Here is a 71,056-nt window from a genome sequence, read left to right on the forward strand (position 1 = left end):
CCTGAACCATGAAATAATGTTGTGTTTATTGAACCTTATGACAAATAAAAATAATAAATATCAATTTGCATACATGAGTTTTAATTTCTATCATTTTTGCTACATGCGGTATTTTTGTGCAATTTATTTATTGCTCACAGTTTGTTTATCTTTAACAGACAAAAACATTTTAACCCATTAAACTTTGAGTTTCCTTTAAAAGTTTCCTCAAGTAATTTCAAACATATAAAAGAACTTTTTTTCCCTATTGCACAACGACGTCATACCTATTCTGTATCTGCTGAAATGAAGCTATCACGCAGCAATGGCAGCCAGCCGGCACAGTGGGAGAGGAACTTTATTTTGCAGACTTTTCTGTCCTTGTTCAGGCAAACATGGACCTCACATTACATGTTTTTCTCACCTCAAATTAAATTAAGACAAACATAAAGATATCCTTGAAAAACCACTTGTGGGTCACTGATTGACGGCCGCCATTTGGGATGTCTAGATTGAAGGCCCTGGTGCATGCATTCCTGATCCCTGGTGGATTATCTGTGATTATCCACGATCTCAAATATGATACACTTGGTGTCACAGGGTTAATTTAATGATATAACACAGGTAGTTGAGTGAAACACCACACTGAACAGTATGATATTCAGAAGCAGGGATTACAGGGAACTGACCTCGCAGCATCACAGCTCCTGACAGAGTGAAGACACGTGATCTTTCTGTGATTACAGGGTGGAACATTTGTTGACTCAGTGTTTACATGTGTCAGGATTTTCAGTTGGATCTTTAAACATATTTTTCACACTAATATTGACCAATTCAACATTTTTGAAGACGTAACCGTCGTATATCAAACAACGTATATTAAACAAACTGATCTGAAACTGAACCTCTTGTATTATGTTTGTTTGGTATAATTTAGTCTTTATAAACATTGTGTGTATTTTATACTGAAAACCGATAAAATTTTCAATAAAAACGTTTTCTTTAAGGAAATCCTTCAGTAAACTGACTCAGGGACATAATTTATAGATATTTTATATTATATTAAAAACTGTACAATGAACCCAAACAGTGAACTTGGTAACTGCAGGAAGTTTGTGTAAAAGGAGTCATTTGGATGATTATAAGATTATTTCCTGTTTAGGGAACGTTTTACACAATTCTCTGTTGAAAATGATAAAAATACATAATACAGTGTTTTCTTGACGCTTGGCTGTTGTTCTATTAACTCTTTAGTTGTTTTTTAATGCAGGACGAGGCTCTGTGAACAAAGTTTGTGTTCAGAGTTTAGATATTAAATAATAATCGAAACTTTAAAAATTACAATTTACTTTTCTTCACAGAAACAAACCAAATGCTGAGATACTGGCCAACTGCGTATATTTTTACCATTTCAAAATGTATTCATGCTGGGATGTTGTGTGCACTGCTTGTTATGCTGCCCCCAGTGGCCAATAAATAAATAAATTAATAAAACTTTAAATCTTAAATAGAAATGTAAATAATATTATAGAAATAATAAAAAGCAAAAATGTAACAACACCTTCAGTATTATGTTCAAGATGAAAACTTTGTTTTATTTAGAACAATGCACATGATATATACTGATATATATTATATATATATATATATTACTATTAGTATTATTGCTTTAATTACACAATCAGAGGTTTGTTGTCACACGTTTCTTCAAAGATCAGCTTTTATTAACATAGAATAAAACTGTTAGTAACAAGATTGTATAAAAGTCTGCAGGTTACGTATGTACAGTAGACATTCACTCACTCACTCACTCACTCACTCACTCACTCACTAAATAAAAACTTGTTTAAATAAACAACAATACAAAACATACAGAATATTTTCTAACAACCTTAAAATAATTCCAATTCACAGGGATAGCAGTTGTTGTATGTTCTTCTTGTATCTCACCAGGACGGGAAAGTTCTCCGATCAGTAAAGTCTGTTCACAGATCTGGAGTCAGTTTCTCAAATAAATTCTGTCAATAACATTTCCACCAAAGAACAAATACTTACAAATTAGAGAAAACACTATTATGTATAATACGTTTTCAATTTTTTAACTACATTTTCGTGGCAACGGTTTATAATTAGTAATAAGTAATACATTTTAGGATTAGGCCTTTATTAGAGACAAGCCTTTATTTCTAATTTCCCCTGTTTTATTATATATTTCATCATATTTGGGCTCCGCTCTTATTTTAAATCAACACATTCTCCATGTTTATCTATTGTCTTTATAAATGTAGTATTATGTCCATTTCCACATCACTTATTCCATCAGCACCGAATATTTGCATTTCCTGAAGAGAACGTGTGTGATTGCTGTTCGCAGGCACAGCTTCTGAAGCAAGAAGTGTTCGGGGTCCACATCTGAATTGGTGTGTGCTCCAGAGATAAGACGCTGTTTCATTAATGACAACAAGGTGGAGCAATTGTTGGTAGAACTGTATGATAAGTGATACTCACTAAACACAAGCCTATACATCTTGTTTGGCTTCATCTAAACATGCTATGCACAGATTTGGGTGAAGATTAGATAAAATATGTGTCTTTCCCCCAAAAAATCCAAAATTGTGGAATGTTTTTAAGGCACAACTGGGCGTGGTCTATATCAGTAAAATTAGCGCCATCCAAGCCTGTACGGAAATGTGTCTTCTACTCCTGACCGTCTAATCACACATCATTCTGCTTGTGCTTTATGAAAACTTGATAAAGTTAATATAAATAATATCATTATTTTATGAATTGAAAGACAGTATAAATCTCTGCCCTGCTTCTACAGCATAACACCTGCCCTGTATCTACAGCATTGACTTATGCCCTGTATCTATTGCATTGATTTATGCCTTGTATCTATAGCATTGCCATATGCCTTGTATCTATAGCATTGCCATATGCCTTGTATCTATAGCATTGCCGTATGCCTTGTACGTACAGCCCCAACCTATGTCCTGTATCATCAGCACTGACATCTGTCCCGTATCTGTCCTGTCCTCTGTAACTTAGTATTATTGTCAAATGGACTCAATCAAATCAAAATCAATCAGATTAACTGTCCTTACAAGAAAATCAGTGTCAAATCATTAGCCTTCTCTAAATCTTATGAAATAAAGTTTATCTCAATAATATCATATTTTTTTACTATTATCATATTAGTCAAATAGACAGAACTCTGACCTGTATCTACAGCACTGACCTATACCACATGAATTCCCCTGATAACACTAGTCCCTGCGAATAGGGCTTATGACATAACTCTACTGATGGAATTAGTGCTATGGGAATGGACTTGCCTAATACATTTTTCTGCCTGGCCTCCATCATGCTAATTGAGACTTGGCCATTATTATTTGATTACAAACTTTCATGTAAGATAGGTCCTTTGATAAACCTTTGGGAAAAACATCAGTAGTGAGAAGGTCCAAACATCAAGATGATGTTCCTGGTGGCTCAGAACCAGCAGTCACAAGCTGCAGCGTGAACACAAAAAACAGATTCCCTGCTTTGAAATTTCACCCAGAAACCCAGAGGTGACTTATGAAACCTGAAAATGTTGAGACAATAAAGTAGCAGGTTGTTTCTCCTACACAGGTGTAGAAGCGTTGGCCCATGATGGGAAAGAGTCCAGGTCGAACATGACACGACCCCAACTGTTGATGGCCAGACTGATGCAGCCGATCCCAATGATGTTCATCACCACGCCTGCTTTAGCCTGCAGGGGGCGCAAAGGAGGATACATTATTATTTATTATTATTATATTATTATTTATTATATTATTATGACTTCATGAGTGGGTCTGAGTAGTCTTTTTTTTTCCATAAAAAAAACAGAACTCACCATGTCAGACACTTTGAGGAAACCGTAGGAGAAGACTATGGCGTTTGGAGGCGTGGCCACCGGCAGCATGAAGGCGAAGGAGGCGCTGAGGGTGCAGGGGATCATCACATACAGCGGGTTCAAGCTTATAGACTGGGACTGGGTTGGGACACAGAAAAAATCAGTAAATGTCAATATACAGATTTACTACAGCATATCATATCCTGAGACAAACGTTTCACCATATTAGCACCATAGTCTTATATATTAATCCTGTTTTATTACCAATGACCAGTGAACGGGTTGTAGCGTGAAAGATAGACTTCCAACGGTTGTAACGTTTATGCCGGAGAAGTGCCTTCTCTCTCTGCTTCCGTACACTGTTTATACGTTAGTTAGTTTATACGTTTTTTTTCTGTCACTGTTGATGTCAAACATCTATAGGAAGTACAGTAGCTCAAGAGTGACTGAGTCCGTCCTCCCTTACCCCTATACTGTATGTATTATGACTGTATGGAAAGTGAATGAGTGTGTTTTGATACCATGGAGGCCAGGATAGGCATGAAGAGAGTTGCCGTGGCGACGTTGCTGGCACACTCGGTGAAGGTGGCAATAAGGAGGCAGAGGATGACGGCGATGGCCCAGGGAGGGATGGAGTGGAGTGGCGTCATCTGAGCACCGAGCCAGCGGGACAGACCGGACTCCTGACGGCACACACACACACACACACACACACACACACACACACACACGTAATGTTGTGTTAGTACAAAGTAAACAAAATGCTGCAGTGAACTGAGTCTGAAAGGTGTAAAGACTGATTACTGATAGTACACTTTACCCCAAATTTCAAAAGATTATTTTACCAATTTTTTTTTTTTTCTGAAAACTCTGTTGTCTGTCTCGATCCTGTTTACACAAGCGGAGTCCGTGAGTGCCTTTGGGTAGGCCTACTATGCTCCGAGGAATACAGCAACCTCAAGAAAGTCGCACTTTACATTCTGACAATGTTCCCTTCCACCTACGTATGTGAGTCGTCCTTCTCAGCTATGAATGCAATAAAAACGCACGGCAGGAATAGACTGACTCACCAAAATCTCAAGAACTGCCTGAGGATTAAAGTGACGTCTATTTCACCAGATATCCAGAAAGTAGTGACCAGTGGGAGATGCCACTTTTCACACTAGGTGAGTAATCTAAACAGCTTCAGCTTTTTTGCTTCGTACTTTTTTGCTCTGATTTGTTCCGATTTAACAGTGCAATGCATTGTTATCAGTTTCCATTTTTGGTGCCACCACAGTCATATAAAGGCCTAAATAACACGCACGTTATGTCTGAAACTCGTGTTTTACTTTTCACAGTTCTATGTACGTAAATGCCTATGTTTGATTTCTGGCCTGTTTGAAAGAAGTCGTGTTTTAATTTTCACAATAATATGAAGCCTATGTCCGTTGTTTGAATGACAACTTGTGTTTCAGCACCAGGCGCTGTCCACTGACTTCATTTGTTTCTGCATGTTGAGCGTTCACGCTGCAGCTCGCTGATCTGCGTATTCACTCTCAAATAAGCATTTAGATTGAGGACATTTTTCTGTTCTGGAAAATGAGGTTTCCAAATAAAGAGCATTTTTGAGACTGGCAGTCCGATTTTTTAAAAGTATATTTTATATTTTTATTATCATTCTCTAGTTCAAACAATCTCATGGGCAGATGTTTTTGCTTGCGGGCCACATCTGGCCCGCGGGCCGCCTATTGCCGACCTATGCCATAGAGGAAGTGGGTAAGAAGAGGATGTTAGTGAAGCTGACATCCATCATGGACAACAGCTCTCACCCCCTACATGACACTGTGGGGTCCCTGAGTAGCTCCTTCAGCAGCAGACTGTTACACCCTCGGTGTAAGAAGGAGAGGTTCCGCAGGTCTTTCATTCCTGCCGCTGTCAGACTCTACAACACCTGATCAATGTTGTAGTTTCTGTTTCCAAATTACCACCATACCAAAGCTTTTACCACTCACCATAGCTTTTATATCTGTCTTTATTTATTTCACTCAAATGCTGCTGTGACAAGGTTGTGGGATTGATAAAGTAATCTATTAATCTATCTAAATAGTCGACTTATCGTCGCATTGAAGAGTTTTACTCAATTCACTTTTCATTTGTTGGACAGCTGCAGAAAACTCTGCTCCAACCAGGACTCTGACTCTGGGGGTTCAGGCAGGGACAGGAGAGGAATGAAACGGAGGAAGAGGAGCCAGTTTGTAGCCAGTTGATTAGTCAGTAACTGTTAACGTTATCAATCATACATCATATCTATCAATACATGGCGGTTTAAGTCTGTTTTTGACTTTGTTATGTCTTGTCCAAAAATGTCTTTTGGTTGTCTTCCATGGACGTAGAGGACTCGTCGTCACCGTTTTCACAGCAAAGCTTTTTGGCAATTTACACGCCAACCGTTAAGATTGGCAGAAAACTGCGTTATCATGTGATGGAAACGATACAGGAGAACACACCTCGCTGCCTTTGGCCAGAGCGAAGCCGCCTCCCAGCAGCAGGACGATGTTCCAGGGCATCTTGTTCTGGGTCACCTGCCAGGTGAGCAGAGGAGGGGCGGGGCCTCGTGACACCTGGGACTCTGATTTGATAAAAAATATTTAAAATCACAAATCATCATCATCTGTCTGCTCTGTGTGTGTGTGTGTGTGTGTGTGTGTGTGTGTGTGTGTGTGTGTGTGTGTGAGTGTTACCTGTGTCAGAGCTCCTCCAGAAGCAGAGGAAGTGCGGCGGCTCAGAGGGAAGAACAAACAACAGGACGGCAACAAACAGAGAGACGGTCGCGTCCGTGACGAACCTGCAGAGACGATAAGAAGAATATTTGTATTTTCAACTGCTCAAATTAACTTCACATTCCACAAAAATGAACAGAGCAGAAATGTCACTTTCCTCTTGTGTTGCTTATAAGAGCAGATAATGAACTGATGAACGTCTTCACATCATTCATCATAATGTATTAATAATAACTTTTACTGCTCTATCCACTAATATAAGCAGCCGTTTTCCTAAATCAAAGTTAGGGGTGTGCTGAGTTTAGGGTTTGGGTCAGATCATGTCAAATGTTGATCTGAATAGTAACTGGTAACTATAGCTGTGAAATCAATTTAAAATGTTTATTTTCCCTCTAAAATGAAGTTGAGCACAATGTAACATATGTAAAATATTTTCCCGAGGTTGGGAGGTTGGTTTTAATTTGTAGTATTGTTACAACCTTAGTTTTTAGGTTTCAACATGATCTGTCTACCTGGTGTTTATTTGATTTTTCGACTTGATGATTTATTTTATATTTTATTTATATTGTATTAATGTTTAGCCTGACGAAATGTTATTTATTGTTGTTCATTTTTGTTTTTTATGTGTTGTTTCAGTTTTGCTTCGTCAACTTCGGGCTGCATGTTTGTATGAAAGGTGCTATATAAAGTATGTCAAGTCCAAAATTAGCAATTAATACTAGGTCTTTAAAATGTTGGCTTGTGAAATCCTTCTTGTAAGGGATCAGCTATTACTGAATCCTAACATGGTGCAACACTAGTTCATGAATGGGGATTTCACCATAAAGTGTTTGTATTTGTCCTGCGGCTAAAAGTACTGGAGTATTTCCAAATCCACCCTCTGTCTTTTCTGTGTCTTTTTTAACCTTTTGAGGACATTTCCCTGCTAGATTGCCGTTGCCAATACTGTTGTTGCTATGCACCTGTCTGTCTGTCTGTCTGTCTCTCGCTCTCTCTCTCTCTGCCTCTCTCTCTCTCTCGCTCTCTCTCTCTCTCTCTCTCACCCCAACTGGTCGAGACAGACGACCACCCACCTAGAGCCGGAGGATCTGTCCTAGGTTTCTGCCTTTTAACAGGCAGTTTTTCCTTGCCCTTGTCGCCAAGTGCTTGCTCATGGTGGTACTGTTGGGTCTCTGTAATTAATGTTAAAGAGTTCGGTCTAGACCTGCTCTATTTGAAAAGTGTCCTGAGATAACTTCTGTTATGAATTGGCGCTATACAAATAAAATTGAACTGAATTGAATTCATTCAAAGAAAAGTTTTCAGCTCAGTTCAGGAGGGAATTTTTACAAAGAATCTGATATCATGTGTGATAGTTTAACTGTTTCATCTTAACATCTTATTTATTTATTAGTTGAATATTATCAGTCCAAATAAAGCTTTCACAGTTCATCTGGAGCAAAGGTAAAGTTATTACAATATATACATGACAGAAGGACAAGGACAGTAGGTTTCCTTTAATCAATAAAAAACAGAAAAGTAGTAAAGTAGCAACTATTCTGATAATTGATGAACTGTTTCAGTTCTTTTAAGCAAGGATAGAAAAAAAAACTCAAGTATGAGGGTTGGCTGCTTTTCTTGACTGACTTGTCTGCAACTGCAAATATGTTCTGAGAGAAACATAATGAAGACAGAATTATGTTTTCCATTCACACAATAACGAAATGTTGTTAATAAAACATTCAAAATGATAAAATAGGCAATCTCATAATACTATCCTCTCGTAGTGACTTCAGCATTCAGGAGTCAGCAGTGAGTTGAGACACACGATTGACATGTAAAGGACCAGTTTGTAGGATTTAGTGGTAAAATTGCAGATTGCAACTAACTACATCCTGCTATCTGTACTTGATGACCTGGGAATGAGAACGGGTTGTGAACTGTATAGGGGAGACGATGGTGGCCACAAACGTAAAAGTCTCTATCTAGAGAAGAGCCTGACATGGACTCAACAGTACTGAGTACCGGCTCTTCTGATTTTTATCCACATGGGTACCCTTACTTCTTATTGAGTACCGCCATTTAGAGTTTCTGGTATTTTGGCTACACAATAAAAGTTGTGAAATAATTGTCTACAAATAACAACTTTGATGCTCCAAACCCCCCCAGTAAGTTCAGTTTTGTACCTCGGTAATTTAAAATTTAAAACCAAGCAATACTATTAAACTATCTATCTGTCTCTCTGCAAACATGTGCAAACAGAACTGAAAATGGATAAAAAATAGCAAAAGAATCAAGGTTAGGGGTGTGCTGAACTGGGGTACTGGTGTCTTTATGGGTCCAATGAAGGTGATGATCTAGATCCAGCGTTTGGTTTGCCATTCTGTAGAAACATGGTGGTTCAACATGGCAGACTCAATAGAAGAGGACCTGGTGTCTCGAAACACAACACAACGATTCTTATTTTCAGATCATTATACGCTACTTAAATACATTCATTCCCAATGTTACACACTGCAGCTTTAACACAAAAAGTTATTTCCCTAACCTTAACCGAAGTGCTTTTATTGCAGAGTCTGGACGTGAACCGAAACGAGGAGACGGGTTGCTCTACCAAGGTCTGAGGGAAATATCTGCTTCCTTAGCTGCTAAATGTTTCACTGGTAGTGTACATTGGGTTTATACTGCTTTTGTTCTGAAAAAGACGTTAAACCAGACAAACAATGAGCTATAACTCAGGATAAAGCTGTGTAAACAGCCAATAACTCACTACCACAGACGCACAAAAGGTTTGAATCATTCGTTTTGGTCAGCGAGTAACATCAGATTAAATTTTGGGTGATTTGGGTCAGTTATCAGCTGCACGTCTGAGCTTCACTATCATCATGTGTAATTAGGAAACATGTTGAAATGATCCGTTTGCACAAACTGCAGGTCCAAGGTGACCCCCCCCCAACCCCTCCAAAAAAACAAAACAAAACCAGGCCAGGAGATCATACATCGGTGTTCTGCTGCCTTTAACCTTTTGTTCTAAGGATAAGGAGAATGAACTCGTCACTCAATGTTAACCTTTTTTTTATGACTACTGAAGACCGTTGAAGAGACTGATTGAGACTTACTTGAAAAAAACTGGGGGCCAAGTGATGAAAATATCTAGTTTTTGTACTATACTTAAGTTTGGTCTCTCACAGGCTTCTTCAGTAGTGGATTTTAAGCAATTTTGCTGCCTTATAACATCTAACCAAAAGAGCCTCATTCATTTCTATTTACTCATATTTTCTCTGTAATGTGTCTGAATATTCAATACCAAAAATAAAAAAACGGTGGTTAGCCGTAAGAAATTAAGTCTTGTTTTTTTGTCTCCTGTCAGATATTCGTCAGGACAAACAGATCAATGGATGACGTCCTTCGCTGGTCTTGTGAGGTGAGGTCAGCTGGCAGTTAATGAATGAGTGGATAAGAAAGGAGGTGATAGGTGAGGAGGCGGAGCCAGGTGAGACAAGGACTGTGAGGTCAGTTACAAAACACTGATGACGCCATTATAAACTTCCTTCCTGTGGCGCCACAAACAAACTGTTTGGAACTGACCCGAGAACCTAAGTTCAGCTGTACAAAACTTAGTTGTCTGGGTCACTACTGGAGTCCCACAGGGCTCTGCTCTGGGTCCCCTCCTCTCTACCCTCTCTCAAGCCTCTTGACTCTGTTATTCACTCGCATGACGTTTATACGGATGACTCTCAAGTAATTCTGTCTTTTCCCCGGTCTGAAACCCTGGTGACAGAATTAATATTTGCAAGTCTGCACACCACTTGACAAAGACTTCCAGGGAAGGCATCTCCTGTCCATGACCTCTGTATTAACACTGAGAACTCTGTGGTGTCTGTGCTTCGGACTGTAAGGACCCACGGTATGATACTGAGATACCTGAGACAACCCGCTCCTGCACATTCATTCTCCACAACATCAAGAGGATTCCTCTTCCGCATGCAGACAATCGTCTCGCATCTAGACCACTGCAACAAACTCCTGGCTGGTGTGCCTGATTGTGCCATCTGACCTCTGCAGCTCATCCACAGTGCAACAGCATGGCTGGTCCCTCAATTCTCCCACACTACACTGCTTCTTCGCACCTTGCAATGGCTACCGGTGGCTGCTTGAATCTGATTTAAGACACTGGTACGTTCCTACCAGGCTGCGGATGGTTCATCCCCATCAGTGACGTGCGGTGAGGTTCATGGCTGGTGAGGCACTGACTTCATCAGAATCAGATTTATAAATGTAGCCCTCCTACTCAATTCTAATTTGTAACAAAATGTTTACCTTGATTACTTTTAAACAATTTCACATGGGAGGTGAATTGGTAAATATGAAATTTCTACGCATTTACTTCGACTAGATAATCTGATTTTCACTAGGGTGCAGAGAGGCCAAGTTCAGTGAACTCCCATGCATACTTTTTAATAACCACCTTCCTTTTCAGTCATAAAACACAATGTTTACTCTATTTGAACCATGAATAATTAGTACACACCCAGTTTCAATTACAAAAAAATAGGGGAACATTTATTCAGCATGACCCAAATAAAAATGTAAATAAATCAAATAAAATACCCGGGGTTTTTAGTTTGTTCAGTTTATGGTACCATGCATGCTGGCTCGCAGTTGGAGCTCATGTGAAGATCCGTTTGATTACACTCACAGTGGACAGAAACGTTGTTTGTTTAGTTCAAAACCTCTGTCCAGTGGCGGCTGATGAAAGTTGTCAAACTAGTCCATGTAGGAAAACCCGGCTCCTCACCCGCAGGTGCGCCGTCCTTCTCCTCCCGACTAGCAACGCTAATGGTGCTTTCCATTTCTCTCGTGAACTCGGAGCCCGAGTTGTTCTGCCGCGAGAACGTGACATCATTGCCTGGCTTGTACCACTGATAGCGTTCCAGTTGTCTTTGGGCATTACGAGTCGGAAAGAAGTGCAGCAGCTGTCTTGTTATTGTTTGTGGCTCATCTAAACAAGTTTTTAATTAAAGAAATAAAACAACTTTAACAACACTTAACAAACTCATGAACAGCACAGCGTCTCTTTCTCTCTCTTACGTCTCCGCTCGGTTACTCTTTTTAATCTCGCCCTCTCAGAGTCCGGTAGGTTACCCCATACTTATCTCTAATAGACCCTGAATGGATAATGACAGATTGACACCTGAATACTCAAATAAATAACAAAAACATACGACAACACAGAAACAGGTTACACACACATATATTATATACACCAGCTAAACTACGGAAAGTCAGGGGGGCAAATATTAAAAGTGTTTGAAACATTTGATTGGCGACATACAGAGAGACAGTAACACGCTCTCATTGCATGGCAGAGCACAGTTTGTGAGGGATTGCGCAATCCAAGGTGAGGCATAGCTTGCTGCTGCCTCACCGTGCGTCTCTCCCCCGTATCTGATTTTTAATAAGTTAAGTTAAATGGAAAATTAGTTCATAGTTTAAATCATTTGATAAATATAACCGTTTAATTTATTTGTTTATTATATATTGAATCTTTTTCCATGATGACAGGATGTCACTCCTGACCGCATGTCACTGATCCACATCTAGCTTTTAAGTGACGTTTCCTAGGGGGGTTTGGAATCTGTTTACCAACTAAAAAGGGTTTTATTGCTAAAATAAATTGAACAATGTGGTTGGTCAAATAATAACCAACTTATATTAAAATTGCAGTGTAACACTGATTTTTACACCAAAACTAGTGATTTGGTCAACATTCAGAGAAAACTAATAACGGTAAAAGGTTCAGATTCTGAACTTGTGGCCCGTTCTGTTCCCTTGAACATAATCAGAATAACAGAAGCCTTGTGCAGTACATGCAGCTTAGTACCACAGGTCAGACCCTCTGTTGACTTGACACCAAAGTTTACAGCTTGTACTCAGGACACGTTTCCTCTTTGTTTGTTCTTCACCTCTGGTTCCTGTGTGTTCGGGGATTTTTGCCTCGAGCCAAGGTCTGCGTTAAACAGCAGTTTGGGTTCATTCAGACCCCTGAACTGAATCTTTTTTCCACTTTACATTAATGCATGAACACATAGAAATGTGACAAATTTATTCAAGGCAGTGTTTCTGTTAAAAAAGAATTCCAGAGAGCAGTTTAAAGGATCATTCACTCAGAAACTAAACTACAGATTATGTAGATACAAATACACAGAAATGTTCACAGGTCCTATCAGTGGAAAACAAACAAGTTACATTTTGTATGAAAAGTGTTTTTGTTTTACAGCATGAGTGAATGAACGTCTGTCTGATTATCATTGCCAGAGTCCATAATAAATATTCTCCATATCCAATCTTACCTCCACTTACTGAGAGTTCCTCTCATTTGAGTCACAGCAACCATCTCTTTAACAAAACCTCCTGCTGTTCTGAATGTATTCTCTCTGTAGTCTCTTCTGACGAGCTAACTGTAAAATTATTGTCTGCTGCAACCGAAAACACATTTGAACCTTTTTAACAAGTTGGTCCTCTGTTTCCTGATCCAAACAAAGACAGAAATAAGAAATGTCTTTGCTCAACATATACGGTACCAAGAAATGTTGTTTTAATTAGTTATTTTTAATTAATAATAATGTATATATTTATGATAATATTTTTTATTTGTCTATATTGATGTTTCTTTCTATTATTTTGTATTTTTAGAAAACAGATTCACAACCAAGCGGCAACCTCTGTGGCTGCAAATGAAGCCAACACTGAAGTAACAAAAGCTGCAGTTCGTCTAATGGCCATTTGAGGCTGGCTCCAGCAGTGAGTCAATCACTGCAAGAAAACTAATGTGCCTGCTAAAATCACAATATCACAATATATTTCAGAAGCTTTGCAGTAATGTTAGCTTAAACCCATCTGAATCTGTGTATTTGTTCCACCACTGCCTGTGTACAGCCAGGGCTTTTCTGACAAATGATAAAGATAAGATGTACCTTTATTGATCCCCCGTAGGAGAAATTCAAATCACTATTGCATTGATATTTGTTGTATCTCACACCATAAATAACATAACAACAACAACATATACTCGTATACTCGTATGTTTTTGGTACTCACTCAGCCTTGGCGTTGAAGACATGGGTGGCCCAGCCGTCCACAAAGCGTGGGTCTCGTGTGAACCACAGCATCACCATGAGGATAAAGAGTGCCAGGACGCTGATCTCTGCATAACTCATCGGCCCCAAGCGCTGATGTTCTTCCCTGATCACTTCGTACGCCGCTCGCTCCTTCTCTGACTGGACCGCCCCACAACCCCACGTCCTCCGCAGGCTGCAAGGAATGAAAACATACATTTAACGATCTGCAAATAAACTACAAGTTGAACGTTTTTGAACAATAACCACCACCACTGCGATACAGAGGCAGGCAATCGATATTTCACAACATTATCAGTAATATCTGAGACACACGTGCAGGAAGGTTTTGTTTGTGTGTTTTTGGTGAAGCGACTCACTTGCAGCCGATGTAGAGGAATTGCAGCCAGAACCAGGCCAGAGTCAGCATCAACACCATGGTGGGGAAGGCGAACGCAAACCAGGATGCAAAGTTGATCACGTCACCGTTCTGAGGGAAGAGTCTATGTGGAAGAGCCAGACAGGAAGTAACAAGAGACGATAGATTTAACTTCACAACTTCACAAGCAGAAAAATAATTCTGTTTACTTTCTAAGCACAAGTAGTTGAACAAGAAAATACAGTCAAAAGCCCTCCAAATTTAGTTTTGAATCAAGTATTTTTCTGATCAAAGCAAAGATTACAAATTTGATCAAATATTCAATGTCATGCTTTGGTTCTACCAAGTAGTACAAACAGTTTTAAGCAGTCAATAAAATTGTCATCGTAGTATCGGAAGTGTTTTGGTACAATACACAGTTTTCACTACTTGTGCTATGAAAACATTTCTGCTGGTATATTAGGACTCACTGGCTCATCTGTCCGATCAGGACCAGATTGGGTCCGGTTCCAGTCAGAGTAGCGATGCCTCCAATGCTAGCAGCGTAGCACACACACAGCAGGAGTCCTTTACTCATCTTTCTCCTTTCCTCCTGCTCGTCGCTCAGCTCCTCCAACTCCATCTGGCAGCAGGCGTTCTCCACGGACACGACCACTACCACAGACAGTTCTAGAGTCATTTACAGGACTGATTTGCACATTTTAAAATGTGATTTTCTTAATCATGCATCAGTTTTTATACAGGTTTGTTCCCTCTTTGAATCTCCTCTGTGGACTGACCTGGCCCACTGTTGGTGCAGTCTGATGGAGGTTTGTCCTGCGGTGTATGTTTAACAACCTCCTGTCTGTCCATCTGACTCTCTGACAACACTTCCTGCTCAGGGGACATGTTGTCTTTTAGGTTGCTGATTTTCTCCGAGTTGAATTGTGTTAAGGTTACCCCGTTCTGACCTGGGGAGGAAACGTTCAGAAGTTCAATGTCGGACTACAGAAAACTTTCCATGTCAGTAGTTTTTTTATTGTCTTTTATATGATAGTGACAGCTGAAGATAGACAGGGGATGACACACAGCAAAGGGCCACAGGTCAGATTCGAACCCTGCAGCAAGGACTCAGCCTCGGTACATTGGTCACCAGCTCTACCCACTGAACTAACCGGGCGACATGTCCGTAGTTTTTAAGTCACTTAATGATTCACAGATTTAACATGATATCAAGGGATGACGTATGAATAGCACCCTACGGTTTGAGCATGCTGGACAAAAAGGGCTTGCATCCTATATGTATGGTATTCAAGTTTATGGAAATGTATCCAGATCTGTATCATATTAGAGTCAACCTGCCTCTTTTTCTCAACCCTTTCACTGGACAAGAGCATCGATATTGGTTGATTTTGTTAAACCCTGGATGTTTTATATCCATTGCTAAATGCAGAATGGTTAAGGTTTATAAAAAGGTGAACATTAATCCCCTGCATACTTAATCCTCTCTTTGTAAGGGACCCGCTACTTTCTGCTTGGGAGAATAAACCCAACAGAATAAATTATGCTGAATCCAATGTGGATGTAACTCCTTGGGATACTGGGCTGTTTTTTCTAAAGCAGGATATCTAACCTATGTGGGTCCAGCAGACAGCACAGAACATCGTTCGTACCATTCTCCAGGACGTTTGATGGAGGAGTTTGCAGGATACTGCTGGTTTTCTCTTCATGTTCCTGGTGTAGAACAGCACTCTTTCTCTGGCTGCTGGAGGAGGGTTCAGGGTCTACGTTGCCGTTGAGCTGATCCAGGATGGCCTGGACGATGGGGACCATCATGGCAGTGGTGGCCGTGTTGCTGATCCACATGGACAGGAAGGCTGTCACTCCCATGAACCCCAGCATCAACCTGGGAGACAAAATGTGATGATGCTACAAGAATCCTCATCAGAAAATGAAACCAGAGAACTAAAAACGGGACCAGAGGATTTTTAACACTCAAGGTAGAAAATCAACCAGTATGACCAGTGAACTTTGAGTCACTTTGAGTGAAGTCTGGGGAAACACTAAAATAATTTAGTACAGATGAATGATAACGTTGTTTAAACAATGGCCCCAATGCACTGCACACTCCAGCTGCGTCACCATCTCAATAGACAAATGTACATTGTACATGTACCGACTTGTGTAACGGTGTAATTACACATTGATGTATCAGTATTAACAATCATTAACACCGACAATATATAATAATAAGTCAGTCAGGGGCCTTTTTATGCAAAATTAGCACTTTTACTTACTTAAGTACCTTTTACTGATGATAATTTAGTACTATTACTCAAGTAGAACTTGTAGATAAGTATTTTTATATTGTTGTACTTTTTCTTAAACCTACTACAAGTTCAACAGTTCATTTAATACTGCTGCCTCTAAACCTAAACAAACATAAACAGAAGATTGACTATTTCTATGTAGTATCTCAATGCCACTGGGTCGGATGCTATTTTATACTGTTGGGCTTGCTCCAAACAATTGGCTATTGACAACCTGAAACTTTCTTTTATTATTCTCCAAGAGGCACTCATTGGTCTCAAACTTGTGTTAAATGCTGATAAAACAAAATATATGCTATTCATAGAGCCTAGAAAATTGATTCCCACACAAAAGTTCATGTTGATAACACTGAAACTCACATGGCTGGTCGGACCCCGACCAGCAGCAGCACTCTGAGCGCGATGCGTTTGTGGAGGTTCCAGTGCTCCACGGCCACGGCCACCATCAGACCACCCACAAACAGCATGTTGGTGTCCTTCAGGTACTCCATACACACCTGAACAACAACAGAAACAATCTGCAAAGGTTAGACACATAATGTCAACGCTTATGTTTTCTTTTTAATGTTTAAGAACAAGTTGAGCAGTGTGAATTTATGTACCTAATCTAATACTAGTTGATGCTGTCTAACATATTTACAGTGTCTACTGCCTCATACTGCAGTAGTTGTAGTACAGTGAGTGTGTGTGTGTGCGTCCAGTCTTACGTCTTTGGACTCCATAATGCCGAGGACGGGGAACAGGATGGTCGGCAGCAGCGCCGTCACGGCCAGCGGCAAAACCTCAGTGCACCAGTACACCGCCATGAGGGCTATGACGTAAGCACAGGCCGCCTCCTGCACACACAGACACACACAGAGACAAATATTTGAATTCTTAGGCAGTGTGCAAACTATACTATCGGGTTTCGGGTTTTTTAAGGGAATAATGGCAATTTTGGGATATTTTGTTTTTTGTTGTTGTTGTTGTTGTTGTTACTCCAGTTGCTGTCAGTGTTTGTTGCCATGTCATGTCTCATATGTCTTCCTGTCTTAATGTTAATTACGTATCTTGTACTATAAAATAGAAAAACTATTTTGTATTAGTAAAGAATAAAACTAATTCATAGTCCAAATGTAGTGATTTGTTTTAGTGATAGTTTTTTCAAAGAAGTCCTCCCAATAAAACCTGACTAAATGTTTCCATCGCTTCGTTGATGGAGATAATCCTGCAGTCAGCTGTTTTAACTCTTAAAGACGCTGATATATATATATATATATATATATATATATATATATATATATATATATGAATATGAGATAAAAGTATAAACATTATACATTCCTCCATGGTGTAGGAAAAGACAAAGACTCACTGTCTCATTCAAACAGCCTCGTTATGTAACATTAAACTACAAACACAAAGGACGTGGGAGAAAAGTGGGAGAAATGTGGATACAGACTCGTGCTGTGAACTCTGAGCAGAACCTGCACCTGCTGGACTCCAGGATCCAGCTGTGACCACAGACAGTGCAAGTTCTCATGACCAACAGGACCAAAGCACAAAACTACAAAAGCCTGTGTGAGTGGTGCTGATTTAATTTAATTTAAAGAAGAACGTAACAGAAAAAAATAGATAAATATAAATGTACTGGTGAAAAATGACTTGTTGGTAGCCCCCGAAAAGATTTCAAGAGATTTAATATAAAGAATTAGAGCCGGTTCTTTACTTTCATTTCCTAAAAAGACAGATTTGCCTTTTCATTTGCAGCGTTTCTGAAATATGGACGTTTAAGTACAACAATAAAGTACAAGAACACTCCGCTCCAGAAAGTACCTAAAACAGGACTTCCTGTCAGTGTTGCACAAATACTGGAGGACAGGAGACGTAGAAAGTCAGATAAGATAAACAGACTGAAACATTTGTGTGTGTGGACCTTAAGGATGGTTAGTCTTGGTTAAATATTGGAAAAGTCTTTTGTGCGTTCACTGTCCCCCCACAACTTCTTTACGGTACAAGAACGAAACACTTCCTGGTACACGTCCTTCCTCCAAAGTATAAAAGTAGTATATATATATAATTGAGGTTTTATGTAGAGAACACGTGAAGCTGCAGGTGAGAACACGGCGGCATAACAATGAGGTGAAATGAGCCGTTAACAGCAGGGAGGCTGCTGATAGGAGCCGACTGTCCAAACACACCGTCTCTGTTGGGCCTAACATTCATTCAGACATCTGCAGCACACACACACACACACACACACACACACACACACACACACACACGCACACACTCCTGCTGTGAGGATGAATCCATGAAGTGAGGATTTCTGGGAAAGGTTTGAGGAGCCTTTAGAAACTGGAGCAGAGAACATTCCTCTAATGTTCTTTAATACCTTTAGGAGGGATGTAACTAAGTACTTTTATTTCTAATACTACTTACTCACAAACATATGAAGGTTTATAGAATCGAACAGCTGAAACCATCAACCATTAATCAGTTCGACAGGAAATCAATGGCTGAAGTCATTTTTCATTACAATCATTTCACAAACATATAAATAAACTAATAAATGAGGCTGTATTATTATAGATTAAAGTTAAAGCAATGAACACATCAATAATTATAATAATATAGTATGTGTTATTCTTCATACTTTTGGTACTTTAAGTATATTTTGATGCCAATACTTGTATTTGTACATGTATTTCTGCCCTGATGAAGAACAGAAATATAACAGATGTGAGTACTGTATTTAAATGAGTACTTTAAAGGAGTACTGTATTTAAATGAGACCGTGTTTACTGTGTCAGGAGGTGAGAACTGTCCCTGCAGCAGGTTAACGTGTCTCTGGACTCTGGGCTCAGTGATTCTCAGTAACTTATGACAGTGAACTTTTAAACAGTTTGGACTCTGTTTGTTAATCAGTGACAGAAAGCTGTGAACGCAACCTGAACAAAGACTGAACAACAACTGGAGGAGACAAGCTCCGAACCGAGGGTGTCACAATGTACTGATACTGATCATAATCATAATATTTATAAAGGATGATAATATGATCATGAATAATGTTAATACTGAAATATAATACAATAGGATATATTATAATAGAATATATTGATATAGTATATTAATATAATATAATATAATATATGAATTTTGTATATTAATATAATATAATATTTTAATAGAATATAATAGAATAGAATATAATATAAGAGGCTGCAGTAATGCACCTTGAAGCTGGTTGCCAGGGTTACTGTGTAATTCAATAAAAGAAGAGACAAAACACAAGAAAACTTAAAGATGAATGATAAGAATAATAATTTCAGTTTAAATGGGAGTTAAACTGGTTAATGTAACTGGTCAGCTGGTCCAATGCAGTGCTGTATGAATCAATAATTATAATACAATCATATAAAATCAGTATATTAAAGTATATTCAGATCTGAGTGCCTCCTCCACTACTGGTCAGTGTTACTGGTTAGTTATTAATGAACTGGTTCAGTTGTTGCAGTGTTCAATAAACTGGTTATTTAGACTGGTTACAGCTCTTTCAACTGGCCACCAGAACTGGCTGTTATTTAGTAAAGTAGCTATTTAAACTGGTTGAACTGGTCAGTGTTATATTAAACTGGTCAATCACCAGTCTGTCATTTTCTATAAACTGGTAACTTTAACTGGTTAGTGTTCATTAAACTGGTCTATGAACTGGTCTGTGATCTGGTCTGTGATCTGGTCTATGAACTGGTCTGTGATCTGGTCTGTGATCTGGTCTGTAAACTGGTCTGTGATCTGGTCTATGAACTGGTCTGTGATCTGGTCTCACCGTGGTGCTGATGGCGAGTGGCAGCAGGATGAACGGGCTGCAGACGAGGACGGCGATGCCTTTCAACCTCCAGACCTGCCGCAACATTTTCACTCGCAGAGGAAGAACCGACATTGGTGATGATGATGATGAAGAAGAAGAAAAAGAAGAAGAAGATGATGATGATGATGATGATGATGATGATAAGGAATAAATGTAAATGAAATGTCAGAGAAAAACTGTATCACTGAGACTCCTCTCTTTACTGCTCACAGTCTGTCTGCAGCCCTCTCTCTCTCTCTCTGTCTCTCTCTCTCTGTCTGTCTCTCTGTGTCTCTCTCTCTCTAACACATTTGTGATGCATTTCACAGTCGACAAAATAAATATTAACTTAATGTGAGTTACACACTCTCTCTCTCTCTACACACACACACACACACACACACACACACACACACACACACACACACACACACACACACTGAGTAAACACAGAGGAAGAATCAGATCTCCTGTAGACGTCAGATTGAACTCACCTTTTATCCCCCTGCACAAACTCAACAGAGTTCACAGTTTGAGGTGGAAACTGTGAACCTGGAGTTCGCTGAGTCGCTGCAGCAGGAACATTAAGTAATGTCAGGTTTTATGATCTTTAAAATCTAATCTGACACCTGGAGCTTGAGTACATCTGAAGGTCTCACAACAGTGTGAATAATGAATCAATACAAACTGTTCTCTATCCACTCTTTATCAACTCAATGAATGAATGAACTCAAAACACAAAAATTGTTTATACTTTATTCCTCCTTCTTTGTGTCCATTGCTGATATATTCACTGTAAAACCTAAAAGCACATTTTAATAAAAGTAACTTAATCCTCGAAAATGTGTGGAGTCTCTGAATTAAACCCAACAATGAACTGTTGAAGTAATAACTCAACAAGTTTTAGTGAACCTAAATTTGTGCTTTTAATTATTGGTGATATAATTCCATTGACTCCTTTTTTCCCTTTACTTTCTATATAACGACATAACAATCAGGGAGAGGTTGTGCAGTTATCAGCTGCTCCAACATGCCAGGACAGGAATTAATTAATCTTGAACTGCAGTTTTTACCAATATGGTAAGAGAAACATTAAATAATCCATCTTTACTCACTAGATCTCAGCCTTTCTGACCTTCAGGTGCGTAAAAACTACAGTTAACTAACTTAACTTAAAAATGAGAAATTATCTTATTGTCTGAAAATGCTATTCAATATTGTGCATTAATTTAATTATTCTGCTCATGTCTTAATGACAACATGTTTCAAAATGTCATGAAATCGAAATAAAATGAGCAGAGGGACATACAAAGACAAAACTTTTACAATTAGTGTCAAATATAATTTTATTTTCATATCATGTCCGAGAAAAGACATCCTGTTTATTATTTTCACACCAAAAAGCAGATAATCTTTAACTCTTTTTTAATTGACATTCAGTGATCAGTGTATATTTAAACCCTGATAGTAATCTGCTGCCTGTGAGTTTATCCTCTGCTGTCGCCCAGTGGACACACGTGGTTGCACAACTCACATTAATCAACTCTTCTATAAATGGGCCAGTGTTTTCCTGCCGTCTGTTGGCCAAAAGTTGTAAATTAGTCTAATCGCTGTTTGATCCGGGCTGTAAGATGTAAACTTCACCTCAACCAAACCAACAATACAGAAGTTAAAGAACTGTAGTGTTCTGTAATGGAAGCTCCTCTGATGTAAACAGCAGAGCTGGTACGTGTTCCTATGTGCACAATGGAGACATCTGCTGGCAAATCGTCGCGTCTGTATGGAGAGATTAAAACTGCAGGACTAAAGGATTCAAACATATGTGAACTGTCATCCCTGATATCCTGTTGGAGAGTTGAAGCTCATCAAGGCACAACCTTTTATCGTTTTTCAAGACATGTCTGATAAAAAACACTCAAATATCAAATTTGACTTCATGGGGACGTTAAAACTGAGATATGCTATGTGCTAGGTGTGTCTATTTAAAAGACATTTGCTTAAAACATAGCATATCTAAGTACAGGAAAAGAGAAATGTGACTATATATTGAAGCACAGAGCGAAAAGGTTCGGGACTGTGGAAGGGGGACAGTTGTTTAATACTGGTTTCCAGGGTCAATGCGTTTGAATGTGCAGCTGGGAAAAGTATCTGTTGTTACTGGAACTCAGGCAGCAGTGTGTGGGAGGAACTGGATGGTTTTTCTTTTCTTAAGAAACACACAGCACCTAAGCACGATTCTGAAACACACCACGATGCCAAAGGTTGCTGATCGATGTGCTGCTTTCACAAACTCCACTGTTCTGGTTTTAAAACTTTCCACCAGATGAAAACTGAACAAAAGACTTATAGGCATTATAGTACCACCTATTGGATGCTTAGTGGAAGTATTCTTGATGTCGCTTGCAGCTTGGTAACATAAGACCAAATATCTCTACCAATTATCTGAATGTGTGTCATTGTGTTCATTACATCACCCCAGTAAATAAACAGATTCTTGAATTACGCTGAGGAAGATATAAACCTCATAATATGGAGAATGACCTTTCCATATTACAGAGCGACTTTCACAGTGAATCTCAGTGACTGGTGAGGATCAAGGTGAACTGAGGTAAAGGAAGGACCCTGTTTGTTACAGCGCTGCATTGTGGGGGCGTTAAGCTGGAACCAGGCAGTTAGAACAAGATAAATATACGCCCACTCTCTCTGCTGAATGTATGTGTAGAGCGCCATGACAGCCCAAAGCTGAAGGACGAGTCAGTGCACAAAGCAGACTCAATCTGTTTCAGTCCACTGTGAAACTGATGCTAATGCTAATTTGGTTTTGTCGTTTAGCTTTGTTTCAAGTTTGGATTAGATTTGTTGTTTGGTTCACTTTAGTTTAGCTTTTGGAAACCTAGGAGCACGATCACAAACTGAGAAACTTTGTTGTTTCCAATTTACCCAATAGAGTCTGTATTTGATGGCCTGAGAACAACTCCACAATCAACTATGTTCCTCCAGAATGAGAAACCCCACCTTTAATTACTTTTCATGGCCAACGTGAGAACGGATCGTAATGTAGCATAACAATTAGACCTTCCTAGAGCTTCTTGGTTGCCTATAACATCTTGATCTTAAACTTACTGAGTCATGACTATGATCTTAAACTGTCATAATTATGATATCTTAAAGATGGTGTGTTTCTTTAAAGGACCAGTGTGTAGGATTTAGTGGCATCTCGTGGCAAAGTTGCAACCAACTGAATACAGCTCGCCTTCCAAGTGTGTAGGAGAGACTACACACTTTGGGTCGAAAGGCAACCCCGTCTCACTCCCAAGACGTTAAATACTGTACAGTATATAGTATAATACTGTCATTTCTGGACGCAACCGCCACCAGAGTGAGTTGACGAAGTATAAAGAGTGAGAAATTCTGTATATGGAGGTGGTGGAGTGGGTGGACGGCTCAAACAAACACAGGACTTTAACCCAGATGTGTGAAACCAACAGTAAACAATACTTGATACGTAACGTACCTTGCTACCTTTTCCTAATCCTAGCCAAGTAGTTTTTGTGCCTATACCTTCACAATGTGAACCACCACAGTGCGACAGAACGTTGCATATTTATTCTTGCTTACCTGATCGTAAGTTGCGGATGTTACATATTTATTTTTGGCAACTTGACCTGTGTGTCCAGAAATAATGCAAGAGGGATTTCTACAGCGGAGTGCCACTGACTAAGCAGCAGTGTTTGACCAGTTGGGAGTGAGAACGTGTTGTATCTACAGCCAGTGTTTGGTTTGTCTGTTCTGGGCTACTGTAGAAACATGGCGGTTCAACATGGTGGACTCTGTAGAAGAGGACCCGCTCCCTCTGTAGATAAAAACAGCTTATTGTAAGGTAACAAAAATACAATGCTCTTTTTCAGGTGATTATAAACTAATGAAAACATACCTATGGATATCATATTTCATTTCTGACAAGAGATAAATGTTACACACTGGACCTTTAAGTAAGTATTTTGGAGTAAAGAGTATGTCACCCAACCTTCAACAAGAAATAATATCATCTCCAGTCGTCCAAGACGGATTTACAGCCTCTGTTATTTCTACAAAAGGATTTACTGCCGTCTGACAGTCTGTCTCTTTATTTTTACATTCTGTTGTGACCACACAGATACAGTCACACTCAGTCCAGGGTTGATCATTAACCAGCCAACAGGGGGGCAGCGGTTGTTGAGTCCAGCCACTACGCTGTCCAGCCTTGAGAAGATTGACCATATCTGTCTTTACTCTTATTTTATTCATCTCATCTTTTAACCCCTTTGGTTTCTCTTCGTCTGCCTCCACATCATACACAGGTCAGGTGAGTTCGGACCATCTTTGACTTCACCAAAGTTTTCACTCCATTCTGTGTCGTTTCAGTGTCAGTGCTGCTAAAATAATAATCTGTAGTTTTCAAACACCCTTTATGACTCAATATACTGAGGTATCTAGAGGGTGCTTTGAGTTGCACTTGAATAGAAAAGATGCATCGCCATACATTTATAGATAAAGACTGTGTGTAAGATCACGTATACGATGTTGGTAGATTCATATAGTTCAAGCAGTTCAGCGTATTCTGTGTTGTGTATTCAGTGTATTGCAGCTCAGCCAAAAAAAGGTTCTGTAACAGTAACCTTTAGTCTGCTGGTAAACATAGCAGCCATATCTGAAATTCTAAACCAACCAGACAGATAGACAGATACATTAATAAGATACCATTACAATGAAAATTATATTGACATGTCAGTAGTTCTGACAGCTTTTGCCCGTAGCAGTGGATTTCTACGGAGTCAGTCGGCCCACACTAAAATATCTTGGCAACAACTGGTGTTTACTGCAGCCAGTGTGTGTTACACCCCCACTGCTATGCAGCTAGCACTATGAGCTAGCATCAGTGTCCAACTTCCAGTGAACACAGCCAGACCATCTTGTTTTATATGTCGATGAGCCGGTCTCAGGACCAAACACAATCTCTGAGACCGGTGGTGCCAATTTTGACAGGGAATACTGTACTGAGGGGGTTTTCTTGCCAGGTTTGGAGTCACTTAGGTTAGCTGCACGGCTGACCGAGCTAACGGCAGTTGGTTAATTAGCGGTTAGCTGCGTAGTTAAAGCTATTTCTCCATCAGGAAACTCTGTCACTGAGAGGTTGCTTGAGAGGAAGCTGAGCAAGGCACAACTTTTTATCGTTTTTGCAAAATATCATTAAGAATATGTGATTATTTTGTCATTATTGGGCTAGATACTGACGTATAGGTGGATCATAGCACAAGAAATATTTAATAAAAACACTTAAACATCAATTTTGACTTCTTAGAGACAAAGTCAGTCGGCTCACAATAACATGTCCAACAACTGGATGGACTGTCATGAAGTGTCTATGGTGCTAAACCTACCTCCAACCCCCGGATTTTAACTCGCAACCCCCTTGGCATCAAAAAAGTTCAAAATGCGACTGTACAGATTATAAAAGTGTGGACCGGATTCATTTGGGATGATATCAAGATGAGTTTCTTATATCAATTCATTTATTAGTACAATCATATGCTTTTATCATTTAAAAATGTGACCAATAATTTGTGGCCAATTTTTGATATTTATATTGACTCCGTGTTCAGGTGGTCTTCAGTCCTTCAAAAGAATCATTTTCAAAATGTTTTAATTTGAGGAAAAGCCCTCTAAGATGCACCATCTCATTTTCAAGGGACACAATCGATGAAAATGCCACTGCAGGATGTAAATACTAGAATCCCGATTAAACTCTGGACATATTATTCATCACACGGAGTTACAGATACATATTATTGTTGCTGTTGGTATTCAGTCTTGTGTTCAGTCTTTGGTTTCTGGTTTCCAATGACAAATTTCCATTGCAAGCCACGTAACAGACAAAAGAGATTAATGCTATCGATCTCATCATTAGATAAAGGTGTTAATGTATAGTGATGCTGACGATATCTCTCTGTGTTTTTCAGGCTGGTTGTTTGGAAATGAAGCTGTGTCTTCTTCTTTTCTTGCTTTGTCTCTGCTGTCTGGGACTGACTGTAAGAACCTCATTCTAATAAACTACCTTCTTAAGCACTAAAGGGAAATTGTTTCTTAGCTGTTTATTTGACTTTTAACTGTTCTCTGAACCTTGTCTGTCCTCCTTTCTTCAGGAGGAGCCCACTCCAGGAACTCCTGATGTCTCCGGTCCTGTTGATGAAGAGGAGGACACAGAGGAGGAGGTTCAGAGCTGTGGAGGAAGGCAGTTGTTCAGCCCTGAGGAACGCAGGGCAATAGGGGGCACCATAGAGCGTCTGGGTTTACAGATCCTGGAAAAGCTTCCCATCGGTCCACAGCAGCCGAACATCGTCGTGTCACCTCTCAGCCTGGCCTTTGCCCTCGCTCACCTCACCTTAGGTCAGTCAGAGTTTCATTCTGTTATTCAAGAGATCAATACTCAGCCAGTTGTGTGCAGGACAGTAGGATTGTTCACTGATTCCCAAGCGTCTTCATCATAAAGTAAAGTTCTTCAGTTACACGTTGCGCAATACAAAATACAAAACAATAGTTTGAGTGACGAGGAAGAACTCCAGCACTGAAGTTGTTTAATATTTGAAGTCAGAGTCAGAGATAGAGATCCTGAACCGTTTCCCTACAGCTTCCATTAAATTCAACACAGTGTCCATGGAAAAGGCTTTTCGGAAGCTGAAATAACAACACTGTGGTCTGTTCGCATGGCAACAAGCAAGCAACTTTAAAAAAGTTAGTTTTCTGAATGAGCTTCAGTTGCTCCATATATTCTCCAATAAGTGATTTACTTTCTTCTCCCAGGTGCTCGCAACAAGACAGAAAAGCTGCTGCTGAAGAGCCTTCATGCCCACAGTCTGCCGTGTTACCATCATATACTAGGAGGCCTTCTACCTTATTTCAGAAACACATCATTAGAGGTGGCAACACGCATGTACCTGAGACCAGGTGTGTGGTGATGAGTTTTGAACTGGTGATGGTTTTTAAGTAGTTTCGTGTAAGATTCATCTTATCCATCTTTTCCATTTTGTCTCCCTTCTTCTGTCTCTCAGGATTTGAAGTGAAGTTGTCTTTTGTTGAGGATTCTTTGGCCAGGTATCAACGACAACGAGGCCACATGAGCATTCACTGGTTGAATGCTGTTGCTTTTCATTAAAATACAGTACATGTAATACATGTAAAATGCCTTTTTAAACCTGTGAGAATACATCCCCTGTCATATTATACACCTATTTAACAATTTATGTCAAAAAAATCTACATCTCTGTATTTTATATTGAAATCTAATAATTTTTTCTTCCTGTAAAACAAAATGTGACGCGTGCACACATAAGCATGAACCAGTGAATATTAAAATGGCATCCACCAATCAATCCATCTACTACTTTTAGCCACATAGGGCTAAAATTCATTAGTAAGCTAGCTAGCAACAGCATGACTTTCTGTTGTAGTGTTTTTGGGGGCCGGAGGTCACTGATTACTCTACAAAAACTTTATCACTGATTTGTCTGAAACTGGGTCATATTTAAAGGAAAGAATATTGTCTGGTTTTGATTGCTGTGAAAGTAAAATAATTTTTTTCCCTCTTCAGGTACAAATCACAGCCCGTCCCTCTGGTCTCTGTGGAGGATGTCAACCAATGGGTGGAAAACGCCACCAATGGTCACATCCCCAACTTCCTGGAAAGTATTCCACATGACGTGGTGCTTATGCTCATGAACGCTGTGTACTTCAAAGGTGAACCATACCACCAAAGACCACTCAGTATGGTGATTTGTAGTCATAGTGAAGAATTGCAATAAGTGAATAAAACAAGTCAGATCCGCTAACTGCAGGGTTCGCGGTTTGACCCTTTGTCCATGTGTTTAAGTGGCCTTGAGCAAGACACTGAACCCCAAGTGGCTCTCTGGGTGCCTAATTCTCCTAGTGTATAGGACAGGTCAAAGTCAGAGGACAAATTTCATTTCTATGTATGAAAACTCTGTGAAATGACAATAACAGTTGTAGCCATGATTCTTCTTGCTCCCCTCTGTGTTTTTCAGGGGAATGGCAGACACGATTTGACCCCCTAGGGACTTCTAAGGGAATTTTTTACCTAGACAACCAGAACTCTGTGTCTGTGAACATGATGAAATCTGCCCAGTACCCTCTCCGCCTGCTGGATGATCCAGAACTGGAAGCACAGGTAACGCCGACGTTGGCATGCAGGGATGGTGCTGATACTGTCCATCATGACAAGTGGAGCCAATATTGCTCACAAGGCTTTTACGTACCAATGCATGATATTGTTTGGGTTTTATCCTAACAGTGCAAAAACAAGAATGTGGGTATTCTGGATCTCTTTGTCTTTGAAAGGGTGATATGCCAAAGTGAAATCAGGACAGTCTGGATTTTCGGCCATTTACCTTGGAGTAATGACTCAATATACTCTGCAGTGTCTTTCGCAGTCATTTTGTTGAGGACTGATTTAGATTTGCTTTGATATTTTTGACAATTGACAAGTGATACTTGTCAGATAACATAGCAGAGTTAAGGCTACATCAAGACCATGACACCTGACTTTAGTTCCAATCTTGGGATCCCCCAGAACGAGCTGGAGGACATGGTTACCCTGCTGCCACTCGTGGTTAAATCTAAACTATGTTTAAGGTGTCCTGTTATACAACTTTGACCAAACAGTCAATAATAAGCAAGTGTTTTCATTTAATTATTTCACTTTCTTCCTTTTCTCTTTTAAAATCCACCTAATGTTAATGGTATAAAGGTGTGGTTGGGTTAGGGTCGTTCTAAGGAGGTTAACCACCATGTGTTCCCATAGTGATTTATTGAGAGTTAGTTCATATAAAAGTCTTTTTCTCTCTTCCAGGTTGCCAGTTTTCCCTTCAAGGGAAACACCAGCTTCTTAATTGTCATGCCCCTGCCGGGCAGAGGGAACGTGTCATCAGTACTTCCAAAACTGAACATCTCCGACCTTTACAGACGTCTACCTCAGGAGAAAACAATGCAGGTCAACTTACCCAAGGTGAAGCTACAGTACCGCCAGGAGCTCCAGGAAGCGCTGACCAGCATGGGTGAGAGTATTAGCTTCACTAAGAGAGAAAGGATGCCTAGAAGAAACAACGCAGATACCGTGGTGGTGATATCAATTACAAACACACAACATTCCAATTCACATAAAACACATTAAACTCTCAACAGCATTTTTTCTTCCTCATTTGTGCAAATTATACTTTCCATGTCTGTTTAGCTACAAGGGGGTGTGTGAATTAAGAGTATATCTGGCCCTTCAGTCTGTAACTCTGCCCTATTTTTCAGGCCTCGGTTCCCTTTTTTTGGGTCCTGATCTTTCTGGGATTTCCGACCACCCTCTGAAGGTGACTGGTGTCCGCCACGCCAGCACGGTGGAACTCAGCGAGGAAGGCGTGGAGGCGTCCGCCACCACTGTTGTAACCTCCATGCGCTCCATCTCCCTCTTTTCCGTCAACTCTCCCTTCCTCTTCGCCCTCGTTGATGACGCCTCTCTGGCCCCCCTCTTCATGGGCATCGTCACAAACCCCGCCCCAGACAACGACCCCATGCTCAATGATGATCCCTACGGCAACAGCACCATGAGCGACCAGCCTGCGACGGAGAATAGCAAACACAACAACAGGTCGTGCAGCGAGACAGAGCCAGCAGGGGGCAGTAGTGTTCAGTCATGTAGTGCCCCTGCGAGTGAGAGGGAGCAGCAAGTAAATGGACTGGAGATCAGTAACGGCAGGAAGAAATAAAACCTGCGACTCTGTACCTGCTTCAGATCTTACTTGTCAAAGGAATAGTTCCACATGTTTGGAGATACGCCTGTTGGCTTTGTTGCAGTTAGATGATACCACTCTCATGTCTGCAACCAATGCAGTAGTGGAGAAAAGACATGAGAGCGGTATCCGATGTTCATTTCTAACTCTGCAAGAAAGTGAATAATTTCCCAGATTGTCAAACTTTTCCTTTAAAGTAGATTCAGATGTGCAGCAAAGAATGAAAACCTTGGTCTTGTGTTCCTCGAAAGGCATTGTAGTTCAAAAATACGAATACACTGCAATTATAGTGATCAGTATTGAGTTTTATATGAAAGAGTCAACAATTTGAAATCCTAAAGTCTCCAGCAGATTAATGTTTGTATGTAGTGATCAATTTTATCAAGCTTGTCAGCAGTGCCTGAATTGGACGAAAAAGGGGACCAGTACCCTAAAAAGAGCCAGTAGTCCCTCAACTAACTCTAAATCTTTTTTAATCATTCTTAACACAAACAATCTGAGTGCTGTTTTCTTAGCACTGACCAATCAAACTTTTTTCCAGCCGTATTCTGCCTCTGATTTGCTCTGACCTCGACATTTAACCTGAGAGAAGAAATAAGGGTACTGATGTGGACAAAAATCAGAAGAGCCTTTGAATATGGGCCTATTTCAGACACTGCTTGTCAGGTTTGTGTTCAGTGACTGTTTATAATAGATTTATTAGGCCTGGTGATGCATTTAAAGACTGTTTCATACCAAGACAAGTTGTGCATTATGATGTTAAAAGTTTTTTTTCTTTGCTGATGTTGATGCTGATTTAATTTGGTGTTCAGCCACTGAAAATAAAATGTTGACACAAAACATGTATTTGAGTTTTTTTAACTTTGTTTGGATGAGATTTTTCTTTAAATCACACATTTCCCAAAATGTCTTCTGATTTTCAGAAATGAACCAACAACAAATCAAAGGGTCAGTTGAAGCAGTACATTGTCAGTGGGTGCTGTATTATCCTGCCGGAATCAGAAAATACTGACTCAGTCATTATTTTAAGAGAAAGTTCCTCATTATAATAACTTACAGAATCTGTTTCCCCTCATATTGGCTGAAACGCGCTTCCATAGATCTCAAACCATCTTCGGCTGCAACGTTTTTAATCCAGCAGTTTCTGTCTGTCTTGCGCGCTCCCGGCGCTCTATTGGCGGCAGCGGGGACGCGCTCCGCCCGGCGCAGGTCCAGGAGGCGTCAAAGGGGCAAAGACTCGACTCATCTGCAGCGAGAGAGAGTCTGAGAGACGTGGACCGTCCGGGAGCAGAGGAGAGGTGAGTGCGCTTCTCTGCGCTTTGTTGCCCTTTTACGCACAAAGTTTGACTTTTTCTTTCTGATTGTTTCTGTTCAATAAACGGAAATAAATTCGGGGTTAATGCTGCTGTTCGGTTCACTTTGACTTAAATAGTTTGATGAACCTGCAGAGGATTCAGTTCTTTGTCTTACATCGATTCAGTCTGTTGGCATTCATAAAGACACTCTCAGTGCTACCGTACTTTCTGATTTAAAGACAGTTTAATAATTCTGTTAACAGTCACAAACTTGGACTTCTGAACTTTCTGCAGTTCAGTTCAGCTTTTCCATCTGAGCTCTGCGTCGCTGTGCCAAGAAACACAATCACAGCTGGACCTTTTCCATCCAACAGTTTATATAATAGTTCTGGGACAGAAGCAGGGTCAAAGTTTAATCATTAGATTCTGCTGTGTCTGAAATTAATGGAACTAATGAATTCTAGTCAGTGTAGAAGCTTTGAAGGTTGTTGAATATATAAGTTTTGTCAGTTATATTGTGCAGAACAGAGCTCACAGAGGTTATTAATGACTTTGGTTTTTCTCTGCAGTTCTGTGGAATAATTTGGGATTCGTGACTTTCTGATGTGATATCAGAAAGCTGATGAGAAAACATTCCTGTGAGTATCAGAGACAAGTTCCTGCAGGAAGCATGTTTGCTGTGTCAGCGGCTCATCTTCAGTCTGCTGCAGGACTCTGCAGGACTCTGTAGGTCTCCATCAGGCCTGTTCAGACAGTAAACTATCGAAATACACTGAATATTTAGAGATCCTTGTGGATCCTGACTGGTGCATTCAGGTGTCCTGGTCTGGCTGTAGTTAGTAGTCAGATTTATAGTTTAATGTGTCAAATTGTTTAACAGCCTCTATATTTGATTTTGAACAGTCTGACATTAAAGGAAACGACACAAAAAGTAAATTTTGTGTGATCCGGACACACTGAAGTCAGAAAATGTGCACACCGATATTCAAATATACAGCTGCTGCTTCATGAATTTACATTTGTTGTGAGTCTGTGGAGGAACAGAGGAAAAGGTCAGTGAAAGTTAGGAAACTGCAGCCACGGCAACTTTTTGGACGACACCGTCTGGATTTCCCATCAGGCACAGTGTGTGTGTGTGTGTGTGTGTGTGTGTGTGTGGTCTGAGGTTCAGAAAACTTTATGAAACCATGACAACCAGGTCCAGATGTGTGCAGAAGAACAAAAGAGACATTGTGTGTGTGTGTGTGTGTGTGTGTGTGTGTGCGCGCGCGCGCACGCACGCGTGCAGCTGCAGTAAAATGCTGATGGAAATGTTAACTTGAGCTCCTGTTTGTTCCAGAGGTGGAGCTCCACAATAGGGAGGCTGTTCTTGAGAGAAACGCTTTCTGCTCCGACTGTTTGGAGGATCTGGTCTTTCTTGTGGTCCTCGCAGCGTCATCAGTTTGTATTCTGCGGTGAAGTTTGAACCAGTTGTATAATTTTGTGGCATTCTTGTGCAATTATCCAGAAAGATGCTTTGAAATCATGTGGTTCTGAATATCATCATTGTCTCTGAGTTCCACAAACAAAGGATGGATTTTCTAAACTGTTTTGGATAATTTCACCTCTTTTCTCTCACCGTCGGGTGTGGCTCCTGGCAACTCGAGTCAGCCAACGTCAGCTGCATGAGCAGACTAGCTAATGGGTAGCTAACATAAATGTTGCGTTTTCGTATGAGTGATAATAAACTTGTGTTTTACAGTGTATGTATAAAAACTTTTGTTTTTCTTCCAGGATGAAGCGAACAACTTTCCTGCTGGTGTTTGGAGTCGCCCTGAGCTTCTGTCAGGCTCAGGTAATCCACATCAGCTTTTTTTCCAGGTAGGATGTTTGATATCTCTATCAGATCTTTAGATTGTTGTCTTTACTGTTGTCCAGTCGGAGACAGGAGGCGAGGAGACGGGCGGGGAGGAGGAACATGTGGAGCTCTTCACCACACCGACGACTAAGATGGGCGCCGCCACTTCGGACTTCGGCTACAACCTGTTCCGCGCCCTGGCGAGCCGTGAAACCGGGACCAACGTGTTCCTGGCCCCCATCAGTGTGTCCGCGGCGCTGACGCAGCTCTCCATGGGTGACGACACAAACACACTACAAACTAAATCCAAACTGATGCTTTGGTTTTAAAAGACTGCCATGGTGTGTACGGGTCCGTCAGCCAAACTGGTTGAAATTTATTTCAGTTTTGTTTGCTGCTCCCCAAAAACACCATCATCAGGTGGTCAATGTGTTTTTCCATACATGCTTATTTTTCCTCAGTTCAGTCTCAGTTTAAGGTGAGACAGTACGAAAACAGACACCAAGTTTACAATTACTACGGAAGCCCTGAGAGGCAAGTGAGAAAAAACTATTCTGGTAATCAATTTTCTAAGTTTGATCTAAATCGTTGTCTCTCCCGTATTTAAAACTTACAGAACAGTATGTGATTTCTGCCTCTAGGGTGTCTCTCACGTCCAAACAATAAGAAAATATGAAGTTAGATGAGTTGGTGAAGCAGCGTGGGATCATGGGAGTTGTTGTCTTCACCACCATTGGCGTCATTGCAGTCAGCTTCCCCCGGTTAGGATTCCTTCAGTGTTCATGGTTCAGGAGGTTTCTACCGGGAGCCCAATGATCCACAGAGGTCTCCTCCTCTCCAACACAAACAGACCCGCTGATTAAAACCACTAAACACACTGAACAAAGCAGTTCCACCTTAAACACACTGAATAAAGCAGTTCCACCTTAACAATCACTGCTTCTCCCACGCTGTTGGACAGACAAAGGACGTCCCGGAGGGCCTGCGAGCCGAGCTTGTTTCTCTGATAACTTAAGATCCAGACGTCCGATGACTAAAATCCTTCATCCGGTTCAAATCTAGAGTTAAAAAGCACCAAGATCTAAACAGTGGATGGTAAAACTGTGGCACAAGAGGCTGAAGTGCATCACAGACCCATGTTTTAAATTAGACTTTTTTTTTTTTTAGTTTTCTTCCAGGTGAGTTTCCATCCACTCCAAACACAATGTAAGTGCAGTAAAGCTAACGCTAACAGCAGATTAGTGCCGATTACAATATATTTATAGCCAAAAGAAACGTTATGTAAGTTGTTAACACCTCACCTTATGTGCCCTGTGTTTAGAGGCTACTGGTGCAATTCAGCCTCTGGTGGCTGAAATGAGTATTACAACCACAAACAAAACTGATTGACAACAAAAACAAAAAATGGTTTCACAGAGGAAATACAGTAATTTAGGAAAATTATTCTGGCAAACGACATTTTTCACCTGGAAAAACTTTCTTCCCACACCTGTTTCAAATGTCCATGTTCAAAAAATGTTTCACACAAACAGAGGAGAGAAAACAGTTGAGACTTACTTACTCACCTCTCAGGGCTTTCGTACATTACTCGAACAGTCTAAGCTCATGAAAATACGTCTTAATCTTACTCACTCATCATGTCACCCAGGAGGGTCTGAGCGTGCTCAAAGGCAGCTGTTCAGGGCTCTGAGATACCACACCCTGCAGGACCCGCAGCTCCACAACACCCTGAAAGACCTGCTGGCCTCGGTCGGGGCGCCCGGGAAAGGCCTGAGCTCTGCGGCACGCATCTACCTGGCACGACGTGAGTTCGAGTGGGGGGTGGTTGGGCAGCTGGAAGCGTCATAATTCAACATTTCGTCTTGATTGTAATGTTGATTTGTAAATGTCAGAACTAGAAGCCAATTAATTCTGTTCTCAGGACTTCGTCTCAAGCAGGACTTCTTCGCGCTGGTGGAGCAGCAGTATGGAGTTCGTCCCAAGGTTCTGCAGGGAGGAAGTAAAGACGTGAAGGAGGTAAATGACTGGGTGGCTCAGCAGACAGGAGGGAAGGTGCAGAGGTTACTGGCCGCGGCCTTCCCACGAAATGCAGGAGGCTCTGGAGTGAACACCGTGAGCGCCGCCTACTTTAAAGGTATGTCACATTTCAAACGCTCGCTAGCTGGTGTCTTGATTTAGTTCAGTATGATGCTTCTTGGACTTTTCTCCCACAATTCCTCATTTTTACTACAAGTTCAGTATCCAGCTGAGGATGCACGAACATCAGTAATGACAGTTTTTTGTTCATAAACAGGGAAGTGGGTGACTCGGTTCGGGCAGAGCGGAGCGATGGAGAACTTCCAAGTGGAGGGCGGGGCACCCGTCCGCATTTCCATGATGCAACAGGATAACTACCCTGTGAAGATGGGTGCCGACTCAGATTTGAGCTGCACGGTGAGTGTTTTCTACTCTGAATGTCATCAGTACGTAACCTTCAAACTACAACATCAGTAGCTTGTTTGCTCAGACAGTGTTATGAAGAAGAGCCATTTTTCAACTAATTTGAAAGACTTTGGACGGGGAACTGAAGTTGTTTTATGGGTCTCTTCAAAGCCACCAGACTCCATAGATAAACACTCATTTTACCTTGCAGAAAATGGGCATTTCTCGTGAATGGCTGTCTCCAACGGTTGGTTTGTTTGAGTCCTTGTGTGACTTTGGTGATCCAAGCTAACAGCAAAGTCACAAAGCAGAGGTCCATATAACAGCTTCAGTTTCCAGTCGGATAGGGCTGTGGTGAAAATACTCTACTACTCATACTCGTACTCTGTAAAAGCTCCTCTTGGTTTCTCAGTTTGATCAATTTGAGTAACTGTAAACGACACAAAATAGGCATTAAGAGAGTTTGAACACCACAGGAATGCAGTGAAGTGACGTCCTGTGCAAACAAGTTACTGGTTTAAATTTCATTACCCAGAATGAACCAGCTTTTGAAGCTTGAGTCGTGTACTTTCTGAGCTCCCTCCTGAACGTTTTCCCATCCTCCAGATTGCTCAGATCCAGATGCAGGAAGACGTCAGCATGTTCATCTTCCTGCCCGATGACGTGACCTCCAACATGACGCTGCTGGAGGAGAGTCTGACGGCCGAGTTCGTTCAGGACCTCTCCATGACGCTCCTTCCCGCCAAAGTGTCCCTCACTCTGCCCTCCCTGAGGCTCAGCTACTCCACAGACCTGCTGCCACTGCTCAGCGACCTGGGTGAGTCCAAGATTTTCAACAAATACGGAAGCAAATAAAGTACCAATATTGCACAAATACACACACTCAATTTCATTTCTTACATTTTTATTACTTGCAAGAAATCCATTAGAAAAGAACAGAAAATCACAACATTGTCCCGACTAACCAGAGAGTATGAAGCCCTCCTGGGATCAGCTTAAGGCTGGTTATTGAATAAAAAGTTTTAATACCAGTACCAATGCTTGACTTCAATACTAGTTCCTGAACAATACCAATCAATCAATACCAATTTTATTAAATTCATTTTAGCAAAAATAAAATGAAGTTACACATTATGGTACAATAACTCTATTGTTCAAAGACCTGGGAAATTAAATTAAATTTCATAGAAATATATAGAATAGAAATAATTGATCATTGAAATAGTTGCTGATTAATTTTCAATCAAGCTTCAAAATAAAGTAAAATATCATCTGCAAACTGGATTATATTCAGTAAAACACTTGTTCAGTGATGTGATGTCACTGATGTCTATTATCATCTTCCTCCTCCTTTACCTTTTTTCTTCATCTTTACTCCGTCCTCTTCATCCTTTTCATGGCCTTTCTCCTTCCTCCTGTTCCTTTTCTGTTCCTACCCTCCTCCCTCCTTCCCCTCCCTGTAGGTCTCTCTGAATGGCTCGCAGACACGGACTTGGAGAAGATCTCAGCTCAGCCTGCCAAGCTCGGCAGCGTCAATCACAAGGTCGTCATGGAGACAGCGCCCGAGGGGAACCAGTACCCCTCGGGCACCTCCTCAACGCCAAACCACCTGTCCTACCAAGTGGACCGCCCCTTCATCTACTTGATCCGGGACGAAACATCGGGGGCGCTGCTCTTCATCGGCAGGGTGGTCAACCCCAAGACCCTGACTATATAACACACACACACACACGCACACACACACACACACACACACGCACACACACACACACACACACACACACACACACACACACACACACACACACACACACACACGCACACACACACACACACTCTTAGCGGGTCCTAGGAGGGATTTCAGGTGTTTGCGTTTGAGGTGGCAGATATCTGCAAGGATATTTGAATTAATTTGATTTTACATGATTATTTACTTTTCATGTTGAAACATTTTAATCTGACACACAAACACACTGACGATACCAAAAGATTGTTTTTTAAGAAATCAAATATTGTCATATGTGTGAAACGAAATAAACACGACAATAAAACAAAACATGTCTCATCAGTGTTTTTACACAACCAGTTGTAAAAAATAAAGATCTTATTAAAGAGTTGGTTCAAAACATCCCAGCAGCCACTGGTCAGATGGTGGATGTTCCTGCTATCAGTGTCTCATTTTGACATCCTCAGAACGAGCTCCAGCGCAGTTTCTTTTTGAAAGAACTTTCAGTGATAGCTTTTTGTTTGAATACCAAACATAGTCACAGATGTTTAATCTTTAACAGACTGGATGAGGAGTCTGGTCTCATTTCACAGTGAAAAATAAACTTTGGGTTTTTAACATTAAACCATAAAAAATAGACAATAACTAGTTATGCATAATCATTCCGTATCTTTTATCTATCCATATCAATTTAATATTTATAAACACATGAATTTCACATGTGACCATATATACATGTAATTTTGCACATGGTAAACATGGTATTGGATCATGTTTGTGGTGTTAAGTGTGAAGCCCATGTAAATTCCTGTGTGAAACCTATGTGATCGTTGTGATCACATATGGGAAAATTCACGTGTTTTGTCTGTAAGGGACAAATGAGAGGTTCTGCTCAGCAGATTAGTGTAATGGCCCTCTGCAGCCAGCAGGGGCTGCCAGCATGCTGTTAATCCAATGTTATGTTACTTAATTCACGAAGCAATCTGTAATAACAGTAGTGAAACTGTCCCAATGTTATTGCAGACACTGAACTCCCCACAGACAGGGTGGATGGTTAGTGAATGTTCAAATGTTATCAGCCATTGATTAATGTTGTTCTTTTAGTTTGAAAGTGAAGCACATTTACCACTTATATATACATATACCGTATATATGTATATTTTACCAGGAATTGGCTGGTGCTAATTTTGTGCCCTGTGTGCCCTCGGCTCCTGTTGCCCTCCTTTCTCTTCTCACTCTCTGCAGGTGCTCCTCATTGAGGAGGTGGCTGTTATTTGACTTGAGAAGCAGACTTCTTTTGCTCCTTGTCTTTGTGTTTTATTCTTTGAGGATGGAGGTCTGGTACTCACTGTTACTGAGTGCTGTCACTTCTGATTTTCAGTCAATAAAGTCTGGAAACGACTCTGCATGTGTGGCAATAAGTCCAACCTGTTTCAAACATACGAAGCAAGCCACACGTCATATTGGTCGGACTTTTAGTTATTATAATATTATTTATTATTAATAATATTATATTTAGTTATTAAAAATGTCAATGGGATTTTGAATGAGGTTTACTGTTTTCTGTTTCTGTTTTCCTAATCAGGACAGACCGGGTGCTAAAAGAAAGCAGCACATAGACACATTAACATCAGATACGCACATTATAACCAGCAGGGGGAGCAAATAACACAGTTGGATGTCAGATAACCAGCTCTAATCCTCAACCCTTAAAAATCCCAGGTATCTACATTAAAGTAGTTATCCTGCAGGCGTGTGTTTGTTCTCAGACTGAAGTCAGTGAGCAGACACAGAAGCAGCTGCTCAGTTTCTCATCCTTTCTCCACATGTGAAACACTTCCTGCACAAGAATATTTTGGCACAGCGAGTGTTGGCAGTCACTGACGGCAAAACTGATTTTCCATACTTCAGTACTGACACATTCTTTTGCTCACAGTGAGGAAAACTTTAAATGCATCGACACAAAACAAGAAATAAAAGAGTATAAAATGAACAGAACAAGGATCTAAACAGGAAATGTCTGATCGATTGAGTAAAGAAAGAAGAATGTGAAGAGCTGATCATTTGTGCACACGTGTTCTTGATTTTCCTTGGTCAGAGATTCGTTAGGTTTCTGAAATGCTGCCCGGCAGAACTGACAGATGGGAAAAAGAGACACAGAAGAAGAAGAGTTGGACTCTCAGAGGACACAGAATTTTAGAGAATTTAACCATACAACATTAAATGTCTTCATCCTGTACAACACAAAGCTGCATCACAGTTTGTAGCTCCTTCATGCAACCATATAAGTAATCAATAAAGTATATTAAAGTAAAATAAAGCAATATATACACTTATTAATATCAATATATACAGGAAATAATTCTGCAGGTGATCTTTTGAATGTGCGTCTGGTTGAATGTAAATAGCAGCAACAAGAAGCACTGCCTACCCGCCCACTGTTGGAAGGGCGAGTAGGAAATAACATTCAGATGACAAAAACACTTTGATGTAAAATGTACAATTTAAGTACTTTCTGAGTCATTTGGGCAGAAATAAGAAATAACTAATACAGGAAGGAAATACACAAGATCTGCAAACACCACAGAATAAAAGGGTGACGATGACAAAGCCTTATATTAATATATATATTACATTAGCTTTGGGCTCCTTAAGACTTGTAATGCTTTTATTTCCAAATACTACCTTTATTGAACAGTCAGGTTTCTGTACACCTCAGTCTCCACAAGAGGGAGACAAACACTCAGTAAAAACCTTCAGGTCTCCACAACAGAAACCAGTAAGACCAGATTCTTTTGTCATGAAATCATCAGTTGAACCTCAGCACTGCAGCGGCGGTATTTTCAGAATAAAAGTTCAAATCATACATGCAGAGTTCACTACAGGTGAGACCAGATGACCTTTGTAGTTGTTGATGCTCGGACAGGAAGCTGTGTGTCAGTAAAGCCAGTGAAATGATGGAATATGATGAAATGAAATATTCCTCAAACTCTCCTTTGTCACTTTCCACATGAGTGTGGGGATTTGAACCTGTGACCAGTGTTGCTTAAGATTCAGGAGGAAACAGACTGAATGACAAAAACACAGGAAGCCTGCTGAGGTCTGAGGGTCAGAGGTCTGCTGGAAGAAGTGGGGTATTTAAAGAAGCCTGAACCCTCACAGACCAACCAATATAATAATAATAAAGTTTATTATTATTATATTATTAAAACATGCTGTGTATGAGTTTGAGTGTGAGTTTGTAACCTATTTATTTAATTTTCTTACTTTCTTCACAACATTGAGGAGGATCTACTGTCAGAAATGGAATATAATATTCATAGACATGTTCTTTTGGCTACGGGTTGAATTTGGTTTAATTCATGTTACACCCTTATCTTACCTTAATGGTTCATTAAGAGACTGGATGCAGTCTCTTTGTGCTGTGCCTTCATGTTTCTAACGTTACTGAGTCTATGTGACAAATAAAAGTCTGGAATTGTTGAAAGAACAAACTCACTTCCTCTGAGTTCGGTTGTGGCAGTAGACTCCTGTCTGTCTGATGAAACAGACCTTCAAACGGTTTTCTGTCTCTGTTGGTCAACTCGTTACATCATTTGTTCATAATGAATGATGACTGTTTGAGTTTAATGATCCTGAAATGAGATTGTTCCTGTTGTTAAATTCCACAGACACACAGTAACACTAACTAACTGCTCCAGAACGGCCATCGGATGCTCGGATGAATGTGCAACGTGCCAAACAGAGAGTCTCCTGTTTTAGAACTTTCCACAATCGCACAGATGATCATGATGCTGTTATACAAAGTGAGTGTTCTGAGTGTTCAAATTAAACTTTATTGACAGTTCTCAATAGCCAGAACGATCTGCAGGAGCGTGAAACTCAGACCATTTACTTGTAAAGTTAAAACGAAACAACATTTCTTAATGGATAAAAACACCAACAGAATTAAAGTCAAGGTCGTGTTAGGGTCATGCAGAAAGGATCAGATATTGATCAGCTTTATTTTAGCTGTTATTGATCCATTAAAACTGTTTCCAAATCAGCCCTCAATCCTCAACATTATAAACTATTTGTTAAATCTTTATGGTTGAAATGTTAAATAGCTGCTGTTTCTTGTTTCCAGGAGCTAAGGAAATCAGATTTCTGTGGCGAGACGAGTGCAGCTGCTGTATCAGTGAGCTCGGAGTATTAAAGGTGAGTTGTCAGCGTATTGTGTGTCGTAGCACTGGAGCATTTCAGAGTTTGGCACATCGAGGTCACAGACTGACAGTTAGTGTGAGCAGTCGACGTGTTTGAGCCTGCAACAGAAAACAAGTTGAGGAGTTTGAGCTGCCGCAGAGCGGGCACAATTTTTCTACCGACAGTGACTTTAAAGTTGCTGTCTGGACTTGTCTCTGTGTGTCAGAGCTCAGGAACGATGTACAGTCTTTGTATGTGGCTCTTCAGTCTGAATAAATCTGTCAGCGGGTCACAATTTCCTTCCAGGACACACTATCAGAGGAATTTAAGACGCTTCAAACCAAAGAAAGTGGTACACTGCAAGAAAGAGAAGTTGAGGAAATTCATAATTTAAAGAAGAAAAGTAAATTATCATAAATCATTATTAGTTTATTTTAAAACATTATAACATAGTTTCCTCCACTTTTTTCCCCCTGCAGTGTTATTAAAACCAACTGAATACCACTCGCCTTCGAAGTGTGTCAGAGATACTGTGGTGGCTGTGAAATTTGCAAAAAAATTGCAAAAAAAAAATTTATAATCAGGCTTTTATTTCAATTAACACAATATTTTCTGTCATTTATTTCAGTTTTTAATTATTTTTAAAAATTTTATTTCAGCACGCGTTATTGTGTGTGTTGTGTTTTCAGTTTAATATCTCTGATTGTTGTGTGAGTTTGATTCTGTTGACCTCATATACTCCTCTTAATCCTTCTTTTCTTTTTATAAACTGTCATTCTTTATTGCTGCTGGTTTTGTGTGTATGTAAAGCACTTAGTAAACATAGTTTTTTTTTAAAAGTGGTATACAAATATACGGAGCCCCTAAAGGGACATGGGGGACATGGGGAAAAAAAAAAATTAAACGACAGATACTATCTTGTGCGCACTAGATACATTAGTGTTGTGGCGAATCAACACATGGCTAATTTTTATATTCAAACGAGTATTAAACTAATTTGTCTGTAACTAAAAAATAAATGTAAATTAATCTGTAACCTCTTTTGTTACAGTCCGCTTTTAAATGCCCTGTCCTGCAGCCAGATACTCATTTGTCCTCCTTTTGAGAAAATAACAAAAACATTCTGCCTTTTGACACATTACCTTGTTAGTTTAATACTTATTGGCTTAAAATGTGTGTCAAAATAAGTAATTTCATTGGTTACATTTTCGTGTTGTGACCTATCAACACATGGTTAATTTTAATATTCAAATGAGCCATGTGTTGATTCACCACAACACTCCATCCATATCTAGTGTGCACTAGAAACAGATCTAGTGCGCACAAGATAGTATCTAGTGAGCACTAGAAACAGATCTAGTGCGCACAAGATAGTATCTAGTGAGCACTAGATACTATCTAGTGCGCACTAGAAACGTTTCATTTATTCATTTTTTTTCCATGTCCCTTTAGGGGCTCCGTACAAATAAAATTCTTCTTCTTATTATTATTATTACTACTTTGTTCCAGCAATTGGCACAAAGACAACGTGTGAAACTGCTCCATTAATCATCTTAAAGTGTATTAGAGAAACACAGCAAGTTTCCATCATATGCTATATGCTGCTAAATATGCTGATCATGTTTCTTTAGGCAGTTAATTTAATGAGTTGATTGAACTTCAGTTAAAAAAGTAGTGAGTTTAACCTAAGGAAAGTTCAGTGAAGAAGGCAAACAGAACTACATGCTAACATAATTAACTAATAATTAATAATTAGCCTCTTTATATAAATACAATTCATTTTTAATCAGCAACACCTGACGTACCAAAAGGTATAAAGTTTATTGTTTTTCTTATTTTTGTGCACAACGTGGCTCAGTTGTACAGTTTAACTACATTTTATACAACATTAAAAAACATATTTATAAAACAAACAATAGTGAAGAATTTACAAAATAAAGCAACAAAAACAACAAACATTCAGCAAAGTAGCTCCGAGACATTTGAATAAAGAGAAAACACAAATATATGACAGTAAAAACACATTCTTATAAAACTTTCTGTAAGCTGGATTTTTCTGATTTATTTAAACTGCTGCAGTCCGTCAGTATAAACAATGATCAAAACACACATCCGATCAAAATAAATCAGATAAAATATGTTTTTATAAATTTTTATCGCTTTAAAATATATGATTGTTTTTTAAGTATTTTTAATATGTGTAAAAAAAAATACAAAAGAAATCAGCAATTACAAAACAAACTGCAGCAGACAAAACAAAAACTGAGTCCGACTTCCATAAGATTCATTTATTTTATCTATTTTTTTTCGTCTGATTGGCTACAGATAATTAGAGTGATTAAAATCAGCCCCACAGATCACAGTGTCCTGACTTAGACTGACTTCTCTACTGACTTAGTACAGAAGTTGGGAGTGTTTGTTAGAGGAAGTGCAGCTTATTATTCACCTTCAGCACCAGATTGAACTGTTTGGGCTCACTGCGTCATATAAAGTGTACAGAATGTATCACACAATATACGCATCAGCTTATGTACGAACAGTAATCACAGTGGAAATGTTCAGTAGTGAAAAGTAAAAAAAGTGTATTTACAATTTTTGAGGCATATTGTACTTTTTACTGAACGACATTTATCAGATTTAGATTCATATATTCAGATTAATAGATGAAGCTAGTAGTGTATAACATGGTTAAAATGAGCTGCAACAGGAAAGTAACACTTTCACAGTATCAATAATTATAATCCAATTATTTGATGTATTAATTGTGAAATGGCTCATTTAGCACAATGAGTATTTCTACACTGTGGTTGCTGTTTTTTATCCTTAAAGGTTCTATATGTTACTTTCATTAAACTGTTGTTAAACAGCGCCACCAGAGGCCAATAAGTGTACTGCAGTCAACATCCTGTTGTGAGCATTATCCTGGGCGTCGGCCAAAAGAGACAAACTGACCAAACGCTGGAAAATAAATGACATAATACGTAAATTGGTATTATGGATCACGTTAGCTGGGGAAGATTAAGTTAGCTAACTAACATATCCACTCAGATAGGCTAGTATGCTGCTAGTGATAATGTTAGCAAGCAAGTAAGCTAACATTAGCCAGCCAGCTGCAACCTGCAACGCCAGCCGACAAAGTGACCTACAAACGGATCAGCAGTGGAGCTGCTAACAATGTGTCCGCATTAACAATCAACTAACATTATCCAGCTAACAGCGCAATCAGACAATATGTTCCACTAGCTTAGCAGTAATGTTAGCTTTGACTTTGGACTCTGTGTTGTGGACTCTGTGTTGGACTCTGTGTTGGACTCTGTGTTGGACTCTGTGTTGGACTCTGTGTTGTGGACTCTGTGTTGGACTCTGTGTTGGACTCTGTGTTGTGGACTCTGTTGGACTCTGTGTTGGACTCTGTGTTGGACTCTGTGTTGTGGACTCTGTGTTGTGGACTCTGTGTTGTGGACTCTGTGTTGGACTCTGTGTTGTGGACTCTGTGTTGGACTCTGTGTTGGACTCTGTTGTGGACTCTGTGTTGTGGACTCTGTGTTGGACTCTCTGTTGTGGACTCTGTGTTGGACTCTGTGTTGTGGACTCTGTGTTGTGGACTCTGTGTTGTGGACTCTGTGTTGGACTCTGGGTTGGACTCTGTGTTGTGGACTCTGTGTTGGACTCTGTGTTGGACTCTGTGTTGGACTCTGTGTTGTGGACTCTGTGTTGGACTCTGTGTTGTGGACTCTGTGTTGTGGACTCTGTGTTGGACTCTGTGTTGGACTCTGTGTTGCCCACTGTTGGCACTCTGGAGCATAAAGGTCACAACCTTTGACCCTCATCCTACATAGAGACACATAGAGATCAGTCCACAGGCAGCAGAGGAACAAAGCTCCACTACAACCTGTTCACTGTCTGCTCACACACTGACACATAAAATACATCAAAATCTTACATATGGAACCTTTGAATACTTCTTCCACCACTGGAAATGTTAGCAAAGAATGTAATATTTGTATTGGATGTAAGCAAATTAATCTTAGCCTCGTTATACGGCACGTGACACACTGCTTTGGTACCATCGCAGCTTCTCGTTCAGCCTCTCTGAGTCTTTCCTTCTTCGCGTCCTCTCGTTGCGTTTTCCTTCAGGTCTTGATGCCGTTCGCTTCTTTCTCTTTGGACGAAGCAATCTCCGGTGTTTTCTCCCCGTTCACCAGCTCATACCCTCCTTTGCCCTCCGGCTGCGGTTCCTGACTCCTGGCCCTCCTGCGCAGGACCACGACGGTCAGCAGGAAGCAGAGCAGCCCCCCGCACACGAAGACCACCTGCATGCCCAGAAACCTGCACACACAGACACACACAGGTTTTCATGGACTTTGTTATGTTGGGGTTTGGGGCGCAGGTCCAAGCTAACATCTAACGACACATGACTTTCCAGGGTGGAAACCACAAAAAGCTGTTACTTCAGTATCACTATGACTTCAGACTCAGACACAACTGGTTTTTGTGCTCATAAATGCAGTTTTCACATCTCCAACACAAAGACAGAAAGAAAGATTCCTAATGACAAAAGGTGTAAACAATGTATACAAAAACTACATTTCTTTGTATTTTTATATCAAAATCCGATCTGATCCGAACAGTGTTCAGTAATATTAAACCCCCCCCCTCCAGAGAAATCAACCCAGTGTGAACGGGGCTTCAGGTGTGTTTGTGTGACTCACCTCTGTCTGAAGCGGTCCAGATTGTAGTACAGACAGGAAGTCTGTTTACCGCACTTTTTACCCCACAGGATGCAAGTGGAGTCGATGACACTGCCGTACAGCACCGGGCCAGGCATGAACGCTAACACACACACACACACACACAGATTCATGATGGATGAAAGGATGTAACCTTGTAAGCAGCTGACACAAGACCTTTTCCAATAACAGACATTCCTAGCCAATCCTAACAATGGAATATAAAGAGATCTGTCGCTAACAGATCCACCAGTGGTCGTTCAGTGAACTGCAGTCAGCGTCTTGTTGCTCGCTCTCTGTACACAGTCCGTAGAATCTGTCACTTTAAAGACTGAAGATGCCTTGCTCAAGGTACTGAGGGAAATATGTGACTCACCGAGCACTCTGAACAGCATGTACTGAACTCCCACAGCAAAAGACTTGTCCTCCGTGGGCACCGTCCTGCAGCAGAGACACAGACATCACGTTCATGAGAAAGACGTTGACAGTGTTTATTCTCTGTGTGTTTGCTTTGGTGACAGGCTGAAACAGAGCTGAGGTAGAGGAGGAAGGTAGAGGAGGAAGATAGAGGAGGAAGGTACAGGAATGCTGCAGATGATGACAGTTGACAGTTACTATGTCAACATACAGGCATTGTATTATGTCAGACTTCTGTTTCTGCTGTTGTTTCAGTTGTTCTGGTTCAGCGGTTTTACAGAATCAAAGCTGCAGAACTGCCTGAGAATCATCGTGTTTTTAAGTTTTCATCCAGTGATCCATGGTTCCCTGAGTGCACTGCAAACAGGAGCTGCTAACTGAAACTAGGCTAGGCTAAAACGGGATGGTGGAGAAACAGTCCAGAGTGTGTGTGAAAGATGCCAACAGTGCTCGTTGTAATGTCTGTTTAATGGTAGAAATACAATGAAACATCTTTCTATACAACATGGGCTTAAACTGCAGGAAGCTGAGTATTTAACATTTTCCTGCTGAGAAATAAGCTAAAGATGTTGATGAAAAATAATCGCAAACTGCTTTGATAATCGATTAATGTCTGTTTTCATGCAAAAAAATGTCATGCTTTTCCCTGTTTTATCTTAAACTGAATGTCTTTTGGGTTTTGAACTAACTAAACTCAATAGCTCATTTTAAAAAAAGCAGCCCCGGCACTCGGTTTCACCGGTATGTATGAAAATCAGTAGGCACATGTATCGTGTCGAGATGTACAAAGAAGCCTCTTGGAGCCACATCCTAAACCCAACAGGAAGTCAGCCATTTTTTATTTAATATCTGATTCTGGCGCCATTGTTGCCATTTCCACGTGTTAGGGAATTGATCGGAGCAACTTTAAATTTGGTGAATATAGAGCTCCAGGATTAAAAGATTAGAGGTTTTCAGGCCTTGTTGGAACTACAACATTTGAAAAGCGCAGCTCCGGCGTCATATGGTGTTAAAAATCGATTGAATAGTAAAATAATCAGCAACTACATTGATGATCCATTAATCGTTAAAGTTATTTTTCCTGCAAAAATGGCACAAGTGAGGGAGATTTCATGCTTCTCTCTGTCTTTTGGGTTTTGGACAAACCAAGACATTTCAAGACATCACCTCAGACTCTGAGAAGCTGGTTTGAACCTTTTTCAACCTGACATTAAACTTGAAGCTCATATTTTCAGTCTAACATCGTAATGGGGACTGGAGGAAACTGACAGGTCCGGAACACCAGGAGAAACTGTGACAGCCGGGAACAGGTGAGACAGCAGCTGAGGATCAGGAGAGTCTCTCTGAAAGCTCAGTCTAGTTTCTCTAAAGGACAAAAATAAAACCTTCTCTGACTCTAATTTCAAACAATCCCAAGTGGAGCCAGAGCTCTTTCACAACCATCTGGAACTTATTTTAATGATCTGCAGCTGTGAGCAGCTCCTCCATTGTTCTTTGTGCATCTGCAGCACATTGAAAACTGCATGTTTCTAACTGGTTTACTGGGTTCAGAGCTAAAACAATAAATAACAACCAAATACTGGAGGCAATAATACTACGGTGGTCCAGAGAGCTCAATACAATGAAGAAAACTTCATCAACTTGACAGCATGTGCATTAAAGTGCTAAAACACAAATATAGTAAACAGAAGCAGAAGATGCAGGACTCACTGAGTTTAACTTAAATGAGTTTTAAGTGAATTTAAATAAATCATTTCCGTTCTGTGTGATCTGCAGAGTTTCTGTATTCGTTGGCAAATGATTGGTGTTTTCTTCATTTTCATGTGTTTTCTGAAGTCTGTTGAGCTCTCAGTGCCACCGATGCTAGCACACATCCTCACACACATTATGTATTATCTTACATTTTACAGATCACACACGTTTCTGTTCATACCTGAGTATCATGATGTAGGAGGGGGTCTGTGAGAAGGCGGCGATGAAGGCGGTGATGCCCAGCAGGGCCATGAAGGGGGGCAGGAGGTGGGAACATCCGCTGCCGCACGTTCCCGGAGACGCAAAGCCGAGACCACCGACACACCGACACTCAGTGTAGTTCTACAACAACAGACACAGTCAGGATACAGGCAGAGACAGCGCCCCCAACAGAAGAAGTACCCAACCTTTTTCATTAAGAGACCCCCTTTCTATCATTTATTAAACTGACTCAGTGACATATTTTGTCCGTCTTTAGTCTGAATTATGTATTTCTCAGTGTTTTCTTGTCCCTGACACTTTACCTTACAAATGACTTCACATTTCATTTACTTTCCTTCATAAAACACAAATGCTGAGATACAGGCCTACTGTGTATATTTTCTAAGTTGTCTAGCACGCCTTAAAATCAAGAAGTGGTGGGTCCAGGTAAGTGAATCGGATTACATTTTACTACAAACCAAGTAGTTTTTGTGACTCAACCAAACTGCAGCTGCTAACCACACAAGCTTTATTTTGAAATTCTAACCGGACGTTGCATATTTATTGTTGCTAACTTTACTGCAGAGCTCAGCAGAGGGAGACCAACAGCGTCATATTGAAAAGATGGGGGTAAATCTGGATCTGATTATGATGTTATAATCATGAAGATGGTCAGCAGATTAATGGATAATGAAAACTGAGCAGAGAGGAAGAGGAAGTACAGACAACTGAAGCTTCTTCCTCCTTTGGAACAAAAGTGGATGTTGGTGAAGTTCTTCTGAGTAATCTCACGTCACAGATTGTAGATGAGGAGTGTGTCACTCCTTGGGTTAACCTGCTTTGTAACTCATCACTTTCAGTTCCAGGAACCATGTTGGAGAAAAGTGAAATGAATAGAGAGAGACTGATTTCATCCCACTGACACTTCTTGAGAAAAACTTTCTGGTCCCTTTCTAACTTTTCCACAAACTGTTCCTCTGAATAAAAATGGCAGATCGACAATAACAACACTTATTTTATCTGTGAGGTTTAAACCACTGACAGTATTTATAATGGACAGAGCTTCCAGGTCTGTGGAGTAATGTAGAAGTTATCCAGACCCGGGTCCCTGATGTGAAACCCTCCATAGAACAATCAAACAAATTCCTCTGGAGCTGCTGTAAACATCTGGACATGATGTCACTATTGCTAATCTGGTCACTTCTCCAAAGTCAGAAATCCAGTTTGTACTTTCATTTTCATTATTAAAAATATAGAATTGCTGCCAACATGAAACTAAAATAACCAACGCTTCAGCGAATCTAAAGATTACTAATGAAACTAAGAGGAAGTGACTTTTCAGTCTATCTAGTTCTGTGAACTTTACCCCAGCTATCCAGCAGCTTTCAGTTCTCTCTCTCTCTCTCTCTCTCTCTCTCGGTTTGGCTTTCACTTTGTGTATTAATGCTGTCTGTTGTTACAAGAGACCACTTCCACAGAAAGGGGCGTTGGCGGAATAAAAAGTAGAATGAAACCAAACTGTGAGATACAACAGATTATATTAATTTCCTTCTGACAGCAGATGAGAAGATAAACGCAGCGTCCAAGTAAAACAAGAGTATTCACCAGAAGATAATATGTGACGTCATCCTCTTTAACGAGAACCATAAGCTCTCACAAATACAGCGCTGACTGTTACTGCACGCTTAACAGTGAATCTGGATGAAGTTCTGTATTCGTCAGGATGTGTGTGACAGCGGGATCATTTCAAAATAAACTCATAAAACAATTCTTACTGTGACTTTGGCGTCGTTGTCTTTCTCTGCGGCCCTACAGCCGGCGTGGCATGGAGACCTGAACTCCACGCCATCCGAACCGCAGACTGGGTTAAACGCCTCCTTAGGACACTGACAGACGGAGCTGCACGACCCACCAGAGCTGAAAACACACACACACACACACACACACACACACACACACATTTACACACGTGTAGTAAGTGTAGTGTTGTGTCTCTCCTTCGTCTGTTAAGATAACTGAACATTTTGTCAGTCTCGAGGAATTGTCAGCCTTTATATCTCATTTGTAAATGCTTAATAAGCCATAGATAGTGCTCACTTTAGATAAGCTCGTGCAAAATACTTAATTAACAAGTAGTAAGTGCTTTGTAACTGTGAATTCCTGCATTAATCACTGTTTATAGGCCATCATTAGAAAATGAATTTGTTGTGAGTTTTTATAGAACATCTGCTAACACAGTCACTAATCATTGATACATGTCTGAATAGTGGATGTGCAAGTGCATGCAGAAATGTACAGTACAATGAAGAGTAAAACATTTATAACTGTGTTTATAAACCACATAGTAATGACTATTTACAGCAGAATCATGCTTTATAAATGATGAATTCAGTATTTACTAATCCATAACTAATGTGCTTATCAATGATGAATAAAACATTTTTAACTGTGTTTATAAACTACATACTAATGTGTATTCATGTGTTATAAATGATGAATTCAGTATTTATTCATGCTTAACTAATGCTTAATAGTGTGTACTCATTATAAAGTGTTACCCAAATGTTTTGTTCAGTTTTGCTCAATTTCACTCAAACTTCAGCCTTACAGAGAAGGAGAACGGCCCCCAATGTCATGTTAATTCTGCTTCAGTCTAATCCCTTAACAATGGCTGAAAAATCTCCGTCAATGAAATTAGTTCCCTGCAGGTAATTAATTGTCAGTCAGCAGTGAAATTAGTAAGTAAAATGAATAAGATCAGTTCCCTTTCAGCTGTGAAATTAGTTCCTTGACAACGGTCAAATTGGTTCCTGATTAGTCATTTTATATCAGCCGTGAAATTAGTTCACAGCCAGAAATTCGATTATTTCCCCTTTAGCTGTGAAATTAGTTGCTTTCCGGTGGGATAAATGGTTCCCAGTCAGCAATGAAATCAGTTTCCTCTTAGTGGTCAAATTTTTTTTCTATTTGTAATTTTTCAGCAGTGACTGGTGAAATTAGTTCCCCAGGGTCTGTGGACTGTGTGAACTGTAGCTACCTGTTAGGAAAGACCCCGGCAACCTTCTGGGTGGGGCAGCCAATGAGCAACAGCGGCGTGGACGAGAACAAGCAGAGCAGGATGGCAATGGTGCACAACTTGCTGGCACCGCTGACTGAAATATTCAGTCTCCGCATCAGAACTCCACCCAGGACGGTGCCCAGCACTGCCATCGGGATACAGATTCCTCCTGAAACACCAAATAATCCTTTGCTTACAACTTCTCCCTGTTAACTTATTACTTCAGTTCGATACTAGTATACCTGCTATTATTATAAACACATGCACAGGTGATGGACTCCACTGAACCCGAGTGCACTCTCACCTATCATCATGGTGGAAAAGGAGACAGTCTGGCTGAATTGTCTCTCAATGAACTTGGCCATGAAGGTGGCGAGGCCGGCCAGCAGCGCCGCCAGGTTGACCTGGGCCAGAACCACCAGCAGGTAGATGGGGCTCCGCAGCGTTCGCAGAGCAATACGAGGAAAACCTGAGGGGCAGAGGCAGACAGTACAGCTGATGAGCTCAGATGGACAGAGACACCCAAATTTCACAGCACAATATTTAGCATTTCTGGATACCTCAACGATTCAAAGAATTAAAGAGAATTCAAATTCAATCAATACAATTTTGTCTTTCCAGTAACAATTTTCCAGTTACACAATCTACAAATCTTGTTGTGTACTCATGGGGGGAACATTATATTGAAGAAACAGTGCCAGTGGGATGTATAGATGATCCAGAATAACAGGGACACTGTTCCTGGAAAGAGATGTTGAGTTTTCCTTCTGCTGTGAGAACCACAAATGTAAGCAGGAAGAGACAAATATCTCACAACTTGGGCCAATAAACTGACAGATTCTGCTAGAAAGTGAAATTATTATAATTTGGGTGAAATTATCTTTTATTTTCAATTACCAACTGATGATGAATTGAAATTTAAAGAAGTTTTGAAGCCAATTACCACAAATCTTAAAACACAGACATCAAAAGCAGCTGTGGAGCCTTTGATTTAGAGCTGATGCTAACACACAGTGACCCCTGTTCACAGCGGATGCCCTATGGTTGCCTCCACTGCAGCCACATCAGACAGGAAACAGAAGAAGAAAAGAAGTCTCATACTTTTGAGGAACTGAAGAAGGGAGAGTTCCTGCAGCGGGTTAGTCTGCTGCTGCTTACAGTCCGGTCTGGACTCGACATCGTCTGCACCGTCCTGGACAAATATAAAGGCAGAATGTCAGATGCTGGATTGCAGGTTTCAGAACCACTTTTAGAACCCCCCCCCCGCCTGCATGCTAGAATGGTTTACATTCACGAGTCACTTTAAGGGGCTGTCTGTGTCAGTGCAGACGTCTCAGCGAGTTTTGGCTTAGATTTTAAAGCTGACATAAGACATGCATGGGCATAGCACTTTTAATCAGATGCTCAGAGGTGGCCATGGTGGTTTGAGAAAAAATATTATCAGGTTTTCCTTTTGTTTGTTGTTTTCTCTTGGTTTATCAGTCCATCTACATTCCAACCCTGACGGATGACAGCATGTTTGGGCTCATCCTTAGTGGTGAAGAATCTTGCTTCATCGCGGCTCCTGGAGATGATTCACTAAATGCCTGTGTTAAAGCTATAATCTGTAAGATTTCTGTAATGTCTATACAGTAGAGCTATGTTGTATATGTGGTCGAGTTGTGTGCTTACATTATCCCAAATGTTTCCAACAATGTTAAAAGCATGTCTGTGGCTGTTAATAAAGTCTTAAAACAAATAATAAAACACCAAATGTAATGTAAATAAATCAGTTTTTAGAATTGCTCAACACACTGTTCTGATATGAATCTCTGCACACAAACTCAAGGGCAGCCAAAGTCCAGAGTTGTATTCAGCAACCAAACCTCAGAGTTACTTTCGATTTTAAAAGCACATGAGACAGATTTCTTAGTGAGAATGTTAAAACTGAGTCTTCATGGCACCTATCATTTGAGTTTAAAGTTATTTTTACATCATTATTTTGTTAAATGACAGCAAGAAAACCACATTCAACTCTCTGGAATTTAGAGACTATCTCTATTATCTGACAAAAAGACTAGGATCAAAATGCCATTGTGTGGAATTTGTTATCTAAGAAAAATAGGTCAAAAGTAGCAGCTGTATGGTTGGAAAGCTGCAATTCAGAGACATGAAAGACATTAACCTGTAGAGATTTGGTGTAGATACAATTTACAAGTAAACAATTTACTTAAACTACTGATTTCACAAAAGTTATGTAACCAGTGCCTGAATTGGACAAAAAAAGTCAAAAAAGGTGCTGGTGAATTCAGCACAACCCTAACAACTATTACTTTTACCGTATTTTAAACTGATTTAATCTGGATATTTTTGGTGCATTTTCACATTTTTTCATCATGTATAAACCTAACCAACTAAATCAATGAAGGCAATGGACACCAACCAATCAGAGGCAGAGTAGGACGGGTCTTAGAAATCAATGTAGACAAAAACCACAAGTGTATTCCTGAACCCAAGGAAAGAGTTTTTGTGCCTAAATCTAACCAAACCAATCCGGTCCATAGCCTTTACTTTCACCCAGTCGCAAAAGCCATTAGTGTGCCCGGCACTCGTGGTACGAAAGGTGCTGAAATACCCATCCTTGCTGTGAAGGCAAACCTCTGAGTCAATGTCTTTAAAATGGAATGTTTGGCTGCAGTTTGCTGTTTTGGCACTCATGAGTCATTTCAGATGAAGCTCTGTTGAGCAATTCATATTTGTAACTTTCTTTAACTTTCTCTTGGGGACTGAGCCAAATCACACAGATTCCTGTTGGAGCTTGTTCATCTCAATTATCTCTGACAACTTTATTATGCTTCATAATGACATTTGGATATTTCCAACATACTTAATAAAAACAATATGTCCTTCACTATGGCCAAAACAAGCCCTTACGTCCTGTTTGTGATTATATGTTCAAACCTAAATTTCATTTAGAAACATGCACTATGTCAACCAAATGTAATCAAATTACCAAAAGTGACACACTGAACGTGTTGTATTGGTAATCCAGTCCTGTCCTTCATATGTGTTTTCTTATCTTTCTTTCTATAGAGAACAGTTATTTATTAACCCATCCAACAGATATAATCATCCAACTGGAGCTGTTTATGTCCACCTGAAGAAGTCTGATATTTAGAATAACGTTACTATCTGCAACGTTAACACCGCAACGCCAGACCCACACCGCAACGCCAGACCCACACCAGACCCACACCGCAACGCCAGACCCACACCGCAACACCAGACCCACACCAGACCCACACCGCAACACCAGACCCACACCGCAACACCAGACCCACACCAGACCCACACCGCAACACCAGACCCACACCGCAACGCCAGACCCACACCAGACCCACACACCAACACCAGACCCACACCAACACCAGACCCACACCGCAACGCCAAGACACAGCCAGGTGGACAACCCCAGCTTAGCTTAGCTACAGTTAGCTGGATGCCCCTGTTACATAATTTATTGTTGGCTAAAATCAACACCGATTGTCAGAATACATACGTTAGCTGGGAAGCTACTCAAATAGTATTTTACTAGAAAATAATGTCAGTGAGCAAGCAAGCTAACGAGTCTGGATGAAGCTAGCTGACAGTATTTTGCTACATTAGCTAACTAGGAATTTGTCCGTGTTAACAGTCAAGCTAACGTTATCCAGCTAAAAGCCCAATCAGACAATATGTTCCACAAGCTTAGCAGTAATATGACCTTTGACTTTGGACTCTGTGTTGGACTTTGTAGACGTTAGCAGACTCCATTTATAAGCTAACATTAGCTAGCGTTGCACACTGTTGACACTGTAGGGAAGCGGAGAACAAAGGCAAATAGGAGAAATTCATTTTTAAGTTCTTCCCCTTATTTACATCTTTAGGCTGTCTCTTGTGCTGCACTATTATATGAATCCCACCATCTTCTGTCACTTTGTGTATTTGATGCAGTTTAATAAAACAACAGAGGATTGTGCAGGTCGGTAAACTGTGGCTGCTTCTACCTTCAACTTGTAACGCTGACTCTGTTTTTGCCAGCAACACAATTACAGATAATTTTAGCCAACCCTCTCAGGCTCATTTCCTGCTGTTCATTTCCAAACATCAAACAAAACTCTCCCCTCATCATGTGTAGAAGTTTAACCCCAGCTGATCTTTATCACATCAGTGGGTATAACTGAGATAAGCTGTCGTCACATAGGCTGCTGCCATCGCAAGCTTTGTTTGAATCAAGCAATAAACACATCAGTAAACCCCAGTGAGCAGAGAGTTCACACATTACGCCAGCTTATACCGTGGGATAGGTTTCCCAGCAGGAAGTTTTTATTGTGAATCGATTTGATTCAGGTTTTGACACATGTTGGCTGGCTGGCAGGTTTATTTCCATTATAGTGTATCCTAATATTACTATTAGTGTAGTTGTTGCTATTGTTGTTGCTGTGAACCTCTGTCTGTCTGTCTGTCTGTCTGTCTGTCTCTCTGTCTCTCTCAAGTGTCCTGAGATAACTTCTGTTATGAATTGGCGCTATATAAATAAAATTGAATTGAATTGAATTGAATTGAATTAATGGGTGTAAATGAGCGTACCAGCCTCCATATAGTAGTACGAAACTCATACAGGCTGCTAACAAGAAACAAACTGGTCTTTCTCTAATTTAGCCAGAGCCAATAAATAACAGTTAAAATCAAGTAGAATTTATATTATTTTACAAAGAATTCATCTTTTTGTATTAGCCTATTAAAAGAAGAGGTAGAAAATGTTTGTCGCACAAACAATTCATAATTATCAACCACAACAACAAATTTAAATTTGACATTAATAGGCTGTATGCATGTAGATGAACAGTTCTGTGAGGAGCCAGAATGCCATTAAAATGTCCCCTCAAACATTTTGGTGCACATCATGAACGTCCTTTTTCTAAACCTAACCAAGCTGCAGCTGTTTCACAACGTTAACCATGCAAGCTTTATTTTGATAGTCTAACAGGACTTGGCATATTTACTCTTCTTTATACGGAAGACCACTGACCAGGCGGCAATATTCAAAGTTAGTAGTTAGAACATTGTCGTCAAGTTTCATTGAGTCTTGAAAAGTAGACTTTATTAAAAGAGGGGATCATTGCTGCTGCTTTAGCTCAGGTAGGACTGTTTCTGCTCACCTCTTTGGGCATGTTTCTGGGGAAGAATAAGTAAGGCAGTGCAGTAAGGAAGAGGAAGCAGGACGCCACCAGGAAGCCAAGCCACCAGGCTCCCACCCAGCGCAGGTCCTTGTGGTTCAACTCGATCTGGTCTGGAAAGAGAAGGGAACACCAGTCAGTCATGAAACACAAACTCAACTCTTGTTATCACAGGACCAACAAAAACACAATCTATCAGCTAATTCATATATGTCGTATTATTAGAATATTGTACAGAGGTTAGAGTTGAATAAACTTCTCTTGAGGAAGGTTTCTGTGAAACTCCACTTGTTTGGACTGACAAGTTGTATCAGCAACCTCAGTTGCAACAGCATTGCAATATGTTCAAACACAGGTAATGTTGCTGCTTGCGGCTGTTGGACGTCTGCCTGAAATTAAAAGTATCCTGCCAATGATCTCTGATCTCCAAAACCTGAAGGGCAACTTCAGGAGCTGGAAGAGTTAATAGAGCTGGGTACCAGGCCCTGAGGGAACTGGCATGTGAGGCCCTTGGCATGCGAGGCCCTAACTAATGAACATAAACAGAAAAACATAACATGAACTCCGTCCTACACAATGGCAACACACACGCCCAAAACAGATATGCTGTTTACTTGTTGTAGCAAAAAAAAAAAAAATGTTCTCCATATTAACAAAGTAACCTGCAAGTGGCTTATTTTTCATGAATGAGAACACCTATGAATATTATATGGACCTTTAAGCCAACATGGATGAGAGGTCTTTAAAGTGCTCAAAAAGAAAATGGAAATTTAAACATCTATAATTTCATGATAACTGGACAAACCCTATCTGCTTATAAAGATCATGTGGTATGATCGAAAGCTCCAAAACAGCTACCAAATGAATCTCATGTTGATTGTTTTCTCAGCTAAAGATATTCATTTTGTTATCACATAAGACAAAGAACAGCAAATTCTTAAAATGTAAGATTTGACTTGAAAAATGTATCGATGATCAAAATAGTTGCTAATTATTTCTTGTTGGGGTAATTATATAAACTCTAATTTAAACATTTTACTGTTTAGGTGTTTCTGGAAAGACAACACAGTTTTAGAGAACAATTCGAGGAATGTGAAGAGAATATTTTATATAATATATTCATTATCCAAATTTGTTTTTGCTGTCAGTCAATAAAACAACATGCTGACTGTTAATGAGTCACATAAAACAAGCAGCAACAAATGACTGGCTTAGCAATAAAATACTGGTTTAAATCCACAACTGAGTCACACAGTGATCCCTCTATTCCTTATGACGCACAGTATGCTCACATGTAAATTTCTAATTTTGTACTTGTGGGGACTCTACTCTAACCTAATGTAACCTCAACACTAAAACAAGATCTTAATCCTAAAACAGCCATTTGAAGACCGGACAATGTCCTCACAATTAAAAATGTCCTCACATTCCAGGTAAAGGTCCAGGTGCCAAACATTCCTATCTTAACTGTTTGGTAACCATTAGAGTTAGGGTCTGATTTAGGTTGATCAACAGTTCCTGTTGTTCTTATCCATACATATAGTAAGAGTGTGTTACACAAGCAACTTCCCAAAACAAAAATAAACTCTCCTAACTTCCACCAAATAGTGTTGTGTAATCTGTAAGGCTGTTTTTTATTTTATTGCTTTTACGCAACCAACAAAATGTCGTCAGCTGGAACTGACACCCATTTTCTCTCTTTTTTATCTCCCATATTGCCGTTGTTTTAAATACGTTTCCTTAAAAGAACATCTTTGGATTTCTCCACAGACCTCTGACTCAGGGCTCTCAAATTCAGATTGGCTTGGGGCCACTGCTCATAGGAGAGCCTCTTTAACAGTCAAGTGCTACTAGAAAGCACAATATTCTGAAAATATTTCCATTACTTGCAAAAATACAAACAGCAGTTTACAACAAGTAAAAGCCTGAAACCTTCTCTTCTTATCAACACCTGGCATCTTTGATTATTTTGTGCCAACTGAAATGTGTTTTTATTTTAACTGTATATAGGGGGCAGTTTATATACAGGTAAAATGTTGAAAATGTTTATAAAATGTTATATTATATATTTTTTGACATTATGTCGTGGGCTGGATGCCGGCAGTTTGGAGCCCCTGCTCTAACTCTTCAGTATGCTCACACACACACACACACACACACACACACACACACACACACACGTGTTTACTTTTCTACTTGTGGGGAATCTTACTAGTTCACGCATTACAAGGATGTTCATTTCCAATCATAGTTTTGTTCCTTTTTTTGTAAGTTTCACTGAGAAAACCAATATTTAAAAAGTCCTTTAGCTCGGTAAGATGAGAAAAATAGTATCTGTTGCTAAGTAACCGTCATAAAACTGCATAAGCGATGTTAGATTGAGTATTTAGGGTTTCCTGATGAAGTTAGCTAGGTTTGCTTCTGTAGCACCAAATTGGGATATTGTAACTTAAGACTTAAGTTTCTGTCTCAAATGTATTGTTTTTGCAGCATTAATCATAACAAAAACATCCAAAAGTGAAGCCAGACCCTCTCTATCTCCCCCTGCTGGTTGACTGCAGTATAGGTCATAAAGCCTCCATGTTAGCAGAAACCTAACCTAGATGTGAGAGCAGCTGGAAATGTTTACATTTTTTAACGTTAACTAAAAACGACAAATGTTTGTTTCAACATCATCGTTTCTGCCTGCTTTTTTAATTTATTTTATTTAGTTTTTAGTTTAGCTTTTAGGTAATACAAACTTTTTACTTGTAAAATCTATTTTTGTTTTTATTTCTACTTTTAAATCTACAATTTAATTTTTAGTCCATTATGTGTTATTGTTATCGTCCTGCCAGTTGTCTGTAAAGCACTTTGAACTGCACTCAACTGTATGAAACCTGCTATACAAATAAAGTTTGATTGATTGATGTTCACACCTTACTCCTAACGAGGATGTGTTGCCACATTAGGACAAGTCTTTGGTCCCCATGAGGACTACTGGTCCCAACAAGGTGAGGGCAAAAACAAGTACACACACACACAAACATGTCCCCCTAAACACACATATTATACATGGATGCATAAACACACACACACACACACACACACACGCTGACTTAGACAATCACCTCCTGCCTCCATTCACATGCCCCACGTGGTGTAAAGGAACAAGTTTGTGTTTGAACAAGCCTCTAAAGAAAGTCAAGCTCCATTAATCTCAGAGGCTTCACAAAAGCAGAGTTTCATCTGAGTTTCACTGAACATCAACAAACTGTGTGAGTCCCGAAATATGAGCAGAGGTGGCAAAAATCAACGCTCTGTGTTCTTGTTGATGTGGAAAAGATAAAAAAAAGACATAGGCAGTTATCTGCTTTCCACAAAAACATCAAATTACTCTGATTTGTCTGTTGGTTCATTCTTCGATATACTGTATGTTGACAGAATAACTGGTCACCATTCATTACAACCAAAGGCAAAACACTTTCCAACTTCAGTTCCAGTAGCCTCTGTCAGTCATTTAAACACTGAGTTTAGAAACCTGGTCCGTTCTTCCTTCAGTTTTATTACTATTCACAGTGCAGAAACCTTGTTGTTCTGTTTGACCACAACCTCTAATTGAACAGACACATCAACAAAGGAAAATCTATAAATAATTTCTCCCAAATAAAAATCTGGAAAACTCTGGAATGCCTTTATTTAATCTCCGTAGATTATTGTAACTTCCTTTTCTCTCTGCAGCAAACACTTTCTCTCCTCTTTACAATTGATATAAAAACAGCATTAAGGACTTTAACAGGTATCAGAAAACAAGAACACATAACACTGATCCTTTCTCCTCTGCACTGCCTGTTAGTTTTAGAGTGGATTTAAAAGTGAAATTTTTATTTTATGAAGTGTTGATTTACCTTAAAGACAACTGTTAAACAAACAACTAACATCAAACTTCACTGTAGCCTGAAGCAGTGAGCTCTCTGTGGTGTAATGTCTCTCGTATGTACCTGGATGTAAGATCACTGACACAGTTGGGTTTATTTGTGGATGAAATTGTAGATTTGAATCCATTTATTTTGTCTGGGTTGTTTTTGCTTCTGTAAAACTTCCAATGAGTCTCATCTCTGGTTAAGTAAAGGTCAACAGTACAACTATTACTGCTGTAACTAGTAGTAATTATAATAATACACATATACAGTTATTCAGCTAAACACTCTTAAAGTGTTAAAGGAAAAAAACAACAGTTTGAAGCTGCAACTGTGTCAAAGAAGCATCTACTCTAAATGACATAGCATCTTATAACTTTGATTTACAAGCTAGAACTGGTGGAAGACGTCATTTAAGTTGTGACTCACACCTGTGCAGTTTTGTTGCCAGTCTTGACATGAATCTGAATTTTTACCTGGGACAAAAATTATTATGACAAAGTCCCAACGGTTGACACTCCCCTGTATGAAACACCTGTTGAAATGGAAGTCTTAATCTTTCAGTGTTTTTCAAGCAAACACTTCAGACTGGGTTTCGTTTGGTTATTTCACAACGCTGCTGCTGGGGTGCAGGTGTGGACACACTCCCACTGCCATCTCATCAAATACTGCTGCTTGGTCAGTGGCCCTCCGCCTCAAAATATGAAGCTTCAGGTACAGTTCTAGCATGATTTGTGGACATGCAGCGTTCAAGGTCAATTTAGCAATTACAGATTACAAATATGCAACTTCCTGTTACACTTTCAAAATAAAGCTTGGGTGGTTAATGCTGTGAAACGATTTAGGCACAAAAACTACTTGGTTAGGTTTAGGAAAGGGGTAAGGGTGATGTGCCTGATATAACTTACATATGATAGTTAAAGCATGTTGTTAACTTTCGGTTTCACACCTGTGTTTGTTTAAGCCATCCATCCACCCCACCTCCTCCATGTGTAGACTTTCTCACTCTTTATGCTACGTCACCTGACTTTGACGGTGGGCGCGTACAGAAATGACCAAGTGGCAGTATTTGTCAAGTTGGAAGTGAGACCGGATTGGTCATTCAGTCACTTTACCAGGCCGTAGTACTGCAGTCTGGACCTTGTGTCTGTTTTAAGGGGGTGCTGACTTGGACTTTTCTTGTGGACATTTTTACACAGTTTATTGACTTGGACTTGTCTCACTCTTGTGGGGTTGAGTCATAATCAATAACATTCTGGCAGATTTACATGGTTCACGTTTTAACTAAGTCAATTATGAAATAGTGACAAAGGATGAAGAATGTTACATGTTCTTTTGTTTTTCCTGTTTCTGTGGTCTCAAGTCCATTGGGAACCTATATTGACTCAGACACATAAAGATTGACCAGCTGTCAAATAACTTAACTCAATGTGTGCCAAAAGGTTGAAGGAGTGGAAACCTTTCACAGCTACTGAACATCACATTACATAAGTAAGACAGCATGAATGTGTTATTTCCTTTGTCTCCTTTATTAGCAGCTCTGATCTCTGTGTTTTTATAGCTGCAGTGAGGAAATGACCAATATTAATCAGCTTTTCAGTGTTTTCAAGTGTTTTTAAGTGTTTTCACACTCATACAGGAAATCCTCCCCTTCCTTTTCAAACAAGTGTTATAAATGAGCTTGACTTTACTCGACGTATTGTGCAGCTTTGCACATCCCCGCTGTGTCTCCTCACCTTTGGATAACTTGTCAAAGTCGACATAAAAGCGTAGCATGAGGGAGCCGGTGATGAAGCCGACAGCCGGGCCGATGGAGGTCACAGCGAGGAGGATTCCTGAAAAATATGAGCAAGAAACACCTCATGAACATCGATGAAGACCACTGCTGTCAGAAGAGAGGTGACTGAGGTTTTAGTCTGCTTGACCCACCTTAAAGGTTTTTTATTGTGTGCAGTGTTAATTTCACTGCTAATGCTTGCTAGAAAGAATTAAAAATATTATTAGTAACTCGAAGTTGAGAGATGACAACAATTAAGAGTTTTAATGTCTAGAAAGCTTCTAGTTGCTGAACATTTTAGTAAATCTATGCTGATGCTACCGTGTTCCCAGAAAGGAATTGGACTCTCCTTTGGAGTTTCAAGTTATAATGCCCTGTTTACCAAATGTAACGCCAAATTAATAACAGAACAAACTACATTACAATTATTTCTCGTATCCGTTTTACTAACTGGCGCTCAGTAATGTTAGTTCTCTATGATTCTCTCCTGCCGCCTGATTGGATCAAACACAGTGGATCTGTGGGAATTAAGGGTTGACTCTGTGGGAATGGGAATAATTGTGTTATTTGTTTTAGGAAATTAAGGGAACTATTTGATTTGTGGCATACATTTTAAATAACATACTTTTTAATCCTTGGGCTTGGAGGGAAGGCGTCAAGTATTTGTTAAAAGTTTTGTTGCTGCGGGGAGTTTGTTTTTGCCGACATGAGATTTCCTGTAACTAAAAGTGATTATTGAGTTTTATGCAAGTTTGTGTACAACAAAACTCTACTCTCATGGCGGAGATTAACTGGGAGTCGGAGAAAAGTATAATAACTTTATTGTTTGGCTTCTGTGAAGAGAAGCAGCGAGAGCGTCAGAGATTATTTTATGTTGGACTGCTGGGAACTCCCTCCTCTCCCTGACTGCTGCCATTCAGACCTGTTAGTGACCAGCCCTGTCTCCTAGAAGTTAGGTTTATATGAACTGATCTGCAACAGCAGTTTAGAGGGAAACGTAATTAACTGAATTACAGTTCTGGTGATTTGTTATCATTTAAATTCCTGTGTATGGATCAGGTTCAAAACAGGTTTGTTAGGTAAGCAGAAAGCCACCAGATCAGACAAGGAAAAGAAAATGAGCCAAATGCATGCTTGGGAAACATCTCGATTATAGCCTAGCCCGGTTCAAATCTAGAGTTGAAAACCACCAAGATCTAAACAGTGGATGGTAAAAATGTGGCTTCAAACTGAATAACAACAGACTTAAGGCTGAAGCTAAAATGTCCCAGGTTACGACATCATGCTAACAGGCTGAGACTAAAGCTAAAACGATATTGACAGGCGACCGATGAAACGCAGCATTACCCGAATAAAATGACACATTATCCAGCAAGTATCCAGCTCGACTACATATAGAACATACCTCTAGAGTTTATAGAGGCTGACTCGAGCAAATGAATGAAAAATAATTCTGCTCCTCACATGAGTTTATATTTCCTGTTACTGATACACAGGTAAAACGTCTGTAATGTGAGTACAATATTACACAACCTAATGAAAGGAAGTTTCCATTGTTCCATTCCATTCATTCTAACCTCTAACTGGTAATTACAACCAGGAAGGAGATACTTTTTACACCGCTGTTATTTAACAAAAAAGAGAGTGGATTACATAATGCTCTTTTAATAATACAATTATAATAGGTTTAAGGAGGTGAGACAGGTGGCATTAACTTATCCTCTACGTTAGTAAGCGAGTTAACGTATTAAAATAGTGGCAGCTAGCTTCATCCAGACTCCTGGTGCTGATCAGCCTGTTATTCAGGCTAGCTTACATTAGCTTGCTTTCTTGCTCGCTAGCGTTATTGCCAACAAAACCTCTATCTGAGTGGATATGTCAGTTGGCAAAGGTTAGCTTCCAAAATGACTTCCCCATCTAACGTGATCCATGATGCCACTAACTTTAATTTAGCCACCTTCAGCTGCCTGAGGACATACTTTGTAGAGGTTTTACCAATAAGATTTTTATCCATCTTGAATGCTTTTTGGATCGATATCAGATCAGAAGACACATGAAGTGACTAAATGTAAATGTGCTGCTCCACACCTGGTTGCTAATCAGTCAGTTAGTGATGGGTAGACTAACTGCTGTTTGTCTCCACTACTGCAGGCAGGTAAGTTTGCATAGCTAGCATAATTCAAATCTCTTTGACTGGAAAACCTGTTCTCCTGGTGGTTCACTTTACTAACCAGGACCGGACTGTTTGGATAATTCAGAGTTTCCTCAGTGAGCTCACCGAGGTAGAGCGGCGAGTTCTTCTTGCTGGCGTAGTCGTCGATGTAGGAGATGCCAAAGGGCTGGATGGGGACGGCTCCAATACCCAGCAGTAGCTGACCCAGCAGCAGCAGAGGGTACACCACCTGCTGGGCGGGGCTCTCCTTCTGGCTGCAGCTCTGATTGGACGATGAGGTGGTGAGGGTTCTCTCTGATTGGCAGAGGCCAGAGCTGTTATCCCCGGAGGCTGATAGGAAACAGAAGGGGAAGGTGAGTCTACATTGAAGTTCCAGGCTCATGTCCTGAATTTGTCCTGAGATCAGAATCAGAGGTTGTATATGGATGATATCGTATAATATCGTATAATATCTGATCTATTTTGTTGAGCGTCACAACCCCTGCAAAATGACTCGTTTCACTATCAGAATTTGATCTGATAATGTTTGAAAAGTATAGACGAGCTGTACGATTAAATGATTTTATCAGTTTAATCAGAAGTTAGCAGCTCGTCATATGCGGAAGACCCGGGTAATTTCCATAGGAATGAACTAACTTTTATCTTCCTTCTATCCAGTTCCTTAGGAATAAACCCAGTTTTTAATCAAATCAAATCAAGATGAGAATCACTATTTCAGAGGCTTTTTTGGGGGATTTGTGTGTTTGATCTCACAGCTGATGCGGTTGGTGTAGTCATATGGTCCGCTCAGGAAGTGCGGCATCGCTATCAGCAGCGAGGCCAGGCAGGCCAGCAAAGCTCCACCTCCAATGAAGCGCGGCCGGTGGACTCGACTCCCCAAGAAACTCACAAAGACGATGAGGACCGTGTTTCCCACCTGGACACACAAACAAAAGTCTTATTCTGACGGGGAAATAAACATGAATCAGAAGTGTAGGAGCTGTTATCCGTGCAGGTTAACGGTCATAGCACTTCACAGAAATATATCACTCTTGCTGAATGAAGTCTGAGTTTAAAAACAGAACTCTATGGATACGTCCCACATAGCGAAATTAGTCCAGCCCATACAGTCTGCCTAAATACAGCAGTGAAGGAGACCTGGAAGCAAGTTATGGCCTATGATGTAGCCATATCATAGCCCAATGTCAGACCATTGTGGCCCATATTCTGGACCTATGTCGGACTTAAAGTTGAAAGTTTAGTTGAAGCAGACTTCGGGAACCATGGCTGAAACTTGTGGTCCAATGAGGAGATGGAGATTCCAAATTAAGTACCAATATTGCTCTTTATAAGTCTTTATAATCTGCACATAATAAGATGGAGGAGCAGTGATGTTTACAAGCAGAGACGAGAACACACTGCAGGAAGCATCCCGTTCTGACCTCATTGAAAGCAGCCAGGACTCCCGACTTCTGGCTGGAGAGGCCGTAGCGTCTCTCAATGGTGGAGATGGAGCTCTTCATGTAGCCCGACACCAACAGCTGTGCCAGCTGCAGCAGACTGTGGCAGAACACAAAGAACTGCAGAGAAGAAGAAGAAGAAGGGAGGTCAGAAAGTTGGGTAATTTTACCTTTATTTATTTAAAAAATACAGTTAAACAGTTAAAACAGCCCAATACAGTATGTACACAACAGATAGGTACTGTGTTCCAGAGATGTAGATTCAAAACCAAGTGCAGTGATCAGAAATTAACGTACTGAGTTATTAAAGGAGGAAAACAGAATAAGGGTGTGCAGACCTTTGGTTCCAGTCACTGGGAGTAGCAGACTGAAAAGAGTGACGGCTGAAGGAGGTACAAGGTAGTGCAAATTGTACTTATCAAACTAATCAAAATCTAACAAACAAATACGAGGCCTGAAAAAGTGAAACCACGAGTGACGGTGAGCTCCAGAGGAAATGTTTTCATGACCAGAGAACAATACCAGGATGGACGCCAGGAAGTGAAGTTTGTCTTCACACAGCACAGCAACCTCTGGAACACCAAGTCCAACGAGTACAAAGCTTTCAATTAATTCTGCTCTCGGGTTGAGTGTCACAGTTCATCAAACACTGGAGGTGAAGCAGTGACAAACCTTGATGTTGTTGAATGGACTCCGGCGAAGGGCAGGAGATCGTGACCGCGTGTGGTCAGAGTTCGTGTTGAGGTTGTTGGCCACCATGATTCAGTTTTCACCTGTGAAATACAAACAAAGTCATTTAGGAGTCAACACTGATATCACTAATACCACTCAGAAAACACACATACTGCCACATTTACTGCAGTCAGAAAGCCCATTTCAACATCCAGACTCTGAACATGTGACTGCTCAGTTCCTGCTGCTGTAACACAGCACCCAATGTTGGACACAAAAGGCAGCCAACAAACACACACTGCGCTCCAGAGTTTCTGCTCATTTCTCACACACGTCGACCTGTGGCTACGGCTGTAGTTTTCTAGATTGTTGGAGAGCGAACATATGTGTGTGTGCTGTATGTTTACATAGTGAGAGTGAGAGTGAAAGCTGCTGGCTGTGTCTGGACGAAGGCCAAAATTAAAATGACTGCAGCATTAGAGAGAGAAAAGGTTAATAAGGGTTTAACAAACAGATAAACTAACCACTCAACTAATGGATGCAGGTTTAGTCTGAGCTCAGCAGGGTCCTTTGTGACAGTGTTTATGTCTCTCCTGTGGGGCAATGTATATCTCAAGTTCTTCTGGAATGAACAGACTGTTGGACTCTTTTCTCTGCTGGTTAGTCAGTTGTGAATTTCAGTGAACAATTTGCTTGCTTGGCGAACATTTAAACACCTGTTTTTCTGAAAGATAAATGCTGAAAAACCCAGAAGGTTGTTTGAGTTGACGGCTTCCATTTTTGTTTGGTCATCTGCAGCTAGTCCCTGCAAAGAGTGAGTATGCTAAAACAACAGTGACCTGTGTTGACAAGATTGTAGGATGGGGGGAAGTTTGTCCTGTGTGGGATGAGGTTGATAAATATCCTGTGCCAGCATCCAAAAAAGAATTAATGAACTCTTGAGCACTCCTTTCTTCTTGTCTCCCCAATGTCAAAGTGCTTCCACGTGTGTTCTAATCTGTTCTTTTACTGTCGTCGCAGCAGATTGTGACAAACCTTTTAAGACGCAGGTAGATTCAAGTGAAATTGGCGAGAAGAAAGAGACACTGGCATTGATTTGGGCATTTTTTTAAAGTGTATGTTGGACCATCAGTGCCAGTATTATTTCTTCAATGTTGGGAAAATGTAATGGCAACACTTATCGTGAGCGCCATGTTAATGTCACGAATACTGATTGTCTGGCCTCTCCCACCTGGTTGAGGTATTTTTGTGAATTGCTAACACAAACTATACATTTTTTATTTATACACTTAACGTACAATCAGAGACAGAATTGTACACTTAAAATACGCAGTTGTATCTCGTGAATTGTATCCATTGTAGCGTCTGACCAGTTGCTCGTTTTCTTAACATCCCAGAGCACTATCGGCCAGTCATTTCTAGATCGGACAAAAAAGTTTTGGGACAGAAATACGGACACATACAAAGAACAACAATAGAACAGAAAGAGAAAGAAAGAGACATCAATCATATTGTAGCTAGAAGGCAGAGGCTTCTTATCAGCAGAGGAATGTCAGCAGAATGAAAGCCAGACGCTGATTCTGGTGGTGGTTGTTTTATCTCATCTGAGCGCAAAGAAAACAAGTCGACCTCCGACTCACTGAGCGGCGGAGGGACAGATCTGAACTCTGACACTGAAGGCCTCTCTCGGACACACCTCACTTCAGAACATGATGGACACACCAGAAAACCCAACAACAACAGCAGCTACCTGCATCAAAACAACATCTTTACATGTCAGTTGTTTAATAGACTAAAGACTAACTACACCCAGGCCAAAAATCTTAACTATTTTGGGCTTTTATTGCCTTTATTATAGTGACAGCTGAAGATAGACAGGAAAGGGGGGCAGAGAGAGGGGACGACACGCAGCAAAGGGCCGCAGGTCGTACCCGAACCCTGGGCCACTGCAGCAAGGACTCAGCCTTGGCACATGGGCTGCCAGCTCCACCAACCGAGCCAACTGGGCGCCCTATACCCAGGTTTTTAAAAGACTATACCCAGGTTTTTAAAAGACTATACCCAGGTTTTTAAAAGAGTATACCCAGGCTTTTAAAAAAATAACTATACCCAGGCTTTTAAAAGAGTAACTATACCCAGGCTTTTAAAAGAGTATACGCCAGGCTTTTAAAAGAGTATACCCAGGCTTTAAAAAGACTACGCACAGGCTTTTAAAAGAGTATACCCAGGCTTTTAAAAGACTACGCACAGGCTTTTAAAAGACTACGCACAGGCTTTTGAATGTGGCTTTTCGGCAGCTCATATAAGTTGGTTGGACGGTCATTTCCTTTAAGTTGACAGTGTGTCTCTGTGGGATGAGTCGGACTGCTGCATCACTCTGAGCTCAGCTTGGTGAGATTGCGTCTGCTTTTAATTTAGCTCCATGTGGTCACCGCTCATTATGACTTTGAATGTGGCTCTAGGAGATAAAGTGGATTCATTTTTATTGGCATTAAAAACTGCTTAAACGCTGTTTGTTTTTCCTTCAAAAACATTCAGTAAATGTCAAACTTAAAGCCTGATATTTTGTTACTTGTCAAAACTTAATCACTAAATTCAAACTTGTTACTGTTTTGCCTTTTTAAAAGCATTTTAGCATAAACACGAAATGCTAAAGTACAAGTACCTCAAAGCTGTAATTAAGTACTTTAGCAAATGTATTTAGTCACTAGCATGTTCCTACAACTGTAAATACAGCAGCACTCATTCATGAATCAGAGCTGTCAGCATGCAGCTCAGCAGCTCAATAAATCAGCTCTTTGCACAAACTTTGCATCGTTTGATTTGAGTTTGGAGAGTGAGAGAACAAGCTAACAGTCCCAATAGTCCCAGTAAAAAGGCTGAAAGGACAGAAGAGAGAGAAAAGATTAATTCAGACTCACTGTGAAAGCAGCAGTTCGACTCAGTTCCTCTGCGCTGTTTATGAAACCGTCCAGCTCCTCCAGCAGCTGACACTCCTCCAGCAACTGACACTCCTCCAGCTTTACTGGCCCACAGCCGCGGGAGGAGGGAGGAACTGGAATTTGAACCCTCAATGTGAAGGAAGGAGTTGGGTAAGAGAAAAAGCAAAAGAAGCCAAAGGAAGAGGGAGAAAGTTTTAGACCCACATGTATAATCTTTTATAGGGACAGGTTTTTACAAAGCAGGTTTTCCTCTCAACTGAGGTAGAAAGCTTGTGTGTGAAGAGAAGAAGTAATAAAAATATTTTTGACAAAAATTCTTTGAACGTGGATGAAAAAAAGTTAGGAGAGCATCAGGAAGTCCGCACAGTCTGGGACAAACAACACACAAAGTCTTCGGTTTCCCCTCTGAACTAATGTCTCTACAGTGAATACAATAAAGGCACAATGTCCATAAAATGGACATTGTGTAGAAGTAAGTCTGACTGTTGACCAGCAGGTGGAGCCAAAGTCAAATCCAATGTCCTTTAACAAGTTTGTGTTTCATGTCACATTTTCCCCTGTATGTGCAACTGATGATCACTGGGGGGGAGTTCATTTATTAAAGTACAGTTCTGAGGTACTTGTACATTTAATATTACTTTTCTACTTCTACTGTGTTACATTTATCTGACATCTTGTAGCTCAGTGTGTAGGGACCGGAGGGTTGCCGGTTCAAGTCCCACAGACCACAATATGGAGTGTGGACTGGTAGCTGGAGAGGTGCCAGTTTCACCTCCTGTACACTGCCGAGGTGCCCTTGAGCAAGGCCACCTAACCCCAAGAAACTGCTCATGGGGCTCTGCTAACGTGGCAGCACTATCTCTCTCCCTGTTGCATCTCCACAAGTGCATGAAGTGTGTATTTCACTCACCCTGTGAATCAATTTCCCCTAGGGGATTAATAAAGTATATCTTCTTCTTCTTTCTAGTTAAATTTTTTTTGAAGATTCTACATTCATAAAACAAGCATTTTAACAGTTTTTCGTTTGTTGTCTTGCGCATGGACTGACAAAGTATGAATTTAGACATTTTACAAATCGCCATCATGATGTACTTATTGCAGCATCATTTTGATCCATTTAACAGATTTTTAACAAATTATTAGGACATTACGTAGTTGTTTCTCTTGGGTTTGATTGAACAGAAAACGACTGAAAGAAAAACTCTTGCACTCCTGCACTTCTGCACTTAAATATAGTGAAAGAGTTCTGGCTTAAAAAAGAAAGTCGGAAAC

The 71,056-nt window shown here is 40.3% G+C and overlaps 4 protein-coding genes and 1 long non-coding RNA gene across 9 annotated transcripts; 3 read left to right on the top strand and 2 right to left on the bottom strand.

The window, feature by feature from the left end:
• Positions 1-1,548: 1,548 nt before the first annotated feature.
• Positions 1,549-20,601, bottom strand: slc13a5a (solute carrier family 13 member 5a). 2 transcript variants are annotated; one of them, XR_007883748.1, is made up of 14 exons: positions 20,215-20,601; positions 17,114-17,242; positions 16,767-16,903; positions 15,750-15,982; positions 14,877-15,047; positions 14,568-14,751; positions 14,099-14,221; positions 13,702-13,914; positions 6,583-6,686; positions 6,349-6,470; positions 4,381-4,542; positions 3,860-3,997; positions 2,953-3,733; positions 1,549-2,900 (listed from the first exon to the last, which is right to left on the bottom strand). XR_007883748.1 is itself a non-coding variant. In XM_051394864.1 (13 exons), exons 1-13 carry the CDS (start codon positions 20,326-20,328, stop codon positions 3,605-3,607), a joined length of 1,959 nt encoding a protein of 652 aa, XP_051250824.1. In that variant the 5' UTR covers positions 20,329-20,601; the 3' UTR covers positions 1,549-3,604. The 2 variants fall into 2 exon arrangements, 1 of the variants encoding a protein (XP_051250824.1); XM_051394864.1 differs by having other exon boundaries at positions 1,549-3,733.
• A 3,812-nt stretch (positions 20,602-24,413) lies between these two features.
• Positions 24,414-30,905, top strand: serpinf2a (serpin peptidase inhibitor, clade F (alpha-2 antiplasmin, pigment epithelium derived factor), member 2a). 2 transcript variants are annotated; one of them, XM_051394868.1, is made up of 9 exons: positions 24,414-24,580; positions 26,235-26,303; positions 26,418-26,661; positions 27,076-27,219; positions 27,324-27,366; positions 27,863-28,008; positions 28,314-28,456; positions 29,138-29,342; positions 29,587-30,905. In XM_051394868.1, the coding sequence occupies exons 2-9, from the start codon at positions 26,250-26,252 to the stop codon at positions 30,039-30,041; spliced, it is 1,434 nt and encodes a 477-aa protein (XP_051250828.1). In that variant the 5' UTR covers positions 24,414-24,580; positions 26,235-26,249; the 3' UTR covers positions 30,042-30,905. The 2 variants fall into 2 exon arrangements, with proteins under 2 accessions (XP_051250828.1, XP_051250829.1); XM_051394869.1 differs by having other exon boundaries at positions 24,414-24,575.
• Positions 30,906-31,232: 327 nt separating this feature from the next.
• Positions 31,233-37,674, top strand: serpinf1 (serpin peptidase inhibitor, clade F (alpha-2 antiplasmin, pigment epithelium derived factor), member 1). 3 transcript variants are annotated; one of them, XM_051394875.1, is made up of 9 exons: positions 31,346-31,363; positions 31,930-31,998; positions 33,134-33,194; positions 33,278-33,473; positions 34,846-35,001; positions 35,119-35,331; positions 35,491-35,630; positions 36,225-36,435; positions 37,082-37,674. In XM_051394875.1, exons 3-9 carry the CDS (start codon positions 33,135-33,137, stop codon positions 37,333-37,335), a joined length of 1,230 nt encoding a protein of 409 aa, XP_051250835.1. In that variant the 5' UTR covers positions 31,346-31,363; positions 31,930-31,998; position 33,134; the 3' UTR covers positions 37,336-37,674. The 3 variants fall into 3 exon arrangements, with proteins under 3 accessions (XP_051250834.1, XP_051250835.1, XP_051250833.1); XM_051394874.1 differs by lacking the exon at positions 31,930-31,998 and having other exon boundaries at positions 31,233-31,363; XM_051394873.1 differs by lacking the exons at positions 31,346-31,363; positions 31,930-31,998 and adding an exon at positions 32,878-33,044.
• A 5,654-nt stretch (positions 37,675-43,328) lies between these two features.
• slco2b1 (solute carrier organic anion transporter family, member 2B1) lies at positions 43,329-69,910 on the bottom strand. Its single transcript, XM_051394863.1, has 15 exons — positions 69,764-69,910; positions 66,843-66,943; positions 66,153-66,290; positions 65,485-65,647; positions 64,837-65,061; positions 62,518-62,616; positions 56,865-56,995; positions 52,786-52,876; positions 51,989-52,153; positions 51,664-51,853; positions 50,402-50,543; positions 48,607-48,767; positions 46,633-46,697; positions 46,239-46,359; positions 43,329-45,855 (listed from the first exon to the last, which is right to left on the bottom strand). Exons 2-15 carry the CDS (start codon positions 66,927-66,929, stop codon positions 45,660-45,662), a joined length of 1,974 nt encoding a protein of 657 aa, XP_051250823.1. The 5' UTR covers positions 66,930-66,943; positions 69,764-69,910; the 3' UTR covers positions 43,329-45,659.
• On the top strand, positions 47,912-48,885 carry LOC127360472 (uncharacterized). The gene is made up of 2 exons (XR_007883750.1): positions 47,912-47,983; positions 48,584-48,885. It is a non-coding gene; the product is annotated as an uncharacterized LOC127360472 (long non-coding RNA).
• Positions 69,911-71,056: the final 1,146 nt, after the last annotated feature.

This window comes from Dicentrarchus labrax, unplaced genomic scaffold (genome assembly GCF_905237075.1).
Source record: "Dicentrarchus labrax unplaced genomic scaffold, dlabrax2021, whole genome shotgun sequence".
In the NCBI taxonomy this organism is placed as follows: Eukaryota; Metazoa; Chordata; class Actinopteri; family Moronidae; genus Dicentrarchus; species Dicentrarchus labrax.

Coding starts and splice junctions, on each gene's coding strand:
- slc13a5a (XM_051394864.1), bottom strand. CDS start 20,328: ATGTCGGTTCTTCCTCTGCGAGTGAAAATGTTGCGGCAGGTCTGGAGG. Junction 17,243..20,214: donor CACTCGCCATCAGCACCACG/GTGAGACCAGAT, acceptor CTGTGTGTGCAG/GAGGCGGCCTGTGCTTACGT. Junction 16,904..17,113: donor GCATTATGGAGTCCAAAGAC/GTAAGACTGGAC, acceptor GTTGTTGTTCAG/GTGTGTATGGAGTACCTGAA.
- serpinf2a (XM_051394868.1), top strand. CDS start 26,250: ATGAAGCTGTGTCTTCTTCTTTTCTTGCTTTGTCTCTGCTGTCTGGGA. Junction 27,367..27,862: donor GTTGAGGATTCTTTGGCCAG/GTATCAACGACA, acceptor TTCCCTCTTCAG/GTACAAATCACAGCCCGTCC. Junction 28,457..29,137: donor ATCCAGAACTGGAAGCACAG/GTAACGCCGACG, acceptor TCTCTCTTCCAG/GTTGCCAGTTTTCCCTTCAA.
- serpinf1 (XM_051394873.1), top strand. CDS start 33,025: ATGAGCAGACTAGCTAATGG. Junction 33,195..33,277: donor TGAGCTTCTGTCAGGCTCAG/GTAATCCACATC, acceptor ACTGTTGTCCAG/TCGGAGACAGGAGGCGAGGA. Junction 35,332..35,490: donor GAGCGCCGCCTACTTTAAAG/GTATGTCACATT, acceptor GTTCATAAACAG/GGAAGTGGGTGACTCGGTTC.
- slco2b1 (XM_051394863.1), bottom strand. CDS start 66,929: ATGGTGGCCAACAACCTCAACACGAACTCTGACCACACGCGGTCACGA. Junction 51,854..51,988: donor CTTTTCCACCATGATGATAG/GTGAGAGTGCAC, acceptor TTGGTGTTTCAG/GAGGAATCTGTATCCCGATG. Junction 48,768..50,401: donor ACAACGACGCCAAAGTCACA/GTAAGAATTGTT, acceptor CTGTTGTTGTAG/AACTACACTGAGTGTCGGTG.